Source organism: Bombus pyrosoma, linkage group LG11 (assembly GCF_014825855.1).
Source record: "Bombus pyrosoma isolate SC7728 linkage group LG11, ASM1482585v1, whole genome shotgun sequence".
NCBI classification, from domain to species: Eukaryota; Metazoa; Arthropoda; class Insecta; order Hymenoptera; family Apidae; genus Bombus; species Bombus pyrosoma.
In genome coordinates this window covers 13,345,674-13,417,762 of record NC_057780.1, presented here as the reverse complement: position 1 = coordinate 13,417,762, position 72,089 = coordinate 13,345,674, and the positions used below count along the sequence as shown (strand labels likewise).

The 72,089-nt window shown below is 37.9% G+C and overlaps 2 protein-coding genes across 3 annotated transcripts; one reads left to right on the top strand and one right to left on the bottom strand.

Moving 5' to 3' along the window:
* The first annotated feature begins 16,239 nt into the window (after positions 1-16,239).
* On the top strand, positions 16,240-38,494 carry LOC122573224 (LIM/homeobox protein Awh-like). Its single transcript, XM_043739317.1, has 6 exons — positions 16,240-16,394; positions 28,173-28,456; positions 36,200-36,417; positions 36,900-37,148; positions 37,685-37,858; positions 38,277-38,494. Exons 1-6 carry the CDS (start codon positions 16,389-16,391, stop codon positions 38,342-38,344), a joined length of 999 nt encoding a protein of 332 aa, XP_043595252.1. The 5' UTR covers positions 16,240-16,388; the 3' UTR covers positions 38,345-38,494.
* A 2,314-nt stretch (positions 38,495-40,808) lies between these two features.
* Positions 40,809-61,428, bottom strand: LOC122573119 (LIM/homeobox protein Awh-like). 2 transcript variants are annotated; one of them, XM_043739095.1, is made up of 4 exons: positions 61,348-61,428; positions 47,980-48,299; positions 42,626-43,080; positions 40,809-42,144 (listed from the first exon to the last, which is right to left on the bottom strand). In XM_043739095.1, the coding sequence occupies exons 2-4, from the start codon at positions 48,156-48,158 to the stop codon at positions 41,936-41,938; spliced, it is 843 nt and encodes a 280-aa protein (XP_043595030.1). In that variant the 5' UTR covers positions 48,159-48,299; positions 61,348-61,428; the 3' UTR covers positions 40,809-41,935. The 2 variants fall into 2 exon arrangements, with proteins under 2 accessions (XP_043595030.1, XP_043595029.1); XM_043739094.1 differs by lacking the exon at positions 61,348-61,428 and adding an exon at positions 55,353-55,687.
* Positions 61,429-72,089: the final 10,661 nt, after the last annotated feature.

Genomic DNA, 72,089 nt, shown 5'->3' with positions numbered 1-72,089 from the left:
CAGTTTTATTCTAGTAAATAATCGTTTATTAAATTTCCCGCAAATTATATCCGCATTCATATGATATCACTACCCTTCCACAAACATTTTACAATATGCTCAAATCTACCCCGAAACACGCGCAGAGCCGCAGATACCATAGAATTCTTTTTACCATATTTTGAATTTCTACAATTCCAATTATTTACATCAATCGGAAATATCGAGCCATAGAAAAAGAAGGTTGTCGTCGTGTAAGTTCGTACAGATGGACAAGGCGTGTGTGTCAACTTACTATTGTACAGGGGGATGCACCATGGGTTACCTCAAAAGAAGATTCCGAATGATACCAATTATGTCATCAACGCACCATACATCCCACTGGCTCCGATCGTTCGCTGTCATAGCATGGATTACGCCCGCATGTCAACCCCTGCCAGTCGCGCCACCCTCGTATTTTTGCTCTTTCTCTCTCTCTCTCTCTCTCTCTCTCTCTGTGCATTCGTCTCTGCGGGGATCCACACAATCTCAGAATCAAAAGAAAAATATGTAATTGTCTTTATTTACCCTTCCGCCTTTTTCACGGTCGAACGAGAACCTGATACCGTGGCGAAAAAATGTGCGTAATTTTATGGCAAGAACGTAGTAGGATTGAATAAAAAATCGGAATTATGCGGCTACTGTTCTTTTTTTTTAGTGACAAAACTTGCCCCTACTCTTGAAGAGTAAACATGGGAAACCTTGTGTTCGTTCAATAAATTTTTAAGGTGCTGCAAGGCTTTCTTTTGAAAAAAAGAATTAATTAATTCCTTCGTCTCGTCATTATCTGTATTACATTGGTAATTATAACATTGTTTTCTTATCAAAGAAACTAGTTGATATATTAATATGTTCGCTAAAAAAATTCACATAATTCAAGCTTCATAACCCAGATCAAGAATCGAAGTTATACTAAAGATAAAAATTGTTCTACGGTCCCTTTTTTTCTTTTTTTTTTTTTGAAGTATTATACTTTTTGTATCTATTCACTGTAAATACGCTTCACGTAATTATTCCTTTTCAGGAATTCCAAATCTGTCACATGTAATTTTCCAATATGCATAGGAGGGAGAAGATACGCGGAGGTCGGCTTTAACGTCAGACACATCTAACCCTCTTTGCACGTGTCATCCCAGAGACTAAGGGCGTGAACTCACGTCCACGCACGCCCACGCACGAGGGGAAGATAACCGTTGCAGGGTCACTCGACACGACGCTTCTCTCGCACGATCTTCCTCTCCGCCCTGTTGGAACGGCGACGTGTAACAACCCTTACCAACACGACTAACTTTCTCTCTCTGTCCAACTTTCCCTATCTCTTTCCCTCTGTTAGGGTTGCACAATCGCGGCCTGATTGATAATTTATACGGTGCGTGCAGGTTATTTGATTATCTGTCCCCCAACTGGCCCTCTTCTTCTGCCTTTCGTCTCCTTTTCTGCACCATTTTCCAGTCTCCTCGAACTTTATCTTTTTTCATTCACTGCTCTATATATTTTTTTAGATATTTCTGTGTAATAGTGCGCGTCATACTCTTGACAGAGCTACGTTTCACGATAAAAAAAGAAAAACCACCAAAATTATTTTGCAAAAAGTTATTATTAGATACTAAAATATTTCACCGTAAATTTTCAGATACCGAAAATGAGGAGCAAACATTTTTGAAGAATCGAGAATCGAGTGATACGTAGATTAAGCGATACATTCTTTTAGTTTTAGAAAGAAAAATACGTGTTGATTGGATTAGGAAACGATCTAATAAATTGATTATGCGATTCGAATATGGCTGTTTCGCGCAATCTTATTTTTGTAAATTTATTTTCGTTGTGATTTCCGATCTGTTCTATGTAAGTGAGATGCTAAAAATTCAACGCCACTTTAACCGTAAATTAATCTGATTTCCGCTTATTGTGTGGCGTACACGTGTACGCAATATCACCCCTTATCAACCTTGCACGTTCCGGATGTCGCTTAGAATATTTCGGGGTAGGTTATATCTAAGTCATTGCACGTGTCTGTCTGGAATGTAGGGCGTAAATTTACGTATATGTACACCCACGCTTACGAGGAAGAATATAATAGCATCAGCTCCTTAATTAGCATGTTGTGTACACTGTACGTGTTCTGTACATAATGAAAGAAAGAATGACCTTTGCTTTCGTATTTCAATATCTATTAGGTTGTCCGAAAAGTGTCTTTCTGTTACAGATACGTCTTTTACAACGATGCATCTTTATAGAAACCTAATCTATCAAACGTTGTGATCTTTATCTTGATAGAACAAAATGGATCATACGTAATTCGATAAAATAATATAAAATGAAAAATGTTGTTCATCCATTATTTCCTTATAAAACGAGAGAAACTTTCCGGACGACCTAATAATTTGTTGTTCTTAACCATCGTACGAACGCGTCGAACATTGAAACAGATCGGAATTTTCCCTACCATTCTATGTAAATCTATGATAGATACGATTCTTCATTCAATTTTTCGTCAAATTTGACTTCCCAGTTTAAAGTTTACATATATTATAATTTATCAAAATATATAATATAATAAAGACAAATAATAAAATATATGTATTACGTATAATGGAGTGTTTTCAATGAAACATATACATACATTGGTACAATTAGAAATTAAACATTTGTGTCAAATTTTAACGTAAATATTTACAATGTTTGCAGATTGTTAACAATGAAAAATCGAATTATATACTGTTTCATGACGTATTTGCTTACTCGAATCTTACTCGAATACGTTGAAGAAGACTTCGTATATATCTACGTACATGTACATATACAGTACGTATATGCTAACAGCGTTTCAATAAGCTTCGGGGAATTACGCGCGGATTAATTTCGATACACTGAAGGGCCTTAGGGTGTACCCTTTCGGAGTCTAATTGGGTTGCACGCGTACGTGGCTACGTGTGTACAGTTTCTCACTCCTTTCGTGAGTGATCTACGCGCTTCATCCTGTGTGTACATATTTGGTGGGTTCTCTATTCAATGTTACTCCGACGTACAGAAATCACGGAATCCTTTGCCACCTCAAATTTGTGAATGCACGCGAGTATAATAATTTGGATATATTGGCATGTGACAAGATCGATTCTAATAAACTGGGTTGTAATATCTCCACTGAACGAATAGAGAAGATGGTAATTTTCAGATACATTAACGTTGCAACAAAATTGCGAATTTTGAAAATTCACAGGTGTAAAAGCGCACAAGATACAGCTAATATACAAAGATCATGTTCGAATTCAAATTTGTCACAGATCAAATGCAAATTTTATTTGAAATTTGTTTCGGATATCATCACTGCATCTGAGATTCTTCACGTTCTTTTTTACCGATCTAGTAGTTTTATCGATATATCATTTTATTGATATAGTAAAAGCAATCGGCCGAAAAGATCGGTCGCGCGACACAACGCAAAGGAAATGAATAAACGTGAAAATCTGGAGCGTGCGTTCCTCTGCTTCGCGAAGCGGAATGCACCCATTAAATGATGCAGCCACGCGCCAAAATAAAGGATCATAGGGGAGACTACCTAAATAAGTTTCCTATAGCCGCAGGCAGTGCACGATTGTGCATCGAACTGTCGTAGGACACGAGGACGTCGAACGTTCTCACGTTTTTGACGTGGTCGGTTCAAAACGTCACTTTTGACACGCGCACTGTTCAACGAACCCTCGAAATCGTTGATCGACGCGGAAGACGACACGTCTGACCTCAGCGATTTCTTCTCGGATCACTGAAGAAAATTATACTTTGAAATTGTATGAGAACCTTGTAGTTCTGTGTTCAAGAACCTTGTTAGATAAATTAGGAGATATATCAAAATTTAAGTAATTAATATTAAGAAGTTTTTCCTAAGTGCGCTTACGGAAATAAATTATCCGTTTCTTGAGAATCGAGCGTTAATTGCGTTATCCGTATAATGAGGTCGACAAACTGACAAAAAGCGGAGGCGTCGATGACGATGGAGTGTGAGAGGTTCAATTTCGAATCAGATTTCGAGTTATCGGTCGGTTGTGTAAGAATTCACATTGGAAAATACAATCCTATTAAAACTGTATAATACACGACACTCGTCGGGTAATATCAAGCTTCAAAATAAAACAGGCACAAGAAATAAAATCGAACGAAGGGATCGAAAGAAGAAACAAGATCTGGCGATCTCGAAGCGGATAGTTTATTTATCGCGATCGATCGACGCCGCGAGTGGTTACACTGCGAGCGCGTAAATGGCCGCGAGCCTTTATTTAATAAGTTGTTATAAATTAAAGGGCTACCGCATATTAAACCACCCTCGGCATATTTATAGTGATTCTTAAGAGAGTACGCCGAGCGTACGGATATGTAAATCAGTGGGGCCGCCGTGCCGCGCCGTTTCGACTTCGCCACATTTCGATCCTCGTTCGTCTCGACACACAAACACGCGTTTTCTTCTCTCTATATGTACTCCTTTACTTTGTTGCCGTACGTCCATTCTGACTACTAGCAATGCTACATGTGTGTACTTATACAGCGTGTTTCAGTGATCCTTGTACAATCGGCAAAAAGGTTATTCTACGTGAAAAAATAATTCGAAAATATGGAACAACGTTCATTGGAATTTTGTTTGGTATGTATGAACTTGGCTAATTATCGACTGGTTACGACTGGGTAAAAAATCAGCAGCATGTCATGGTACCTGCGAAAATAAATGGAAAATGTAGAATGACATTTTTTCGTTCAATGCCTGGTTATCAACAAAATAGGGTTTGAACGAGTTTAGTTAAGAATTGAATCGGTAGACGCGATGAATTTTCAAATTTCATTTTCTCGAAAACGAAGCGTCGTACGAACAAGTTTTACTCCATATTTGTGAGTTGTCTTTTCACATAGAATCATCTACATACCGATTCTACTATGATTATTGGGACACCCTGTATATATCTAAGTATATGTACGTTTGTGTATCTTGAGTGTATATAGGACTGAAACCGGAGGTCCAGAGCCATACACAAGCGTAGACACGCTTATGAATTTATCTTCAGCGATGAAACGACAAACGGTTTTAATTGCCGCCCCGGGCTACGCCAGAGATCGCCGCAAGTCCCGCGGGATCCTCCGTTTCTTCTTTGCCTCGTTATCTCATACTGAAGAAGCTCCGATAAGCGTTTAGGCTTTAACCCTTGTACAACCATTGCTTGACCAGTAACGCGGCTATTTTTTGCTTTACAGCTCGACCGAGCAAGAGTGCAGTTTTTTGGGTCCGAAAAGTGGAAACAGAGAAGAAATTAGAACTTCTCTGTCTACTTTAATTTCTTTATTTTTATTCCTTATGAATCCTTTTGTTTTGTAGACAATATTCGAAATACCTACGCCACTCGTATTAATTAATGATTGTAATTTTATGTGATATCTTTATATTATTATCTTCTATTATTTTTCATTTATATTAATTAAATATTACTCTGTCATTATCAATTTTGATATTGCCATTATTAATTATTGATTAATTTCGCAATTTTTCTATCACCGATCTAATGTCTCGGAATTAATTATATATTGAAAATCAATTGTTTGTAGTATGAATCAGTATTTCGTAATTTTTCAACAAGAATAAAAGTATTTTCTCGTGTAATTTTCTAATCAAAACTTTTAGAATAGATTCGTCAGAATCGAAGGATGAATAAAAAGAGAAGCGGCCGTCGAGATTCTGACTGTAGTCAGTCTCGAGGGTACTCGAAGCCGAAAATGGCAAAGAAGTAGCAAACGGCAATCACGGGCTAAGTGCTAACCCAATCAAGCGACCTTCTCTTCGCTCCTCTGTCTTCCTATCGCACAAGGAAGGGAAGATATTCGGTACCCTCGAATTATCCTTTCCGTTACAGTTCTTCCCATGAAACGCGGCTTAATAGCCTTAGTACGAGGCGATATAGACGAAAAAAGTTGGCAAACTTTTACAAATTCAAATCTGCAGTTTCCCGCATTTGTAGATACTAATTTCGCAGGATATACCATTATCGTACTTACTAAAGTATTAAAATAACGATAAGAAGGAAACCACTTAAATAACAGCGAATTCAAATGAAAATTTTATGCAAATAATCCTCGCAATTGTCATTTCTTTTTTGTGTATCTGTGGTATCAGATACAAAACATACATTCTTAAAATTTATATACATTATACGAATACTATTTCTGCATAATATTTTTCGAATCTATATCAAATCAATTTTAAACTGCTTATCAATCAACTCTCCGCTACAATTCACGTTTTGTACACATCTTCGAGTGGATCGTGAAAAATTACCGTTTGCGAAAGAGGTTCCCGGTTCATAAAAGTTTGGCAAGGCCTGGCCCAATTCATTCTATCGTTTCTCGTTCGCACCTCATCGATACGTTAAAGAAGTCCGCCAGTCTTTTTGGGGTATCGTTAAACATCGAATCGGCGTTCATCCTATTTGCTCGTCGCACGATCGTCCATCTTTCAAATCCTTTTCGCGGTCTTCTCTTTTCGCCACTTTGCTCCTCCGTACGGTGCCTCATACATCGTCTCCTGCGTTCTCCAGACGTTTCTGTCTTTCTTCGTTTCAACCCCTCTCGCGGTCACGAATATCGTCCCTTCATAGTTCATATATCAAACGCTTAGGCAAGGCGGCGACACATAAATACCCGTACACGGTATATAAAAGCCAGCACCTCTGGAGGATATCCCACCAGGTAGAATATATTAACCCAGCCGGGCCGCGTGGGTTTCACGTATTTTCGGGGACACATCGTCTCTTCCCGTTTTACTATCTCTCTTCGATAAATGGGTAGAATTCGAAACGCAAGTGTCTAAGGAATGACTTATGGCCAGCGGCGTGCTTTTAGCTTCTACGAACCACTATCGCGAGGGATTATAGCGAGCCACGCAACAACTGTGATCATCCAAGTGGCGATCTTCCTTTCTTACAGTGAATGGCTGATTCTTCGATAGTATTGGAATAGTATTCCGATGATGATAATTTGGAATATTGAAATATTAGAATATTCGAATTTCTGGATACTGGGTTATCTTGTAATTACGAAGAAACCCGTACGCTTAAGGTTCTGGACCTATTACTTTTAAATTTACGAAACACATTGTATATAATCAACGTTACGTATATCGAATACCTTCGTGAGCGAATACAAAATGACAAAGATAAGAGTCGAAAGTTTAAATATACCTAGTATTCGAATTAACGATAAAACAAGATTTCTCTTCTTCCTTCGTTGAAGATAAGATCGAGTTGAAAACACAAGAAACATAATAATTCATTACGTGTTTTGCGATAGATTTTTATTGACAAAGACTCGAATACGAAGAAAAGTAATTGCCAAATGGCCTCTGGCTTTTTCATTTAATCTAAAAAGTCAAATTTCCCTGCTAAAACTACGACTTAATTTCTGTCCAAAAACTCAGCCAGCGTACTATTTCAAAGAAAAAAGAATAAACAATTTAGATTAATCACACGTACACGAAAGTAACAGCAGAATGGAAGTGGAAGGTATTAGGTTTAGTAGCATGTTTCACGAGTATCAGAGGAATGGCAGCGAAATGAACTTAACCAAACGCGAGAGAGAATCGAGGGTGCAGTTTGTGCTAACAGCGTTTGATCTCGGTTTGTCCCCTGGGATGCTAACAATGCCTTATGTCAGTTCTGCTGCTTACACGCGTAGTCTGTTGCTTGGCACGTATAAGTTCACGGCTGTTCTCTACCCAAGAAGTTTCCAGGATAATCCGATCATTGGCCCACTCTCTGCCGAACCAGGGACCTCATTGTCGTGTTTATAATGGCGCACGATGGCGTTTGTCGCTGTTACAGTTGCAAACGTTACAAACGATCCAATTTTCGTGCACGAGGGAGCTAGCAATTTTCCGAATGCACGGAAATTTCCTCGTCGGGGCTGTCCCCGTGGACCGTGGAAATCGTTACTGTTCCAATTTGCATTAATTGAGACGCTGAATCTAGGGAAGACTAAATTTGTTTGTACGTGTTTTGTAATACGAGCCGGAGTTAGTTAGTTCTGTAATCGGAAGCCACACTGATCAACTCTATATTTCAAGGGAAATTTTCACGTCAAGGATTAACAAAATATGGTATCTACTATGTTCGGAGAGAAACTCAATAATTTCGAATGTTTAAAAAATCTCTTCGTGTACATTCGCTGCCTTATAAAGCTTTATCGTTCCTGTCGTTTCATCGTTTCATAAAACCTCGAAATTTTCGTTCGAAATTTTATCCTTGTCGATGATTGATCTTCGAAACATCTCGCTGACTATCTCATGCGTGAGTCAGTTCACGGTTTTGTAATCAACTATGCAAACGATCCCTAGCGCAATAAAAATGACGGTAGGTATGTATCTATAATGGTGCCGCTGCGGGTTTTTGCTCGTAAACGTTTCTGATGAAATACGCACTAATAACACCGGGTTGAAAACGTTGATAAGCAAATACCTATACCTGAACCTGTACTCGCGTATAACGTGAGATCGACGAGCTGCACGAAGCAAATAATAGTAGCAAACATATGTACTTCGTAAGCGGATTGCTCGATATTATGCGGACATTACAATTTCTACATAATTTATAACGCTTTACGATTGCTAATGATAATCATAGTACTCGAGCATAGTCTGAGATTTATAATTTGCTTGAACGCGAACTTTTTCAGATTCGTTTTTATAGCGTCGAGATCGAGAAAGACTTTTATTTCGTACTGACAATGAGTGAAAAATTTGTTACGCCTATTCCATAATTATCAGCATTTCGAGTGGATAGTAGTCTAATTAAAATTGCACGGAATTATGGAATGCGTCAATTAACGAATATTCTATTTACGTTTCATACGAAGTAAATTAATAACCCGGTATTGCGCGAATAGTGATTACGCTAAAAGCAACGAAGCGGCTACTTGTAACGCAATGAATTTTCAAGAGTCTGCTAAGAATTATTTGAAGAACTTCCTAGAATTTCTGGGTAATGGTATCCACAAAACAAAAAGCACGTTTGCTTCACGTTATATTTTAATATTTACGATTCCAGCCTTTCAGTCGGCAGTGAAATCGTAAAGAGTTTTGGAGCGACAGATCTTGGCCAAGGGCGGAGACCGCCATTAAGAAGACCTTATTAATATTGTAATTTTCTTTTAATACGCGTAAATCTAGGATCTAGACAAGCCCACCTCGGAGACTGTTTTATGGTGATTCGCTTTCTATAGATTTCTTCCCTCGATGCAATGGTCCCCAGAGATACCTCTTCCTACTGATCCCAGCGACGAACAGTTCTAGCAAACGCGAGAATTATAGTTGGACTATTTTACACAACTTAACAATTCCAACCATCCGTCGTAACGATCGAAGTGTGTAAAATAATTCGTGAAAGTATTGGAATATTGGTAACAAATTTTCATGAACATACGTCTACCTACCTTGTTATCTTGCGACTAAAAAAAAGTTTGAAACTACAATTCCTTTCAGTAGCACCAATATCATACCATCGAAAAGAAATTCCACTGTCGGTTCTGATTTTTAAAATGACGAACACGAAATATTCGAGAGATAAATAAAAAGATAATGGTTCTCCATTCTAAGATCGGACTTTTATAGACAAACGATCTACGAAGGTTTATTAGGAGAGCCATTACAAGCGTGACATTTCAAATTTTAATGCGGCAATTAAAATATGTTAAACAGCTACTTAATACTGTATCAACATGCATATGCGTACACTATGATAAGGACGTGTGCGTGAGTATCTTCAGAACGTGGATAGCAGTATTTCATATTTAACGCGAAACCGTAACTCGCCGCGGCTGCCGCTTCTTGTTGCCGTTGTTCCTTCTTTTTTCGATTTATAATTTATTACCGGCCGCCATTGTCGGGCCACCGTGGCACGAATGCCTTTTTTCGAATACGACCGATACCAAAGCTCCGTGCACCAGATACACGCATATAAATATTGGACGTGCGCAAAAATTTTATACCTTCGCCAGACGTGTCACTTTTCCATTTCGACTAAATTTATCGTCGCGATTTTTTGGTTCCATCATTCGCCGACTGTGTATTTCGAGTATTTATTTTAATCTGTGTCTCATCTCGCGCGAGTACGTCCTTCGTATTGCACATAGGCTAGGAATTTAGGAATTTAGAGATCTACAGATATATTTTTTAATGAAATTTCAGCCTTAGAGTTGTGGAATTATGTAATCGTAATATCGCGGAATTTGAAGATTCAGGGCATTAGGAATTTACGACTCTGGACTACTTAAAAGTGTAAACTGATGTAGACGAAAGTCCTAAAATAAAGCTGAGAAAAATAAAAATGTACATTCTCTTGCCTGAAACAACCCTTTGCAAAAAATTCAAAGTTTTCAACGCCACATTTAATCGATCCAATCCTAAGCTCTTCTTCCTCATTTTCATCTGTTGAAGAATCGAACCAAATATCAGCCAAGAATCGAATCATAAAAAGATAATAAGTACACAAAAGTGAAATGTCCAAACGTCCAGAAGAAAGAGAAAAATCTCAACTGTGTTCACGACAAACGGTCTTCGAGCGTGTACCGCATTCACACGCGTCATTTACCAAACGTCCCTTGCATCGCTTTCCATAGCCACGGCACGAACGCAAAAGCCCGTGCGTCGATCCGGCACGTAGGTAGAGGCATATACACACATAGGCTCGGTTAACAAACGAACACAGATATCTCGTATCATCGGCGGATGAGTTAGGCGGTCGGTGCGAAGTCAGTCAACTGATGGTGCTGGTATGACGTGGTAAATTATTTATTCACCGGCGACTGCGGGTGAATAATGGATCTTCCTTCGCCGCGAATGGCACCGAGAAACGTTATTGATCACCGAAATATCAAAAGTAGGCGTATCCATCACCGATGGACCACCATACGCACATAAACGTGTGTGTCGAAACGAACCCGGTAGAAACGCGAGTTATATAGCAAATATACACCGTGAGCCTAAATTCGTGGCACGAGCGAAGTCAAGGAGAATTTATGGTACAAGATAAGGTGAAAATCAAGAGCAAGAAAAATTGCGTTGGAGGCTTCGTTTTCGAGAAAATTGAATTTGAAAGTTCGTCGAGTACGCTGTATCGGGCTACGTAATTCTTAATCGGGCGTGTTTAAACTCAATTTTCTCGGAAACCAGATTTCAAGAGAAACTACTTTGTTCTGCGTTTTTGACTTACTTAGGATGACCTGCCGATTATCGACACCTACCCGATCGACGATTTGTCAAATATGCATATGCTTATGCTTGACAAGTTTCCGAGTTTCGAGTTTCTACAACATGAAGATTTCAAGTCAATTTCGTTATCATCGATTTTCGTCTTATTTTACATCGTACAATTTCCCTGACTTGGTTTGTACCACGAATTTAGGCCCACGGTGTATATCCTGAACTATACATACACACGAAGAAGAGAAGAGATGGAAGAAGAGCGGAGATGGACAGACAGACGGATGGAATGCTCGGCCTGCATCGGACCCTGTTCCGACAATAAAATCGATTTTTCATACGAGGCATTTATCATACACCCGCGATAATGGGTGTGTATGGAGATACGGTATAAATATTTCGAGGTAAATAATCGTTAGCTTTCGAGTACCGGAGTGTGGAGAGAGCATTAATAATATCGGTGTCCTTTTCACGTGCTAGAAGGAATTGACAGCATGGTAGAATCCTTCGTTACCAATGAGCGAGCGCAACTGAGCGTTGTGTAGAAGTGCGCGCGGTCCGGTGATGGTAATAAGCGTCGAGATCCTTGTTCATCGCCGTTTCTCTTCCTCTTTCGATCGCGTGGAAAGTTGTGGCAATGAAGGGCATGAAAAATTCTTCCATTGGTTTTGTGTGGTAGGTGTGGTTTAGTTATTACTGTACAGACGGATTAATAAGAGAATTTTGGTTCGGGCAGAGGATATTTATAATTGTAGGTAATATTTGCGTAGACGTTTCTTTTAAATTGATAGCAATTATCACATTAGCAATTGTACATAAGATTAAATGATTTTTGTATCAGAGTTCTATCTATTTTGTTCGAAGAGAATTTATTTGTAACTATGTTAGAAATATTTGATTGTTAGGTATGCAACTATGTTTATATCGAAACTAAAAATACGTAGCTGAACATTTTTTCAAAGATCGGAAGAAGATAAAATGAGAATAAAAAGATCGATTTCTATTCAGCTCATAAAAAACTGAATGAACCGATACGGAATAATCTCGGAGAAAATACCTAGAATGTATTAATCCGAGACTCGAATGCAAAGATCGAATAGAAGAGAAGAAGAGACAAGAGAAAGGTTCGCTTGCATAGATTCTAGGGAAGATAATTGTTTACTATATGGCTAACCTAAATGGACCTTTTTACCGAGATAAGAACGTTCGTTTGCGAATAGACCGCTATTGTATCTGGTTTAACGACGATCGCTCGACCGTAGGACACTTGTCGTTGATAATTTGCCCCCTCGATCTCGACAATCCATCCGAAAAATTTCGTCGATTGATCGGACAAAGGGGCCACGAAGCGCCTGCAGTGTCCACAAGTGCGCACTTCGGAAGTGAATAGCAACACCCTCCTTTGAAAATCAGCGGGATACTAATTGCGTTGACGACCACGAGAAAACCAGAATTCGGGAGCATTTTAAACGTGGAAAATGAGGATCGTGAACGGAAACGTTTAGCGTATGGATTCTTTAATTCTTCCGGGAGTATGAATTTATAGTAACGAGTTTCAAATTAAACATTTTCTGTGAACTGAAGGATTAATCGATCGTTATACATACTTATCCATTAAAATTAAAATATTACTAATATTAAGTAGGTACGATTAAAATAATATCAAGTAGGCAGATATAACAGACACGTTAGTTCTGATAATATTTTTTGGTATCACGATACATAGTCTTACAAGTTAACTTACCTAAAAATCTCTGCTTGTAACGTGAACGTTTCAACAAAACCAGACATCGATTTAATCATCGAACGCATTACGCTGGAACACTCTATCGCTCGTCAAGCGTTGTTCACGAGCAAGAAACTGCAATAAATCAGTCACGAACGAGCAATACGAAATGACGGAAACAATTCAACTTTGTCCATTAACATCGACCGTTCCTCATCGTCTGTCTATCTACATACAGCGCCGTGCAAAAGCCTCGGATCATGTAACAAACAGCAACGATTTATTTTCACTTATCTTTTGGATATTTCAAGAACGTTGACTGTTCTAACAATAGGATACTATCCTAGCTATTTCATCGAGTGTTTAATTATTTTTGCGATTAGAAGTTAACACGCATTCGCTTTTGATAACATTAACGTTTGTATCGAGATAGAAGCATGATCACTTACTTGTAGATACGTATTTATCACCTCGGTTCTAATTATTTCAAATTATATTCTAATCCTAATTTCAAATAGTGCGGCTTGTTTGTTGACGACAATGACGTAGCGGAAAAATCACGAGTAGTTGTAGCGTAAAAAATCCGCGATTCTCGAATGGTCTAAAGTCCCAAGACTTTTGCACGGTACTGTATTGCTCACTGATCTTACGAAACGCCGAGCCTCTGAGACCGTGGCTGAAATAGAAGCGAGACGAGAAGGCTCGTAACAACGTCCGTGACAAATCCGCGTCGATTAATCTCTCTGCCGACACGAACGTGTCCGTTTCTGTTTATTAGCATCGGTAGACACCGGCCGTTTACAAGGTGTAACTATGTGGCCAGGTGGTCGATCGTGAAACTCGACCACTGAAAACCCTTGCACCGAGAATGACCCCCAGCTGAGAATTCTCCTGGCTTCTTACTTTTTATTTCTCGCCTCCTACGGCGTTACCTCTTCATCTTCGCGTTGTGCGCCACCGCCGATCTGCTCCAGGTCCTCGACCAACGAGCAGAGAGGCGAGTTCGCAGATAATTACACGATCGATATGCTAAACATCTCTCGCCTCAATCACGTGAATAAACGGAGGCACGTGGTAAATTGGATTAACCAACAGATTAGGGCACCTACCTATGAGATGAGTGGTCTGGGTTTGTAGCTGTCAGAGTGGGTTTTGTAGGGAATTCTGGTACGAGTGTGATTTTGCTATGATAACTACATGTACATGTGGATTCTTGTCTGTATTAGAGCTATATACATAGGTTTACTAAAGTATTCGAACACTTGTAGAAATCTCTTATATCACCCGTATTATACCAAACATTTTCGAATCTTATCTTTTTATTAGCAATTTCGAAATAAGCTGGGAAACATAACATTGAAATTACAATTAAGCAAGTATAATCTATATTTCACGAAAATATTTAAACCGTCGATCATTGAACCTCGAATTAATGAAAATTATTCGATGAGACCATATTTAACATTTATTGCGTAACTACATGCTTCATGGTTATCCATGCCGTATATAGTTTCACTAAATACATGTATCTATCTTTGTATGTTTGCAATCAATATCTTGTAACTTCTGTAAGTATGCATTTTCTAGTTGATTTTAGATCTGTATCAAGCTTCATCAATGTACCTAATCATGAGAGTCCTGTCTCATTACAGCGCTAATGAGATTTCAAATGTTTTACATAACACGTTATCTACGATATGGACATGAAAATGTTCTATGGTAAGCGTGCAAATACTTTCATGAGCGTACATGTGTACACAAGTACTACAGTGTAAATGTGTTGAAACCTATGCAGTGGACACGCGAGAAGCGTGAGTTTAATCTACTAACCCATAAGGTTGGACAGACGGTGCCGAGCTAAAGGGGATCGAGGATAAGAGATACAGTGGACGAAGGGGTATATCCCATGCGAACCTTCATCCAGAGGTGGACTTAAAGGCTTGGGATTCTTATTTCCCCATAAATAATTTTAATGACGCGCCGCGGCAGTTCGGGTATAGGGCGAAGCTATGCGAGAGCCGTGTACCTGTAGTCAGGCCTCGTATTGTTATTTATTTTATTCGTCGCATCTGAATAACAGTCTACGCGCCAATACATATATGTAGATACATATGTATACATATTAAAGCGTATGCGTGTGGAAATGCGAAAACGTAGCTTGTCGTCGCTATTCTGAATATTTCCTGTACGTCATTTTTATATAACTTTATTCGCTATTCATGGAGTTTTAATTATAAATGGGATAATTATGAAATAAAGAATTGACAGGTAGCAGAGGCAAATTAAGCGAATCAAAGCGAAGCTATGTATACTGAGTAAAAATATAGGGAAGTTGCTTATTTGATAGATAGATAGAGATATTATTCGAATGACGAATTATGCGACTCATCTTTGTTAATTATATATAATAGGCATGATACAGGTACTATAGCCGCAGCGTAAGTACTAAGTATAAGTTTGCCCTGCATACAGGTATCTATACTAAAACAATAATAATAATATCTAATTTTTTTTTACAATTCTACAGTTTTATATTATAGCAAGGCAATCGCGTGGCTTTAATTTGTAAAATTTCCTCGCAAATTTGACGTTTCTTCCTGCCAGATTCCGTACTCTTCCAGAAAATAATTTATTAGCATTTGCAATTTGTAACTCTTAGCCTGTAAAATTTCGCTAATATAATATTAAGTTCCAACAATAATATTCGTTCAATTATGCAACAGGGTACCAGTGCAACTTCCCTTGACCCAGCCAGCGTATTTTATAATTTGATTCGTTCCAAAATGCTATTTGTCAAACACCGCAAAAATTCCCTTTCCCCAAAATCCGAAAAAGTTACCAAGCTAAAAACAGATCTCATCGTAACCTATCACAACATGCTGGACAATTACGCTACCCTCGTCGAGCCATCTCGAGAGAAAGATCTTCGAGAATGATTCTTCTTCCTACCACGCTCGCCACTCCACCAATCGAAAAAGCGTATCAACGTTAGCTTGGTGGGAGAAATGATGCGCTCGTGTGCGCCTCGTGGTAGTACACTTTCGTGTCGCTGGGCGGGTCGCGACTCCACCAATGAGATACGGCGTAGCGACCGTGCCTACGGGACGCCGAGGCCACGCCCACGTTTTTAGTGATACGATACCTCGCAGCGGGTCGTGCAGAGCCGCGACCGTGTAGCGTAGCTTGGCCGGGAATTACGTTATTATACGTCGAGCGCATCGAGTCTCGGGCCATGCTGCGCTCCTCGGGCGTAGCTGTCGCTTGCTTGCGCGTCGCGTGAACGCGTTTACCTCTCGTGTCGTGCTGCGCGATGCCTTTGGGATCGCGGATTACGCCCCTGTGATCGATTATTATCTGAGGAGGGATCGGAGGTGTACAAGATCGTGGAAGTGTCTGGATCCGTTTGAAGAGGCAGTTATGAAGGTATGTGAATGCTAAGAGGTATTTTTGAGATAAAAGATGTTGTAAAGGTGGTTTTTGGGGGTGCAAGAAGGTTCGATTGGCAGGCTTTAATGCGAAGTATTTTTTAATAATGTTATCTGTTATATGAGTAGATCAGTAAGTGGTTGGAAAATGTTAGGAGTAGAGCTTTTAGTGTTTTGGTTCTTACTTATGTATCGATTTAGAGAAGCGGTTATAAGAATATGTGAATATTAAGCGGGTATTTTTGGGATAAGAAATATTTGAAAGTGGGTTTCAGTATATACGGATTATTTTTTAATAATCTTGTAGTAGAAGTTACTATAGAATGTTTTTAGTTTATTGTAGACTTATTTTTTAATGATTTCATTTATTAGAGGCCCCGCGCAATAGCGTCGATTTTTCGCGTAACAGTTTCGCTACTAAACAGCGAAACGATTTTGTTGCTGTGCGTGTACGTAGCAATAGAGCTGTTTGTTTTCGTCATTAGTTTCGCCATACATATATGCTACTGGAGAAACAGTTCTGTCGCTAGTGCACGCGTGTTTATTACTTTTATAAGACTGACGACAGCAAGAAAACAGATCAGTGATTATCCAGTTGCTACATGTTGCTAGATAAAAGAGTGGTTCTGCAGTCACGTCATCGAATGTGGCAACGTTCGTACGAACAAATGGCCTTTTCGTGGACGACAAAATTGTCGTTAGTGCGCGGAGGCTGCTTATAGAAAGGAACTTGTAATTGGTTAAAAGTTATTTGCGTAAGATATGATAAAGAAGATAAAATAGAAAACAATAAAAAAAAAAAAATTCACAGCGAGAGGTTACAATGAAAAGCTCCCACTTGCGCGTGATTTACCCCAGCCATAAAATTCTTAGATTCGTCGCGGTCTGATGAGGTTGATGAGCGTTGGTGGACAGTAACACCAGGTAGAGAAAAAGAAAAAGAAAGAAACGGTGTGAACGGATGGCGGGGAATCCTCGAGCCGGATCAAGCGACCAACCATAACTTTGCATCCGTCGTGTCGCAAGGCGCGGTCGTCTCAAGCTGAAGCAACTACATGCTAAATATATGTACGTAGCTACATATATAGGAATAAACGAAATAGAGGTAGCGGATTACGGTCGATCGGTTGGCGCGATTGTCTTGTCGCGATGTCGATCGTGTGTCACTGCTGCTATCTCTCAGTGTATGTTAAGTATCGTTGAATCGAATACAAGCGGTCTATTCTAATACATACATACTCGATGCGCTTTCTGCGTTATCACCGGTGCATTGATGCGTGTCGATGCTCGAATCACAAGTTTAGAATCGCGGAGACATTGAAAATTGAATGTTAAGCGATAATAGACAAGTATATTTATGCGTGTATGTAATAAGATAGGATTATTTGAATCATCTAATCTTCAACATCATAAAATTCAATCTTGAGCTTTGTACAGAACAATCAAACTTGTACGTTATGAGATGCCATCGATCTTTGACTAATAACGAAAGAATGAGAAAACATCGTTTTAGGTTCAGCAAGAGGAAATATCAGAAACTAAAAAATGATTCGAGTAACCCTAAGGTAAGATAGAGCCAACGAAGAAATTAATAAAATAAACAGAAGACTGAATAACTTGTAGAAACAACGTAATGTGCACGCGGGTAGCCGAGATCAGATTCATCATAAGACGTTTAAGAGTTTATATCTAAACGTTAATCTTGGCAAGCAAATGATTGACGTTTTTTGCCGATATTTGTTAATATTTCTATCGTTATCACTTGTTTATTCTTTTGTAGTTATTTAACCATAATTACTAATCGTGCATACAAAGAAAGCACCGGTAAAATCTATCGACGAATAGCAAAAAGATTATGTTCACCTACATATCGAGATCTCTAAGTGATCCACGTTTTGGTAATAATGTATCTATTTAATAACCCTAATTGAGGGTTAAGCAACTGTTAAACCCTTTCAAGACCAACGCTTCTAGATTTGTGAGAAAACTTCTGTACCCTTAATTTTCCCGTATACAGTCAATCTAAATGGATAAATGCATAAATGTGAAAATAACTCCTTAAAAAGATCGGTGCAAAAGAACGATCTGAACGTAAAAACACGTCTTGCACGATCGTCCAATGTCACGATTTGTAGGAACAGGTCGCGGTGTCACGGGCATTTAAGCAAATAACCACGTGCGCGTCCTTTCTGTATCGTTTACTGTCGCGGCTCGTACGCTTCGTTGGTACCTTTCGTCCTCTAAAAACGAAGCCATATAACTTCGGATCAGGCTGATGCGCCATTTTGCGCCTTACGCCGACAATTTACTGGACCACACACGTACTCACAGTACCATCTTGAAAGGTCCTTTCGTATAACAGCTCGTGTACTGCCCTTCGCGTGGGATGTGCCTCGTCTCTCAGATCTGATCTTACAGGTATTTACGATTTCGCCCCGTGTCTGCGTAGGTATACTTTATAGATATTCACTAGCAAATGAGCCACGGCTGTTCTTTAACGAATCATACGTCGCATTCGTTCCGCCACGATATTTTTATGCGCTTTATAATTTCTCTTTTTTTCCGATTTTCGGTAGTCGTATGTATCACTCACGGTAATTAGAAGAATTGTGGTTGGAGATTTGTAAGTATATATTATTTTACGATGCGGCTAATCTGTTCCGGGTAGAAGAAGCGCTTAATGAACATGTCCATTGTAGATAATTTTCAATAGCATGCTTCTGTTTTGTTGCGTCCACGATTGTTAATACGTTTATACTATATTTTATTGTTAAATATAGCTGTGATTTTGCTCGTTGCAATTTCCGGTTATGTCGCGCGTTTGCTTTCTGGTTTCTATGATTAGACAGCATTTCCTCGTATACTTCTGACATTGTTATACTATACATGTAGTTTACCAGATTTTTAAAACATATTGTGCAGTGTATAAATTGCTGTGGTGCATTATCAATGTTAATATGTGTACTGCGAAACGAGATCCACTGAGAAGATAGAAATAAAAGTGGAAGAAACATTAACTTGTTACTTGTTGGTTTATTAGTTAGGCATTTTGCGAATAGACACAAATTGCCTTATTACAGTTTTTATCCTTTTTCGCTAAATAATTTACGGTTTGTTAAGTCGAATGTAAGCGTAAATTTTACACTTCTGAGATAAAGCGTTCTAAATAGATATTTGAAATCGTAAAATTCGAACAAATATTGGTAGAAGACTTGGAAGTCAACATCATTGCGACGTGTCTCCGATCCCATAGATCGTAACTCCGGATGATCCGTTTTACGAAGGACACCAGTTAGATCCACGTACTTCTTTTCGTCATTAATCTTGCTTGATCTTTTGAAGTCTTCACCGTTAATTCTAGTTTATCGATCCGATTCACTTAACGGGTATTTCGCCACTATCTAGAATGCCAAGTATGTTTTTACTAACCATTAAACATTTAATATTTTCTTATTTAACTGATTCGAAAGACCATCATGTCGATGTAACAGTATTTCGGTATTCTTTAATTTTATCTTAGCATCTGTTTGACTGAAATCTGTCAAAGTAGCGGATCTTAGTTTCCTCTCTTTTTTGCAACTATGAACATCATGATCATAATTTTGTTAAAATCATTTTTTACTTTTATTGTGATTTAAATATGATATGTAAAAACGATATATCTCATTATGTATTTATCCCCATAATACAATCTACTTTATTTAATCAATTATAATTATCCATATAGGCAGTATCTACCTATATTTAAGTAGGTATATTTATCGAAATTGATTATTTTAGTATTAATTTTATTTTAATATCCTTTGGATATAAACATTTATAAACATTCGACGATGTCATCCGTAACTGTTAATACATTCGTAAATTTCCTAATTCGCAAATTTATTAAACATTTTTCTTGCCCACGTTGCCTATAGTTTCATTTACATGAATTTTGTGCTATTCATCAGTGACAATATATGAAGAAAAATGAGCAGATGTTGCCAGAAAAGATAGGTACTTAGCCGTTAAGTATATATAATTAGGAACATAAAATAGTATCATAAATCACGATGAAGATATCATAAATCAAAAGTGAAAATACTTTGGAGATTTTCACCGAGCTTATCTTATTTCACCGATAATTATTATAAATTTGCTATACGATAATAAGGTGTTATATAGTTTCGTTGAGTACTTATCACATTCCTACGATCGTAACGTAAACGTATTAGAGATTACTTTAAGCTTTCGATATATAGATCCAAAAATGCATTAGAATAATATGATAGCGTGAACAATGAACTCGTGACTATTAGAATGTTAGAAGTGTATTATGCAGGAAGGTGCATTAATCTTAGGAGAATAAAATTGTTGATTATAGAGAAATGTACAGTTAGAATCCATTACCGTTTGATGAACTACCAACGGTACTGCGTAGTATGAAACTTTAACAGGAGATGTTTATAATCAGATAGCGAATGTTTATGTAAATTTGTATTTTTCTGAAAAATAAATCTCTAGCGAAAGAAGATAAAATTAAAACAATCTTATATAAATCGATTGTTGGAAACGTGTTCTATGAAAATAAGAAGTGACCAGCCATATTTCGCACGCTCAACGTACTCGTCGAAGTCAAAAGAAAGAGAGAAAAAAGGAAGGATGAAGTAAAAGGAATCGGCATGGAGAACTGCGGATCGGGGTAATAAATTGATTCGACATGGCCAAGGAAACGCGTCACATTAACATATGTTTGCATTTTATTAATAGAGTGCCAGAAGTGTGGCTCGATTCGTTTTGCTTCTACAACTATCGCGATATATTATCGCCCCTATTTCTCATATCGATTTTTTTCTCTTAATTCGCGGAATACACACTTTGTCATCGACGCGCCGACATTTCTTCGCGCGACCGTAGCGAAACAAAATTGTTCCCCCTATTAGCATAACCGCCACATTTCGCTTATACACATACCAATAACAAAGTATAGGAAACTCGTATAAAATCATAGATATGAACTTAAGATTCTAGAATTATAATTAGACTGCAGATTTTATAGGAAATTTAAAAATACAATGTTTGCACAGTCTGCACATAATTCGAAAGAAATCCTGTAATCAAGATTGTATTTATAGGTATTAAATAGCGAACGTAAAATAATAAAAATAAAGTTAAAAACTTCGAATGTAGTACTTACATTAACGATAAAACAAAATCTCTTCTTTCGCCAATTTCGATCTACGGTTAAAGCCGTATATACGTAACGATATTATCTTACACAATGTTCATTTAAGTAACTCGCAGCATATTTCTTACGCCATAACTTATGACCCATTTAAAAAAGCAAAAAGTTATCATCTTATTGGATTCACAAACGTAAAATAAATGACACCTTCGTAAGATATATATATAATATTACAGTACCATTTACAAAACTGCTATCACCCCGCTAATTAAAATCTTCTCACTGTCTCACTATGGTGGGCTCCCGAATGTACATACCAACAGGACTCTCTCCTGCGGTCGGTTTCTTCGTCATTACGTAGTAAATGACTCGAGGTAATCGCGAAACGAATCTGCTGCCCGTGGTTCGATCCGCCACATCCACTCACAGCCGTGCTATACATCCACTAGAATAGGAATGAAAAACTGACAAAAATCATGAAAAGTGGACGTATTATATTGTGTCGCGTGAAAACGAAAAATCGGATGGCGATTTAAATAGATTTCGAGTGGCTTCTATAGAAGATCCATTGTACCTGCGGGGGATCGTTTCACCCCATAGACCACAGTATCTTTATGGTGGGGAGGACTTTTCTACGAAGGCGTGTAGAGGCTCGTGCCCTTGGATACCACTCGAAAAGCCGCTGGAAACACACAAAAACCCGGCAAGCATTATTTTCAGTGGAACATCCTTTTTCTTGTCCCCTCCTCCCCCTCCCCCTCACTCACACTCTCTTTCTCTCTCTCTCTCTCTCTCTCTCTCTTTCTTCTTTCTCTTTCTTTATTGTTGTTTGTCTCGTTTTATTTCGAGCGGTAGAGTATCGTCTGAAAGAGCCAGCCGAAAGAAGGATGCCCGTAGTGGGCCACTTTGTCAACTTGTCACCTGGGTTGCGGAGGATGCGAGAGAAAACGAACGAAAGGCCCCTCGGGATCAAGGGAACGGCGATCGTTCTTATTCGCACCAGGAAGTCTTTGCTTCTCCTCTTCTTCATCGAGATATTTCTTCTTTTTCTTCCTTTCTTCTTTGCGTTCGATTGAATGGAAAAGACATGGCTCTTGGAGTTTGAAGGAGTTGTAACGTATTGAGAGTTTGATCTTAATTTGATGGTTGCTGTGATTAGGTTAAGTGATCCTAATTCTTAGTAGGATTTCTAGAGAGGGAAAGGTAGGCAGGTATAGACGATTGTGTCTTTTTCTAAGATTCGAAAATTAACTTGAAGTTCAGATTGAATTTTATCATGAGAATGTTAGCTATTTATTAAAAATTAACGTAACAACTGTTTCGTTGTAAATATAGTCGCGTATTCTAGATTTTCCATTGGTACTATACCTTGAATTATTCCGCACATTTTATTGTGCTAATTTTTTCAATTATTAATTTCCCATTAATTGCATACACACCTTCAATTTGCTTATAAGTTTCTCAAACGCATAAATTAAATGGAAAGACAAATTATCCCAGTCATTGGATAATTATTCAACTAGGAGAAATAAAAGTTTCACACGAAACGAATTAAACGATCTACGTAAGTAAGTAAAGGAAATGAATATAGAAAATAGGGTCGTAGGCATAGCTGGCACGTGTGACTATACACACGAGTATAGCGATATAAGTGTTACACGTACGTTTAAAGTTCATATACTTAATCACGAACTTGCATAGCCTTGCAGGTGAGAAATTCAAGTGGAAGGCGGTGTAGGTGCGAGGTTAATTAACGGCTCGCAGATAATTTGTCGATATTGAACACGCGTAGTAGACGGTCTCTTAGTGAAAATCAATATATTTACTGCTTTGTAATAAAAGTTGATCTGAAAATACTATTATGGAGAAATCGTGTTTCGTTTCTTCCTCAAGTTATAGCGCAATATAGACACATAATTAATGGAATCATGTACAGTTCGATTAAAACGTATTTGTTCGCTTTCTACCTTTCATTTATTTATTCGTTATAACAGTAGTCATATTCGTTGCAACATGACTGAGACTTTATACCTTTTAAGATTTTATACCGAGATTATTTATGAAAGTCGTTTATATTCGCGATTCAAATTTCGCAAATTTCGACGATCTTTACGAAACCAAGTTAAAAAATTGTTGCCTAAAATATTGTAATGCGTCCAAAAACGGAAATTTACCAAAAATTCTATCATCGATTATGCATCTACTCGATTAAAGAAAATAAAAAGAAATATTAATAAAAAAGGTCTCTAGAGAATTTCATTGTTGGCATCGGGGACGAGTATTATCGTTATTACCTCGTACCCACCTCGAGTGACATTGGCGGGAGACAAGCGGTCGAAGGGAAACGAAGAAGTATCGATTTCAATGGACACCGTGTCGCGGTACCGAAAGTGACACGAAGCCGCGAATACCGTAGGAAAGCGCATACTGGGACCCCCATAGGACCTCCCGTCGACAGGCTTTCAAGTTTGAAAGTCATACCCCGGTGGTGTGCCTCGTCGTCGACAAGGGGACCGAAAGCGAAACCACTCGAGAGGCAAGAATGGGGCCTCATGGCTATTCTGAATAGAGGCGTGTACAAACCCGGTGTACGATGCCACACTGCGAAACCGTTCACCGATCTACCTTTGTGTAAATAAGGCAATAAGGCAAGTCAAGCGGGATTACTCTTCGTTTAAGTCTGTAGATCGGATTATGCGAGATACCTTGACGTTTTTAGTCGTAGACAGGAAAGAATTGTATAAGGAGGATGTGGGGAAGCATGCAGTTTTAGATTATTTAGATCAGCAACGAGTTTGATCGTTGTTTGAAAGATATAGACATAAAAATATCCATAGTATTGCACTCTGTATAATATCTAACCCTTTGCACTCGGAATTTTAATTCAATTTCGTTACCAGCAGCTCCCAACGCTTTTAAGTGTTTTATTTGAAACTTACTTTAACTAAAATTTAAGACAATTTAAATAAATAAAGGAAGAACTAAATTTACTTAAATACTAGTTTTATTCACATTATTGTGTATTTTGTAATTTTTAAGTGTATGATATATCTTGAAACAATTTCCAGGATGCGATCTTGGTTTTCTTTAGCACGTTTCACAAAAAAAAGGTGGGACTGAAAGAATGTCGAGTGGGACTCGACAAAGGAGCTCCTGAGATAAAAACTGATGTCGAATCACACTCGACATAAGAGTGCAAAAGGTTAACAGGTAAATCAATTTTCTGCTAAAATTCCTAAATTCTATTTTTTTAACCGTATCCATGAAAATATGAATTTGCGTAAAAATTCGCAGTCTACTTACGAGCTTTCTATTCCATCGGGCAAATTCGTGTTTCTTCTGACATTATTTTCGCTTAAACGATATTAATTAAATAGAACCTGATTCAATATATTGTCGGTGTCCAAAAGACAATTACAATTACAACTAGATATTTAAAAATGTTTAGTGACACGTTATCATTTGAAATCATAACTTGTGCGTTTCTAGAGAAGATTCGTTCATTTTCAAAATGTCTGTGGCTCTCCCTCCTATTATATTGTTTCATACGCTTCCTAATAAAAGAAAAAGAAACAAAGAAAAAAGAAAAACGAACCTACGTAGAAACGACGAAAAGAGAAAAAAATTGAAATTTAAAGAACGACGATCAGTGAACTTCCGTCCCCTTGTAGGAAGACCGGGTTCTGAAGTATCATTCTCATAATAAACTCCGAAAATCACGCCCCTGACAGGCCGTGCGACCGCAGAAAGCAGGATTCGGAAGAGTCCGGGGTTAGGTACAAATAGGAGGGTATGCCGGTTCACCATAACTCATGGGGCTGGTCCTATGTGACGAGAACGCGTCTCCATGATGGGTACCGCATGCGGAACCTTACAACACGCGTGTTCTCTCAAGCGTTAGGTGTTATATAGGTATAGAAGCAGCACCTACGAGGCTTGCAGGTATTACATTACAATGGCATTATGTAACTCCCATACGCCACCATTGTGGAACCAGTTGTGACGTATGGTTAACCACCAACCATAACCAACCAAATGTTCGCACGTTCTAACTGTGTAAGGATCTGGAATACGTGTGTATGTATGTGTACCGGCGTGGAAGTATTGATAGTATTCTGGAGACAGAAGACATAGAGAACAGGGTTTATAAAATTAGTATTAATCTCTCTTCTATGAAAGATAATTCGACTTTTTGATTTGGCGCTATATGTAGTTGCTAAAATTTATAAAACAGATTAATCTTTTTCTAAAGATAATATAAATCTTTTTCTAATAATTAATAATAATTAAGTAAAGTCTCGAGTCTCGTAAAATAATTGTATAATTTTTATCAAACTACATAACCATCTTATAATCGAATAATTCTAATCAATTATATCGAAATACACGATATTTTCTCATTGTTTCATTATCGAAGACTATGTAATAGTGTTCTAGAATATACAACAACGTAGATACATAGTTTAGTTGTCCTCTACAAAACTCGAAGTTCAATTTAAGAATGTTGCATCTCTATGAATCTCGTCTTTCGTTTCTTTGAATCGCCGCGTTTGAGTTCAGCTAGGAGATTCGCATGCTTTTTGATATCGCGAAGCATATATTAGGCTAATAGCCCGAAAAGAGTCTAATCCTCCGTTTTACGATCCCGCCTCGCATGCAACCGCGGCTCGTTATTGTCACCTATAACTCTCTCTCTGCTGGGCCAACCGCTAACTTGTGGGTGTAGAAGTCGTGACACACGAATGAACCAGTCGAAACGATATAGCCGGCGATATTTTAACCACGGATTTATTACGACGGAAGAAAAGGCCTAAAGCCGGAAGATTAACGAGCGACTTGCGATCAAGTTTATGTTTAACGCAAATTTCTAATGTTGCTAAAATGCGTGGGCTAGATCGTGCGGCCATTGTTTTAGATTATGCAAGTAAGTACAGAGTGGACAAATTGCAATCCAACGAACAAACCGATCTTTCCCAAAACATGTACTTCCAAGTGATGTACAGTATAAAAGACCAGAAAATAAACACACAAGCAACCCCTCCATCGTTCCTTACGAAAGTTTATTTACTCGGCACGCCCCGCTCGTTCAGAAATCATTTAGCTCGTAGCTTCCTGTAGCTCGATCGAATCGTGAATCCGACACGAGTCGTCGTAACAAGACCGCCGACACAATGACGGAAGGCGGCTGGACGCCACGGTTGCCCATTTAAGCATCCCATTGGAGTATTCCAACCCCCATAGAACCATCATGGGGATGTTACGGAGTGGGCTGGCCACATATATTACACCGGTGCTCGCAGGACTTGCGTGTACGACACAATACGAATCTGTACGCGAGGGCATACGTGTCACTATATTGAAAGGGAACGTCGACTTTGAAGCAGAGGGTTCGTGCTACCTTCCGCAGATCCGTGGTTATGTTGGCAACGGTGTAACGCTTCCCTGCAGGGTGCCCTTTTCGCTTGACCAGCTGCTGAACGAAGCTGTATGAGAGTTTGTAAACGGAGAATTAGCGGAGACTTCGGTGATACGTTGATGTACATCACGCACGCGGCTCTTCAAGGCGGAATGCGAAAAAGTTTCTCGATGGATCTACGCTTCAGCTGTTCGCAGCGTTTCTATTACGAATTTACATCAGATAATGAAACATAATAATTTACATAATAAATACTAGAAACTTTCACTAGGACGCACATGTCCCTCGATACGACATGGATCGAAAGGGTTAATGGAAAATGTGGGAATGGTTCTTTGTAAGAGAGATTGGCAAAATATAAATTGCAAAATGTGTGATTCTAATTAAATTTTCTTTAACGCTACGAATTTTCTAAACAACCTAATATTTAAGCAGCTGTTTTATAACAATGTACTAGATTGTCCGAAAAGTGTCTTTCTTTTACACGTCTTTTACAACGACGTATCTTTATACAAACATGAAACCTAATCTGTTAAACGTTGTGATCTTTGATACCTTGATAGAACAAAATGGATCATACGTAATTTGATAAAATAATATAAAACGAAAAACATTGTGCATCCATTATTTCCTTATAAAACGGAAGAAACTGTTCGGACGACCTAATACAAGTACTTACGAAGCTGGGCCAGTCTTCGCACGATTGTTCGATACGCAGAAAAAAGATTAGTAATGCCATAACGAAGTCAACGTTCCCCTGCTAGTTTTCCCGTGAACGGTATTGTGCCACGCTATCCCATGCAGAATTCAACAAACAAACTATCGGATGTTTTTGTCACGAAACCTATGACACACTTGATGGATGTGTGTGTTTCGATCAATCTGTTTCGATGCAGTTTACTATGCCTGCTATTCGCAAATCCTTTCCTACCTTCTCAAACGTGCGTACACTTTCGCGCTCGAGAATTTTCTGATTTTCTTTTTCTTGTTTTTTTGTTTTCTTTGTTAAAAATATTTTATATTTGAATTGTCATGTATTATTACGTTCTATTTTGTATACTTTTAGTAGATACTCTGATTTTTTTAAATAGCGTAATTGTACACGTACAGCTCTCTTTACGTTACAGCTTTCGTTCGCGATGGTTAAGGATCAACGTTTCCGTGTTTTTCTCACGCTTGCTTCAATGACATTACAGACGGAGATAGAAGATATGACGAGCGATGGCGTATGCGAAGGTACCGGTCCGAATCTTGCTACAACCGAAAATGCCGGCGGGTTGATAGGGCCGGAAATGTCGCCAAGCGTGATGGAGTGCGGCGGATGCGGAGAACGCGTCCGCGAGCGCACTGTTCTTTGCGTCGGCGGTCGAACTTGGCACTCGAGGTGCTTGAGGTGCTGTGCTTGTGCCAGGCCGCTACATGATCAGCATTCCTGCTTCTTGAAGGGCATGAGACTCTACTGCAGGCATGACTACGCTCTGTAAGTTTATAAATAAATCTCCATTGTTAGTAGGTATTAGAGCCTCCTATATGCAAACTAATATGTCTCCTAATATTCGCATAATAGAACAATCATTTTTCTGATGTTAAATTTCGTTTGGTCACATACAGATCAAAGAAATTGTCAGTTTCCTTCAATATCCGAGAACATTAATTTAATTTGTTTACATAAAAAAGCTATTAGTTAAATGAAACATATGTAACGATACGTAATAGCATATCTATTTATCATTTGATAAATCAATAATAATTTCTATATAAAACGATGATAAATGGCTTTCAATCGTCTTGGTATAGAATATTTACGTCATCTTTGCAACGAAATTTTATAGAATTTTACTTTTACTAAAAATGGCTTTTTTATGAAGCGTACAAGAACTTTCGTGGACAAGTAAATTTATTTATAAGATTTCAGAAAAATGTAACGTTACGTAGAAGTGACAGGTTACAAATAATATCAGTAGCCAGAAATATTCTCATACGTATATCTGCATACTATGATACTGAAACAAAAATTCTGTTACACGTTCAACGAGAAAGCTTAAATTAAAAATGCGCTCAATCAAAGATCGAATAATAAAGATAACGGAGTTTATCAAGGGAAACTGCAATGCTTTAGCGTATATAGCTACTGTAGAAGTAAAACGAGACATACCGCGAAGCATAAATCGAGATCAACAGAACTCGTAATTGCCATTGCGTCGTCAAAGATCTACGTTTCCTTGTAGCCGCAATTTAGTGGTCGAAAGAGATTCAATTATTGCGATAACAAGCAACGAGAAGGCAAACCTGGTTGTTATGTGTAATATTCAAATGTGTGTTGATCTATCGATAGAATAATAAACCGTGGTAAAAGAGTGGCGTGCCATGTTTTCATTATCAATGCAATAAATAACAATTCGTTGGAAACCTCTTAATCGACCCGCACGAACGAACTAGAGTATTGCCTTCGTGACAATCCATAAGTGACTCTTCGATCGATCGATTGGTGATTGTAAATCAATGTTAACATTTCTATAAATTAACTGTGTTGTATGGTAAATATCTGTTTTATCGGCTACGAATTAAGTTGTTACATTACTGAATGCAACGGAATGAAACTCACAGGAATTTATTAATCTTCCACTGTTTATAAATCGTTGAATTTTTATTATAGGCTATACGACTGGAAATTTTCGTTGGAATTGAAATATCGATCATACTTTCTGTTACTTTCTCTAGAGAAATTTTAGAATCTTACAGATTTATCGATTCAATATAAATCATTGAGTTTGTATTATTCGCCGTCAGAAACTTTTGTTGAAATTTTGCACTAGTTATAAGATAATGACAACTTTATACAATTTAAGAAAAAACATGGAGAATTATGAAAGGAAATTTTGTTTACATTTCTTGAAAACTGGGGCGTATAGTTTCATCTTACAAAAATTCAACTACCTCCTCTATTTACTTATACAACGTAAAGATACGTTGTTCGACATACATTGCCTTGTTGCGGAATCGGATAATGACTGATCGAAAGCTGTTTGTTTCGGATATTTTCGTAGGAAGGATGACCAAGGGACGAAAAGAAGCTTGCAGTGACTGGTCGATTGTAGGCGAAGAATTCGAGTCGAACACTTTCCAACGTGTTTATCCAACTGTCAATCAACTTTAGTTCGGTCATCTGGCTGTTGCACCAGCCTGTCTAAAATCACGTATCGTGATATCCGATCGTGACGAGCGACCGGTATCGCTGTCTATATTATCGAACGCGGAAATCAATGTAATCCTCAGAAGAAAGAAAATGAAAAAGAATAAAGTGAATTCATTGTGTATTATGCTATGGTACTACTGTACTCTACTGTACAGTCATTTCTTTCGATTTCGAATCTGATGTGTTTCTATAATTACTTGGACCGCGAACTTGTCGAAACGAATTTTATTGTGCATCGATTTAATGTTTCAAAGTTTTGAAAATTGCATTAAACTCGCAACTCGACTCTCGCGGAATAATGAGCATAATTATTATTCTTTAACACTTTGACTGCCACGGTTTCTCCTGTGACGCCACGGTAGTAATTGGTGATCGGAGCGCTTGAACTTCTTACAATTGTAAAAATTGAATGAAAGTTGACAGTTAGGGCATTTTGAATATAACCGATAAATAGAAGATACTTTGAAATAAAAAGTGCTCCATTGAACAATTAAACATTTTTATTAGAACATTAATAAAAAAAAATGAGAACAAGTCTTGCAACTAACGGTACACTGTGTTTGCATCCATATCTTTGACGGGTAATCAACGAATATTATTATAAACACAGCTTAGAAAATAATCGTAAATGCTGTTTTATTATCATATAATTGAAGTTAGAAATGTGCACATACCTTACTATTATATATAGAATGAGTAAATACCGTTTACTAATATCTTCTACACGTTTCAACAATATATTCTGGACGTTTTGCTTGCGACGAAATAACGAATGCGAATGGTTTGTTGAAATAAACGAAGCCTTATTATAATATGTCGCTATCAACTGTTACCAAGACGCCGTGGTGGTCACCCGTGACCACCAATAAGATAAACGGTCCATTGAGGAAGAATGTTGTCTTATATCATCAATTTATTATTATTTTGCCATTATGTGCTTTGAATAATAAAAATACTCCCGTGGCGTCCTAAGCGAAACATGTGATTTCGACGTGGCAGTCAAAGTGTTAACAAGATACCTACGATGTATACTCTTGTTTAGCCTACAGATGTTAGAAATTCTAGTAATAAAATAAAAAATTATGAAAAGTTTAGCAACATAGAGTCGGCATTCTCTGTGAACACAGTTGCAGGATTTTTTCGTGGCGTGGCTGTCTTTTTGAGGGTCAAAGTCGTGTATATGCGGGAGGTCCTGAGGAATCTGCCGCGTAATTTTTTCGACTGACGTTTTTCGCCTCGTAATGCTGGCTTACGATGACCCGGTCGACAGGATCCACGACCCGTAGACACGTCGACAACCGACTCGGAAAGAAACGAAGCCACTATTTCGATTTACGCTCGGCTCGCCGTGATAAATGATCGAAAACTATACCGTGGATACCTCGAGAATCGAGGACACCGCTTCACCAAACCTTCGTTCAATTCGTGATTGAAGTGTTGATACAATGTGACCTAATTAATACTCCATTGACGCGATCCTTGGTATTTTCGATTGGAATGGGTGTAGGTATAGGTGTGTGTACACTCAGTCACGAAAGTCTACATACACCTACCGACTTTTATATATCTGACTTGGGTATCAAAGAAACTAGAAGTGTACTTCATCACAAAATTATTTACATTTATTTATATCAATATGATTAGGCATTGTTGGAGTGTTCCTAAGAGGAATTGAAAAAAAAGAACAATCAAAGTATTTGATATAACTCGGAAGAATGTTGGCATACAAATTACATTAGACGTTACAAAACCTTTAATTTTTGTAATCGATGTAAGCACGTGTTTCGAGTAATCGTAAAAGGAAAGAAAATCGAAACACGTGTTAACAAATTCGATACGTACTTCTAGTTTTAATAACATTTTTCAAACGACAAATTCTTTTTTTATACTTACATAATTTACAAGTTAATCGTCATCAATCATACAAAATACAGATCATTTCAAGATGATAGAGATTAATCCTCGACGAACAGGAAACAATGAGATTGGTGATTTTATAAGAAGCTTCCCTGGAGGATTAATTTTCGTTGTTTTCGGAATTCATCTTGCCGGCTCTCTGAGGATAGGATCTGCATCGGTTATGATAAAAGAAAACTGACAATCGCTTGCTCAAAATTCAAATCCTTCCTAGAGATTGACGTGGGCGAAACGAGAAAGTTGTTCTTGCAAGCAGGATAAATTAGTGCTTCGCTAAGAGACAATAGGATTAAAACGGATTCTTTTTTGTCGCTTGAGTATCTGTGTGAGATTCAGAATTTACGATTATGCATTACAAATGTACATTCTTCTTCTTTCCTATTAAATCGCTATGAGTTGTTACAGGTATTGTAGAGTCGACCAGACGTTATATGTATTTACAGACTTATAGCTTTTAAAAAGATCAAAAGAAAGGTTTTAGTTCAAGTACATACGATTACAATGATTTGTATCGAATGATTTGTATTCAATAGCTTATTATCGTGTAATATGCATCGAAAGCTATGCTGTTTTGAATGAAATGTGTGATTAGGAAAGATATTGGGTGTGTTAAAGGGATTATGTTCAATAGAGTGGTGGCATTGATCTATTAAAATGTCTTGATTTTTATACACTCTCTGTACTTTTATACTTTCCGTTACATTCGATAAATTGTTATTTCTTAGTATAGAAGAAATCTTATCGAACATCTAACAGTAACAAACTTTAGGAATCGAATTAGCCATACATCAAAATCCACGATCTAAGCTCGCTCGATTTCCCATCAAAACACGCTTAAAACCCTCCAAGACGCTAATTAAACCTCAATACCTAAACCACCCCCTGATACTTGCAATTTCCACAACCAGTCACTTATATACTATCCTAAAGCCTCGCTTAAACGAAACTGCAGCAATGTCGACAACGAAATCCTCACACCCCGTGTTGCTCGTTTTCTCCGTTCGGTAACATCGCCTGGAAACTCCTCTCTCAAGCTCTCTAATACCATATACCCAAGCGAAGAGGTAGGAAACTTTTTCACTGGAAGCTAGGCCGGTGTAAACGGTAGCCGTGTAGCGGCAAGACACGAGCATGCAACACGACACACGCACGCACGTCCAGATGAATGGCCGCAGAGGTGGGTGTTATGGGTGCATCGGTGAGCCAACAACCCGGAGGAGCGTCCTCGGTTAACGACAAGCAGCAGCACGACGGTGGCTTCTTCACGGCCAGTGTGTCCGGTGTGGTCGCTAGTGTGCGCCACGGCCGGTAATTAAACAACGACTAGCGGCCATTAGCCCATTATCATATTCATGAACACGGAAAGTGCATCCCGATTCCTCGTCCGGTTCCTCCGGCAACCGATCCCAGCCTAGCTGTTTATACGATCTGTGTTCGCGAGTCCCTTCGTCCCCCTCGCGAAGATATCTTATGGGGCCACGCGACTACCCCGGTGGCCCCACCACCCCATTTCCAACAGAGAAAGTAACGAGTAGTATACCGGATGGGACTAGACTATATCGAGACTATAAGCGTGTTTCAAGCGGGACATAGTTACTCGCGGGATTAAGAGGACGGTTCGGGCGAGAGCGAGCAGATATTTGCACGATACGCTTCCGAGTGCAGCGATGCTAATGGAGTTGATTGTTTTGTAGAGTATGAAGTACTGACGAGGTATGGTGAAACTGGGAGCGGGAATGGATGTATAGAGAAACGAATATATACCGAAGGTGTGGAGAAAGGGGAGCGTAGAATTGAATATTTATCGTGTACCTATGTAATGAAATCAGGAAATTAATAAAAAGCGAAGTCAATCAGTTTGACATTTGAGAAGCTCATATGTCGAGATACATCGATAAGTCGACGAAGAATAAAAGGTTACGAAACGGAGAGGATGCTTTTTTTTTCATATCGCTCCTTCTTCGATCGAAACTATTATAGAAAGAGATCGTCGGAGTAAAAGAGTACTTATACGTATATACTTATGTCATAGAACACGCTGTACCATGAAAGATTGCTTTCCAAGATGAGAGCTGGGAAGAGAAACTTCTCTTCTCTCAACTTTCTTCTGTTCTTTCGAGTCTTTCTTCCGAAGACGCTTTCTAATGAAATTTTTCATTTCTCTTTCATTCTTTTCGTGTTTCTTCTTACATGCCTTTCACTAACATCCATTTGTTTTTAGTGTTTTGCCATATGCAACAAGCTTATTGTTTAATGTTTCATCGTGTGTCAATAGTTCGTGTAAAATATTGGTCGAATGGAACTAATTGTAAGATTTTCCAGTGTCGATTTCCCTTCTAACATTTCTGGCATAGCAAATAGTATTTTCTAAATATCTTTTTTCTCTCTTTGCCACTCTATTTTCTTCCTTTCGCTTCTACCATCTACACCTCTTCCCTCATTGCCTATCTATTCCCTCAACTTCCTCCTTATCTCACAACTCTCGTTTCTCTCTTTTTCGTCTCCCCTCATTTATTAATCCTTTTTCACTACGGTGTTCCCGCGCGGCAGCGCGAGTTTACATACACGCAAACATACTCTTGAAGGTTGCAACTCGCGCTTCGGGGTCCTGCAGTCATTTATTTGTCACAGGACGACCGGTACAGGCTGGCTTGTTCCAGGTAAACGCGCGTTCGTGCGCGACGCGTTATCTAAGACCGTTCTCCCGAGTGCTCTGCCGCTCTTCGAAGTACGAATTATTTCTCCCATCGGCCATTGCAATGCGCGCACATTGATAATCGACTCGCACCGTGTGAAATCGTACGCCGACATTTTTGGAGCTCCTCTCATCTTCTTTCACGTATGATAATTTCGCGTTTTATTGGAATGTTCGATGCCCGGCTAATGGTAATTCCTGATTAAATTTAAATTATTTCGTTAACATAGAGATTTTAATGTGTGTCTCAGCTAAATATACGCAGTTTTTAGTCTGTTTCGATGAAGTGGTGGAATTTTTGAACTATGGATTCGCGTGTTGCGTTGTGACTTAGAAATCGATATTTGAAAGCCATAAGTGGAAAGGTTACGTATACGTATTTCCCGTCTTTTATAAAAGAGTATAATGTTCTAATTCGATATATTGTCAATCGAAATATTATTTTAGACATTTGAAAGCTATTAACAACGTCAACTATGCAGACTAATATTAATTAAGTCAAATTAACGTAATAAGCAAACTAATATTATTAGTTTCTTGCACCTTAACATCTGAACCGTAGAAACTATTTGTAAAGATACGAATTCGCATAAACGTTCGCCGTGTATTAACAATGATATCAATTAATGTCATAGTTTTATTCTCAAATTCTCTATATGGTCAGTCATAGCAGGAAATTCACGATCGGACTAGGTGTTTTTCTGGTTGAGAGCGCGTCGATGGCCGGTTTATCGACTGCTGAATGTTCGAAGACGGGAAGAGCAGAGGTAGAATCGTTGACGCGAAACGTTTTCTTTACACTTCGCGGCGAACGCGTTCGTTAGAGCCGGACGAAGTTAAATCCTCGAGGAGCGAGCTACCATCGTTGAATTTATTGGCGCCATTGCCGCAGGTGGCCGCGTGCTGCGTGCCTGCGAATTCTTTACGACTGCTTCGGATTTCCCGGCATGCCATGGCATCGTTAGTCACCCGGCTCTTTTCATAGAAAAATTCCGCATTCTTCGCTTATATTTTTCGGTCTCCGTTGATAAAATTAATGGAAAAGAATGGGAACGTTTGGAATTGTCATGAGATTCAGATCGTTCGATCCTGAAGAAGAGACGTATGATTTTCTTGACTTGAAATATAGCAGTTACCTGTAGCTATCTTGTAGATTCTAGTGTAAAATTTACGCTAAAAATTAATGCCAAAATATTTGAACGTTTACCATAGAAAACTTGTGGAAAATTTTTAATTTATGAATAGGGCATGTGTTTTAAACGAAGGAACTTGTTGCATATATTTGTTATACATTGTCTAAATATTGTTGCACTTTTTATATATCGTTACATATTCGTTATGCTTATTTATTTTTAAAAATCTCCAAATTTCATCGATTACGACGAATAAAATTGCCTGAAATTATTTTTGTTTAGAACTTTTGGCGCAAAGTGTGCGAAGTGTGGTCGAAGCGTGGGTGCCGGGGATTGGGTGAGAAGAGCCAGAGAAAGGGTTTACCACTTGGCGTGTTTTGCATGCGACGCCTGTTCTCGTCAACTTTCTACTGGCGAACAGTTCGCCCTCTTGGACGCCAGATTGCTTTGCAAAGCTCACTACTTGGATGTAGTCGAAGGCAACAACACTTCTTCCGATGGTGAGACTATGCCGATATTTTATTACGTTACCACAATATCTCTAATTAAGCCTTTCGTGTTCTACGTTGCATATAATTATAACATTGGCACGTTCATTGCTGGCCGGATGTCGCGTGTTCTTTCTTTCGCCGCTTGTTAAGTTTAGCAAATAAGTAATTCGATCGTAAAACGATTTAACGATTGCAGAGATATAAAGTCGCTATTTACAATTCTGATATTCGAATGTCATTTCCGCTCAAAAATAACGTTTTATTTAATAAGTTTGATATATTCTCGGTACATTGTAATCTTTGCGACTATCAAAATTTGTGGCTTTAGATTCTTTGCGCCTGCTTTTTATATCGTTAAATCTGGAAAAAACTTAGGGTTTAAGTTATTCGATGTTGGAATAAAAAAATGACAAAATGAAATCTACAGACTCGGAGGGAAAGATTTAGTGGCGTAAGAAAAGGTGGAACACCTCTAATTGGTACTTTCGCAGAAGGCGGTGACTCGGAGAGCGGGCACAAGAGCGGTAACAAGGCGAAGAGAGTGAGAACCACGTTCACGGAGGAACAGCTCTCTGTTCTCCAAGCGAATTTTCAACTGGACAGCAATCCGGACGGCCAAGACCTCGAGAGGATAGCGCATGTGACCGGACTCAGCAAAAGAGTTACGCAGGTTTGGTTCCAGAATTCTAGGGCAAGGCAGAAGAAGCATCTGCACACGGGCAAAATGAAAGGGCAACACGGTACTTCTTGCGTTTGTTTCTTTCACCGATATCTGTCCGATTTACAGCTGTCTAGTGAGACGACATTTCTATTTTATTTTCTTTGTTATTCTGTCCGCTTCTTTATTATATCCACGTTCTTATTTTACATTTATTTCAATACTATTTGATCAAGAGGTATCAAAGATTCTGGATATTTTGGGGAATAAACGTTAGAAATTTTTGAGTAATAAATTTCGATAAAGGACGAAGTTATATGTCGAATGTCTCGTTTCGATTGATTCACGTTAATATTTTTGAAATATTTTTTGTATAATTTCACGATGGTTTCACAAATTTCGTTATACGAATATTATTTCGATGCAATACTTTTCCTTTTCAAAAGCAAATATGTGTACGTAAAGTAGAAAAACAGATCTACAGGTTCTGCTTTTTCAAATGTCTAATGTTAAATACCTATAGGTGACCTTGAAATAATGACGCATGTGGATCAGCATATTAAAAGTAGCAAGGATTATCATAGTCTAGAATCAAGGAAACATCGTTTGCTGTTACAGTTCATCAGTCACCACCGAATTCTACCGCTTCCACAGGCGATTTCAGTCGGCACATCAATTTACATCTGACCTATTCGTTTCAACATCAACAGCAACACCATCATGGCCCCCAACCGCCGCAGCTGAGTCCAGCTACGTGCAAAAGCCCAACGCCATCCCTCTATCATAATCATGGTAAGAATATCAGAGATTTTCGCATGTGTGGGAAATCTGTTGCATGAATCTATTGCTTTTCTTTCAGTATAGCAGTTTTGACAGAGTATTCGATTAAATCGATAAATGCGATATTTTTCAATCGAATTGTGTGACATACTCTTGAGAAAATAGTAAAAGATTTTTCATTAGATTTTTAGCGAAAGTTCCAAGAATAGAGACTAAATTATCGTTTAAAGTATCGTAATAACATTAATTTCTCCTCTCAAACTATAAAATTAAGGGGCAAAGTGCAAAGGGTTAAACGTAATGATGAAGATTATCTGCTTAAATTCGACAATTAGAATATAACGCGAGTTTATCAATACCCAAGGACGAAACAAAGTTTTGCTTTGAAAAGGTCTACTCTCTATCGCAACACCGTCAACTCTGTCTTCAGGCTCGGAACAATCGATGGACGAACTGTCGCAAGACTCGATGATGTTGTCGATGCCGAACGAGGTTTAATCGCCGCTGGATTAGCCGCATATTGTAAATATTCCTTGTTTAATCTTAAGGTTTCTTTCCCACGTTCATGAATTATTCTTGGTGAACGCGTTACTCATTTCGACCTTATTTCTTCCACCGACCATATAGATAGAATATTATTATTAATTATTATTAATTATTATTAATATAGAGTATTATTGTTATTCATTAAAATGTCGCGATCGAAGCTTTGACTTTGAAAGACACAAGCTTTTTCTCGATATTCGTTAAAAAAAATTGGCCAAGTAACACAAACGATCCTTGTCCATATTTGTCTTTTACCAAAGAAGCGAAAGAATATTCTATATCTTCTACTTTTGTCCAACACATTTCAATTTTTTTTTTATTTTATAAAATATTCATCATATTAGGAAATTGCTATGAGTGTATCCGTGATTAACACGATGGAAGAACTAAAAAAATTCGGCAAGGATCGTTCTTGCTACGAGCTGCTCAATTCTATTGTATGTAAAAAGACGCAAGACGAATAGAAATTCTTTGAAAGTTTTTCTTTGAAATTTCATACAACGTCGAAATAGAAAGACTTGCGGTGAAACATCGCGGTTTAAGTACCGAAGCATTTTTTATCGTAAAACGCGTTTTTAAAACACGTTGATTGATTACTTGTCGTACTTTAGCATCGACTCTACAATGACGTATTTATTCTGTTCGTTGACCCTTTGAAGCGAGATGACGTAGGATAAATAAAACAAATCAAGTTTCACACTTCATCTGTTTCAAAGAACGTGTTTCAAACGGTTCGACCAATCAGTTCGGAACAATCTATATTTTAGTATTTTAGAATATATTTTATTAATATTCATCCAAATAAAAAGTAAACACAGGTAAACAATTTTTCAACGAATTCTTGTTTTTTTTCATACTTAATATGTAATAAAAAATAAGTTTATTTCACCTCCTGGAACTACTCTAAACGGCTACAAGTAGATTAATCATAATTGCCCCAGTGAACATGTAAAACGTATACACTTTTTAGTTATAAAGGACAAATAATTGATTAAGGAATAAATAAACTAATCAACGTTTCAGAGGGTTAATAAAGTTAACATTCTCGATACCTGTAAAACGACATTATTGAAGCATATATATCTAGACCGAATGTTTTCTATGATTTAGAACGAAATCCGCCCAAATCGTTGTTAACCAATTAAGATTACCAGCAAAAGACGTATAGACGCGAATTTTTAAGACTGGACGGCAGCACAGCTCTCTCGCACTGGACGTTAAGCTTATTATAAATAAGTGACTACACTCAATGTTCCATGTTACGCGCTAACAGATTTGCGTGCACAAACGTGGAAGTGAGTTGCGAATATTTCCGTAGCGATTGATAGGTGAAGATCAACTCGTAACGCGAGAATGAGATTAATCCTTTCCGTATCTTTTCTCAGCGTCAACGTCACATTCGTTTTATAGCAATTAATTTATGATAATTGCGATATTGCAAATGGAAAGGATTAATCGTGTGTCTTAACTTGTTAACCGAATCATCCGTTAACCAGGTATTTTCTACCTTCGTGAAATTTCTCGTGAAGTAAATTGATTTGAACTGGTCCAAATATAAATACAACATTTAACGATATTACTAAACATAATTTATAATTAAAATATCGAAGATTTATAAGTAAAAGAATGATTACTTCTAACAGATTGGAAATGCAAGTGACGATTTAATGCGTTCACCCCGGTTGACAAGTTAAAGTTGATTTACCAATTTCGATTACACGTAACGAATGCCCTTCATGGCCCTAAAGAAGCGATAAATGTAATTTTCCTTCTTTTTGAAAGAGTAGAACGATAGTTGTCCTCACTTCGATTGATCCGCGGAATAACCTGATGTAATCAGGCTATCGTTTTAATAAAACGTACCTATAAGATCGAGTATACGATTAGCGTAAACGAGAAATTCGAGTCGTCCGGTGTCCCCGCCAACTTACCGAGGCCTCGTTTCCTGTTCACTCGAGTCTCTGGTATCCCGGGGTACATCAGAAAGCAATGTTCCGAATGAAAGTATCTTTTACAGTGTTTAGATAATTAATTGTGTAACCGTAAAAGGATCATTATTTAATATACACACGACACACATGTACTGTGATGTAAATATTGTAAACTAAGTATATATACAATATAAAATGTTGCACATATTTCTTTGTTTCCGTGTTTATTCCCCATCCTATGAGTGTGTATCTTTGAACTTTATTAACTTTGTTTCGTTTCTTTATTTTTTGACTTTTTAACAAATTCAGCAATTTTAGGAGTCTTGGGTTTTTGGGCTTTTTTTAATAAGCATTATCATTTTCCTCTGTTGCAAATTTTTTTTTTAGTTTGATAAAGATGAAAGAGGATATAATAGAGAAGGCGTAGTATTGGAATCCGTATGATAGAAACACAAGAGTTACAGGCTTGAAAGTAATAACACGTGTTAACAGTAAAAGACATTTTTATTATTAACAGTACGGTTTACAGTATTGCGATAATGTGTGTACAACATTGGGAGCGATATCAAATATTCATGCACGATTTCCTTGAAATTTATATACAAAAGCTACAGAATACATCTATGTACAATCTTATCTTAAAAATAAAATACTTCATGGGACACGCGTATAGCGAGAATTTAAATAATACTAATGAGTCGCGTCAATGTTATTAAAAATTACTCGTTTTGTAATCATTGGTTTGATACTGTTGCAAACTGTTGATATTAAATCGAAAAAAAGAACGAATAATAATATTAGCGAAATTTGAAAGAAATTAATGTTATAGAAATATTCCGATTTTTTTCAAATTGAAAATTTAAAACTCTATCTCGTGACAAATCAAATTTATAAAACAATTATTAATTATGAAAAACGAGACCTTTTTTTACAAACGCTATTAAAATTGTAATCCTACTTTTCGTTTCATTGCACTCTTGCCAAGTAAAATAGTTAAGTAGACTAATTGTAAAATGCAAATACAAGTTACGAACTATTGCAATCGAATCAGAATAAATAATGATCGTGGTTTCTCTATTCGTGTACTAGAATCCTCACCATAGAATATTAACCTATTCGTAATATCACTTTTACTTCTCGCTTTGTTTGAAACAATTCGTTTTGGGTATGTACAAAAAAAGACAGAGAATATCTCAATTATTTAAAACTTATTTTTAAATGTTCTAGAATTCAAAGAGGGTTCATTTTAAATAATCTTTTTAAGTAAAACCTTGACCATATTTTTATTTTACAATTTTCCTTAGAGGGAACCATATGCAAATTTTTAATCAATCGATATTCGAATAATCAAGTTTTCCCTTAATGATAATCGAGGTTCTACTATATTCCAAATTCTCATAAATCTATGAAAAAATTTATGCTAAATTTAAGCTAAATGTACCCTCTTCGAAATCCTAGAATTTTATAATTTCTTCCTCTCTAATAGATCGATGTTCTTCTAAATTCGAACGCTAAATTTTCCATTGCAAACTATATTAGACTTGGAAACGATCGACGAAGGTAAAATTCGAAAGCAATGATCACCGGTATTGGACATTGTTACTAAATAAAGTTAACCCGTTTGATGACAGAACTGGGCTTGAAGGTGATTGGGCGTTGTCGGGGTTAGAGGTGTTAAAGGAGTGAGTGGTGTCAATGGACTGCCAGGACTTTCGCTTCCTGCGCTGCCGCCTTGATACCCCCCTAAATAGGCACCTACCATGTTTACACTGGTTGGGTACAAATCACCTGGATGATGTTGCATTGGTGGTGAATGGTGCACTAGATAGGAAATGAATTACTCTTTAGGAATAAGAATATAGAATAATTATAAGAAGAGAAAGAAAAAGTTTCAGATTTTTAGTAAAAGAGATCCTACGTGTATATTATATTTCGTCTTTTCCGATCCAAATAATGATACTAACTGTTTAGATAGTTGGTACGTTAATGCACGAATCTAAAGTTCAAATTACGAAATGTCTGTAATATTGTTTCATATTAACTCATACATTAATTCTCTAGACTTGGTTAAGTTCAATGAACAAGGAAGCATAAAACATGTGATACTAATTGCCTCCTCGTATTTTCGTATTTTCTTCTTGTAATTCATTATCGATATGCAAAGGTATCTACGTACATTTTGTATTTTCTGTTTTAATTTATCCTTTATATTTTTCCATTTTCTTCTTGTAATTCGTTGTATTCGTTCGTCGATAATATTTTACTAGGAATTGCAACATTGTCAAATTACAAATGTACTTACTTTGCGTTTTGATCTTTCCACTGTGTTTCTTCTGCCTGGCCCTCGAGTTCTGAAACCAAACTTGCGTCACTCGTTTGCTCAGTCCCGTAACGTGAGCTATTCTTTCAAGATCCTGGCCATCGGGATTGCTGTCTAACTGAAAGTTCGCTTGCAAAACAGAGAGTTGCTCCTCCGTGAAAGTGGTCCTGACCCTCTTCGTCTTGCTGCCTTTGCCACCGTGCTCGGAGTCGCAATCTTCCGAGGATGAGGTATTGTTTCCTTCGACGACGTCGAGATAGTGAGCCTTGCAGAGCAATCGGGCATCCAGCAGGGCGAATTGCTCCCCCGTCGACAGCTGACGAGAACAGGCGTCGCAGGCGAAACAAGCCAAGTGATACACCCTTTCTCTGGCTCTTCTCACCCAGTCACCCGCACCTACGCTTCGACCACACTTCGCACATTTTGCACCAAAGGTTCTGAAATGTCGAGAAAGAGGAATTTTTATCGCACATTCAAGATCCCTGTACCTTCCTCCACCTTCTTCCAAATGTTAAGAAAAAGAAAATTCTGTTGTTAATCCAAGAGCTAAGATTTATTATTAACTTAAGATTTGTTTGTTCTTCGAGACTTTTCCTATTTTCGCACGAGCATGCATCGAAATTGTTACGATACGCTTGTTTCTGTATTAGATTAAGGCTTGATCGACGATCAAGAAAGTTTATTTAAATTTCGTAGAAAGGAAGAATTGGACGAGGAGAAGACAAGAATGAAAGAGGAGGAGGATGAAGGTGCTATTTTGGTCGAGGCTGCAGGTTCATTCAGGACCTCCGTGTACGAGAATCCGATGGTCCTGTCCTCATTAACATACTACTCCGCCACTCGATGTCCTTTAGAGCACGTCAGCAGCGTGGTTTAAGGGTCGCTCGACCTCTCGCGATTCGCCCGGTAGATTACGTCGAGATTATCTGGACGTCTCAGTCCCGCGGCTTCCCTCGCCCTACAAATGACTCTAACCCTTTGAATTTTAGCCGCCCGACACCAGGAAACGGGTCACGATCTTACGAGTGTTGCGTTTAAGAGGAGAGATATAAACGATTTGTGGATGGTTCTTACGAGGAAACGATACGCTCGTCTTTTAACGAGATCTGCCACGATGATAGGTACACCACGGATTTTTATTACTTAGATGTATGGATGTAGAAGTGAATTTGATAGAATCTATGGAATTTATTAACTTCCCTCTTAGATTTCTTGTCTTCGTCTAAGTTTATCGAGTCGAAATTAATAATACTCAATAGCTATATAGAAAATAATTCTATAAGGAAACAGAACTTTTAAGCTCCACAGGTAACTTGTTGTTCGCAACGAAGAATAACTTTGTTGTAACAACAAAGAGAAAAAATATAAGTAGCATAAATGAAAAAGAAGAATTGTGGATCGACCGAAAGGTTGGTTATTGTATGGAAAAATATGGTAAGCCACGGAAGGATTAGTCCGTTCACGAATCGCATCGTCACCGTCGCATCCATAGTATTTTCGGGTATTATTGGTTATGGTGATCGCGCACAAGGCACGCCTAGAAGCACGCAAGTATCTATTCATTCTTGACAAGACATCTATACCTGACCCTGAGTATCTTTTCAAACCTCTGAAAGCTTCGCCTAGAACTTCATAACGTGTACCTACTTATCATGATTATTTTATTATCGTTATTGGTCGATTCTTGCAAATAAAATATACATTTGTTTTTGTAATTACTTTTAACATTACTGACAATTACTGAATAAAATTCGCGATAAAAAGAAGGAAAGAAGAAGATTCATATAGTTTAAAATAAATCATTTGACACGATCTCTTTGAGCTTGAAGGTCCGGTGAAAGTTTGAGGTGTCATTAGCATAAATAGTGGCGCCACCCCTTTCCTTTTCCGGCGCGTTTACGTCGGATCAGAGCGAAATAAGAGACGGTCAGAAGCAGCGTGTAACCAGACCAGAGGAACTGGTATTGGGTATCAATAAATCTTCAGGGCCGTACATCGGCTACCAAACGACCCCGCCCTAATTTATTCATTTGTTCTTCCACATAGGCGGGCCCTATAAGTCAACGGGGGATTAAGTCGGCCGCTATCCGACCTCTGCACAGTAGAGAATTCATAGTCCCCCCTTATACCTCCGATCCTCATTCGACTGCATTCGATTCTCGCGCTACGAAGCCAGATCTCGATCGCGATCTTCGATATCTTTTAAGATATAAATCGGCCGTGTGATAAATTATTGCGTTGGCGATATTTTACGCTTGAATTATCGTTTTTAGTAATAGGAGCAAGCCATATAGTAACGTTTATAGAGTACGAATAGAGAAATTTTAGCATGAAAAATTGGAATTCTTTAGATTTGGGATAATTTTGTTATTACAGAATTACGTATCTAGTATTTTAGTTGTATTATATTGTGACTTATACGAGATCAGAGAGAATTGTTTGGAAGTTTCATCATGTTTGTATCGTGTCTGTATTTAAATTTTATTCGTCATATCAAAACTCGAAGGACCACAAATTATGTTATCTAATGATCGTGGAAGTTCCAAATCTGAAATATAATTTTGATCGCACAAACTGCTTCATAAATTAAAAAAGTAATAGACCTAGAGCCGTAAGTATACGGTTCTGTACAGGTTGCCCATATTTTTCTCTGGAGAATACAAAAACAGGCACGCGTGTGCGTGGCTGCCGAGTCACCAGCAAGAACTGCCAGTGTTCCATCTAAAGTCTAAGGAATTCGCCTCGTAAGGCAGCTAGCTGTGATTCCCTCTCTTTGGTCCACCCTCGTGTGTCGGTGCTTTTCAAGCAGGGGACGGGTGTCTTTTAAATTAATAAATATTCGCCGACGTTATTCTCCTTCCACGATCCTTCTCCTCGTGTCGTTTCTCAGGCAAGAATAAACAAAATTAAAAGAAAAAAAAAGAAAGAAAGAGAAAGAATGGAAGGAGCAGGATGAACCAGAAATCGCTCTATTAGCCATGCCAGCGTCGAAATTCCGGTTCTCTTAATTCAGTGTGGCCGATGCTGCGCGACAGAGAATCGGTCGCCGCTTTAATCACGACCTTATCGTTTCTGCCTTAATGGCACTTAAATGCGAATGCCTACGCCCTCCTGAGAACGATTCCAGACACGACGCTTGCAAGCCCGGGGGTAATCTACGTTTCTGCTACTGCGATTTCGACGATTTCCTAAACATGCCGTGGAGACGATAATTTCGAGTAATCTGCAACGATGAGGACGTTCTGCTCTCTTTTACGTAGCTATCTTTGAAATATCTTTTACTTTCAGTTATATAGAAATACATAATTATACTACATACTTGTTCTATATTTAAATCCATCCTCGTTGCATATCTTATCGCTAGTTTACGGATTTTTATACAAAGTTACGTTTCTATAAATACGATTAAACAGATGAAAACGAAGCTGAGACTTGTTTTGCTCGCCATGTATCATAAAGAGTACCATACTTTGTACACCTTCGCACTTATAAATTTCCCGTAAATGCATAAAAATCCGCACTGATTTTCTATATTTTATACTTTTACATTTAATTCTTACATACTTTCCATCTATGTAGGTTTTATATTATTGTCATATGCAATGCAAATTAAATATAATGCGTTTATTAACCGTCTACTATAATATGCTCGCTAATAATCTATTTAAAAAATCTAGTCAATATACAACTGTTAAACAAAACCCATTGTAGGAATTTTAATCACACCAGATACACGCGTACATTTTTTGATTCGCTTGAAGATCGCATAAAAAAATCCATCGATTGAAAAGATTCGCCATTGCGAATATTCGTATATGGCCCGGGTCAAAACCGGCGTCTTTTCTTTTCGTCTCCAGGGACTTGTAACCGCAAGAAAACGTCAGATGAGATGTCCTTTATTCGTAGCGGGCATCGAAGCCCGGCTTCAACGTCACATCGTGACTCGCAGCTCGCGCGTGAGCATGCGTGGTACACGTATATGACGTGAATAGCCGACTGTACGCGTGAGGTCCAAAGAAGAAGAAGAAGAAGAAGACGAAGAAGAAGAAGAAGAAAGTAAAAGAAAAGAGAAGTAAGAAGAAGAGGAGAAGAACCAAGAAGAAGAAGGTTACATCGGAAGACATTAATCACCCAATGGTGAATCTCTCTCGACCCTATGTCGAATACTCGCGTAAGGATATCTGTTCATCTGCGGGAATATCTGCACCCACGTGACGGCCACGTGACTCCAAAGACAGACAGCTTTTAGCTAAATCATTATAATTGTGCTTTTTTTCACTTTCCCGATTGATACGTTTAGCTCTTAACTGGTATCATTGAGGACTATAAAGACTAATGCTTAAGTCGCTTAATCACAGAAAAATAGCGATAAGATATTTAATCAGTAGACTGCGAATTTTTTACGCATTTACGCGAAATGTAAAGGTAGAAAAACGCTTAAAATGCAAAAATATATAAAATGCACAATTTTACTCATTGTAAGTTTTAATTATAAGTTTTAATAAGTTTAATATTTCTCTAATAAAAGATAACTACGTTTAAGCTCTGTTTCTTTAATCGTGCTCATAAGAGTGTAAGATTTGCATAAAAAAGCAATTCATCAAACGAAAGCGTTCCATCATTCGGTCGCGATCTATAATCGACCAGAAGGGACAGTTAGCCCGCGATCCAGAAGCGACACGAAGGATTACCGATGAATCCAATAATATTCCAGCTGATCGAAGAACAGACACCCCACTGATACGTAACCGGTGAGCAAAGCCAAAGCTTAAGAGGACGTTTCTCGACTACCACTCGTGAACACCTGGAAAGAATGACCGTTTGTTCGACTTACGGAACGCTTCTCGCGGAATACGCTGACATTCGTATAACAGATATCTCGGACACCCTGTCGAGCAGCTACTTTCGAAGGATTTTATGAACAAGTCCCTTGAGATAGATTTCGAAGGGTCGTTCTGTATCATGAACGAGTGACTCGCTAAAATGATCCCAGTGGCTTTCGATCCCTTTATGCTTGTCTAAGGGACAAATTGTTTACTTTGCTTTGTATTGTAATTATGACAAACAGTGGCTGGCTAAGTATCCTTATTTATCAATGATTTCAACAGGTTTCAATAACACGAACTTTAATATGCTTAGACCTAACTAATTAGTACGTAAGTGTTATAATGAATACAGCGACGTGAAAATACCTTTTGTAGTGGTGTACCTTCAGTCACATAAATCAGCTAACCTAACCAAACAAACTATGTTCCCCATTGATGCAAGAAATTACGATGGTTAAACTTGGACAGCGAGATCCACTGTCCTTAGAAATAGAAACGAGTTGTACTTACAAGGCGTAGTCGTGTCTGCAGTAGAGTCTCATCCCTCGAAGAAAACAGGAGTGCTGATCGTGCAGAGGCCTCGCACAGGCGCAACATTTCAGACATCTGGAATGCCAGGTACGACCCCCTACGCAGAGCACAGTCCGCTCGCGAACGCTTTCCCCGCAACCGCCACAGTCCATTTCCATTCCATCGTGACTGTCGTTGTTGTTGATATTAGTAGCAGTTTTCTTTATGCTGGTTACGTTGTTGTTATTGGCGTTCACGTTGTTGTTGTTGTTCGAACAAAGGATGCTGTCCGTGCAATCTGGCTCCGTCTCGATTTCCGTCTGCAATTTTATTCAGTTTACTTTTTACTTATTTAGTTATGTAGTTATTTATAGCTATTTAGATGATCGAAGATTTCATTGTCGACGATAATTTTAAGAACAATTAGAACGAGATTGTTGTGAAATTAGTTCGAGAGAAATTATTAGTGTAATTTACATGATAAGCAATTTATTGACTTTCACAAATACTTTACAATCTATCTTTACACTGTACTAGTTTCCACCCTTTAAAGCTCTGAACAGCAACTCTAAAGCATCCTGTACAAAAAAAAGCCATCGCATACAACCTTCCTTCGATAAACCTTTCAAGCAGATGCTACAGGCCTCTACCTAATGTCATCGTGAATTTAATGCCAAGGCATTAAAACGAACATTTTACATGGAATACCGGAGTCGATGGAAAAGAACACGAGCCACGGTATTAACGTTATTAGAAGAGAGTCTCGCGTTAGAATTTGTCGGCTAGTGAAACCAGTACGATCGATCGATTCATAAAGCGTCAACGTGTCGTACGAGAAAAAACATCGTTAGCGATGGGATCAAGTGCCGAATCGAATCGAATACTCGATGTTCTCTTCATGTTTTGATAGATAGATATAATATTTCATTCGTCGTACTTGCCAAATATTCCATCTTCGCTTCAACTTATATTTTAATTACATTTGTATCTATATTTTCAAAGCCGATTTTCTCAAGAATGAAGCGTCGTATGAAGAAATTTTATTCGATATTTTCGATTTGTTCTTTTACGTAGAATCGCTCGCTTGCCAAATTCTTTTTCAAATACCATTCTTGTTGAGACATCCAACCTAGGAAACTGAATAATCGTTGAATATTCGAATCTACTTGCGACGTACTTGAGGCCATCGCTAAACACATAGTATAAGACGATCGTTTCCGGGTGTGGAGGTACGGAAAGGCTGGCTGCGGGCTCCAAATCTCAATTAATACTCGGCAAAGTGAAATAATAAACGAGCGGACGGCCGCCGGCTGATAAATGATGCCGCTCTTGGGCATGATCCCTTCGTTCCTCAACGACCGGCCTCAACGATTCGCATGACTACGCACACATCGTGTATCAAACGTGCGTACACGCGAAACGACCTTTAGGTAGGCGCAAATTTGTTCATTGTGGATGGTGAGATTTAAGCGATACGCACGCCCCTAAAGATCGTAGCTGTGCAGCTTCCTTTTAATTGAATGCGTAACGCAGGAGATTTTACTAATTTTCAAGCTGTTTTTTTTTTCCTTTTAGCTTCCAGTTGATTCTTCAGGATGGAGTGTGCGAACATAAAGTACGTATAATTTTTATAATCTCTCGGAAGTTAATTATGTTTTATAGTTGAAAAGAAGAAGATCTAGGGAAATATGAAAAAGTTACATTAAATTATCGTTCTATTTGATCTTTAATACTTCTGAAAATAATTCAAAACCCCGTGTATCCTTGTTAAATAGAATTTGAAGATATTGAAGCTTAGGTGAGTTAAATAATTTTATCTTGCTGTACAGACACCCTCGCACAATAGTAAATGGCGGTCATCGATTAAAATGCATTCATTCTTTAACAAGTCGTCGTTCATTAGTCAAGAACCGCTTGAAACAAACCTGTGGTAGAGTTTCGAGCTCGATTAATTGACACTCGAACGACACGATGCAGCTGGTTAGTTTTTTTCCTCTTTTTTTCTTTTCAGTCCCATCGTGTTGTTAGAGGTTTAACACAAAGAGACAAATAAGTAGGTACAACGAAGAGAGAGAGAGAGAGAGGGAAAGCTTGTCATTGTGAGTGCGTAGAGAGATAAACGCAAAGATAACGCGTATCTGATCTGTATGCAATTTTTTTCTTATCGATGTCGCGGCACACGTGCTCGTGAATGCACCTGTGTATTCACACGTGCGTGTATTATGTATAAGTGAGTACATTGGAACAGCGAGTCTTGACTTGATTATATTAATTGGTACACGAGTAATGCACAAAGGTTATTGTTCCCCACAGCGTGCAATCAATGAGTTAATTACATTATATCCTTCGATTTATTGCGTTTACCACGTACTTCTTCTCTTTATTGCTTTATCCGTACATTAATATTGAAAAACTGTTCTATCAACCTTCGGGAAATTAAAAATTTCAATTTGTTAAACGTTTATTTCACCCCGCTACGATCCTTAAATTTTTATCATTTTTACACTTCAATCTCACGCTTATTTATTTCGCGAATATGCTGGACAAAAGATTGGTACGAAAAGTCATGTACATATATATCAAGAACAGTTCTTTCAGATTTTGCTTAAACTTAAAATACTATTTAACGTCAGAAAAACACGACGGAAAGAACGCGGCAGAGTTAGAACGAGCGGAGATTTTCCGAGAACGTTAAAAGTGCGTTTCCTCGGTCGAAAAGTAAGCAATGTAAAAAAAAATATTTCAAAAAAATTCACCCTCCGTCGTAAACAATTCTTATTCGTCGGCTTCAGATTGAATTCGCCGGTTTAAACGCGCGAACTAAACACACAAATGAACGAAAATATAACGTGAATCGCCGTGAAAACGCGAAACATATAAAGAACAGGGATATTGCACAACGGATACCTCAAGAAAGACAACATCGACGACAGCCAATTTCGAAGACGCTACACGAACACGTCTTTTTCATTTCATCTTCCTCTCTCTGTCCTTTCCCTCCTTGTCGTAGCTTCTCCCGTCGGCCAGTAATCATTTCACGTTTAACTGGACGGTCATTGATTTATGATCTGCCGAAGGCAAAGTTGAACTTCCCACCTGTGATTTATACCTTCTGGCATTTCGATCTTCCCTCGGAAAGAGAGCTACGTTTCTCTTCGAACATAACACCGTGTCGATTAATACGCCGCGTCGCGGATCACGGATTTACTGGCGCAATTATCCCGATGAAATAACCGGAAGATCGCGTGGTTAAATAGAAAATATAATCTACAATTCAAATCTAACAGTTTTTGGTCGTAAATTTAGTGATATTTTCGATTGTCCCTGCTTCGTAGAGATATTAAACGCCTTTGAGCAATTTACTTTGTTAGAACATTCGAAGAAAGGAAGAAATACAGTTGTATGAAGATGTTCAGCCTAAGAGATCATAATAACGCGATTGCTTCGATGAAAGATCACGTGGCTAGATGACAATATTTCCAATCTCTTAATCGAACTCTTAATTTTACAGTTGAAGAGTTTTTTAAATTTATGGAAAGCATAAACGAATCGTTACTGATTTATAAGGAATGGAAGAAGGAAGATATCAAAAAATGCTGGCAAAACGTTTCTGGATCGAACGTATTAATACGAAATTTGTTAAAAACATCCATGTGTCAGAAATACAAAATGCTGTCGTATTAGGTCGTCCGAAGTGTCTTTCTTTTACAAACACGTCTTTTACAACGATGCATCTTTATACAAATATGAAACCTAATCTGTCGAACGTTGTGATCTTTATCTGATAGAACAAAATGGATCATACGTAATTCGATAAAATAATATAAAACGGAAAATGCTGTGCATCCACTATTTTCTTATAAAACGAAAGAAACTTTTCGGACGACCTAATACAAATACCCAAATAATGGGAAATTGAAAGGAAGTTTAACGTGAAATACTTAAATGACAATAAACTAACACAAACTTCCATTTATTACGAAAGAGAAGCCAGATGAAGGACAAAATATTACACGGGGAAAATTTGCCGATCCGATTTGTTAATTTAAATAATCGTAGATATTATTATTTTGCTACGTTTCCATGTGAACGTATTATTACTTTGATGCATTGTGGCATTGAATTAACGAGATATTTATAATCTGTACGGGAAATTTCTTCCCACGATAGTCGGATAGCCTGACGAGGTTCTTCTTTATTCTAAGGCCTCTTCTCGGGAATCAGTCCTTTCAATATTCGGATTTAGACCTGGACTGTTCGCTGATCATTTCATTGTTTCGAAGCTGTTACCGCGTAAACAGTCTTTTACTACTTTGCTGCGGTGACAGTATCGTCATCTTGAAAAATACAATTTCAAGAATCTCCAAACGAATGATCATTATTTTCTTCCAATCGTCCACTGTCCAGTTTGCAGGTTTCTTACATCATTGTACTCGTTCTCTTTTATGCTTTTCTGTTATGAGTTGTTTTGTCTTAGCTTTTTGAAATGAAAAACCCATCTCATTTAAACGATCTTTGACAATACGATCGGAAACGTTCTGTGTTGATTTATCTCTCTTAAAGTTGCTCGTCTAAAATTTTTCACAATTTTACGCAATTTTCTATCGTTTCGACTAGTTGCTGCACGAGAACGACCACATCTTTCGCTCTCAGATACACTTTCCGTTTCGTCATATTTCCTTTCTGAAATCGCTAATGATGCTTGGACTACATCCTATGATTTTTGTGACTTTTCTCTGGCTATTTCCTCGCTGGAGAAACTCGATTATTCTTAACTTAACTCATGACTCACATTAAGTGCCCGTTAATTTCCCATTGCTTTTTATCACATATAATAACGTATAATAAATGTATTAAATATAATAACATATAATAAAAATTATAGTTCGAAGACACGAAAGCTTTTAAGAAATTTCTTGTGATCGGAAACTTTCTGTCAGGGATTGTATACCTAAGTGAATATACCTGCGTTTTCAATAAATTGTTTTTTAAGCCACTGAACTCAGCGAATTCAGTTTCGTGGAAGATCCCAAGATACTGGAGAAGAAACGACGAAGTTTGACCTGTAAATTACCCCTTGAATTTCGACCGGTTCCTTTTCTGTGAATCCCTGTAAACTAGGGTTGCCATTGTAAATCGGCCATCGAAACATATAACCTTCCTATTCTTTGGTTTTCACATTGATTTTTCCAATGCGCAGATCGCTTGCGATTAAACATGTTGTTAGCTAATGTTCATACTTTTTTTACAATTTGAAGGATGTTGTAAAAAACGCGTTACTTATACATACATGTTTAGCATTTAATGACAGCAATAAAGAAAAAATTAAAATCACCTAGTTTTTCCGTGAAAGAATCGTTTATTAAAACGTGACAATTTAATGAGAGTGGAATAACAAAGTACCTATGTATATCGAAGCACAAACAAGAATGAAAGTTGCTATGACGATAGCGTGTATAGCGTTTGAAACAATGGGGTAGTGCGAGATGACAAGTGATAATTCACGAAAAATCAACGGGAAAGAAAATTGAATAGATATTTGTGTAATCTTTATTAGCATATCGAATACTTTCAAGAATTGATATTTAATTTGATAGACGAAGCATGAAAATGTTTCGTTTCTAAACAATAGAATTAATGAACTGCAATTACATAATATGACGTTCGATAGCGTTATTATACAACGAAATCATCGAGCTGCATTTATTACATGATAATAGGAATTTATGATTAAGCGCGATCGAGGCTTGATAGGTGCAAATGAGAAACTTGAGATAGTAGATAATATTTCAACGTTGCAAATTATCGGTACGCGTACGTGTATTTCCTAATAATGTAGTTATGTATAAATTGAAAAAGATATAGTACGTATAAGATATTCGAAGCAAAAATTCGTATCAATTTTGATCGGAGATCCTCGTAATGAAATCGGTTAATTCCTATAAATCGTTATTTAAATGTAAATATTTTACACGATCGTGATTCGAAAATTCGCAAGTAGCTTTCTAACTCAATTATCGCGAGAGAAGAATCAAATTTTCGTTGAAAGAAACGAAGAAAGAATTTCTCAATCGTTCGTAAGTGGACTCGATGCTCGAAGAATGCAATCAACGAGTAGTTAAGAAGAATAATAGTATTCATTTTTTATTCGTCAACACTTCGAAACGACGGAGATGAGCTGACAAAATGAGAAATGCCAGGGTGAAGAGGTCAAACGGGCCTCACTACCGACTACCGGACATCGACGATCCTCGTACACATCCGATTCGTCACTTTGCTACACGGAACGGACGTTTAATGGCACGAGCGAGTATACCATTCCCAGTGATTTATCGGCCTTATAAGTTTCGCCGGCGATCGTAAATAATTTTTCGCAATATTTCAAAATTATCATGGCCGTCGCGTCGTTTCGTTCCAGAAACAGTTTTTAAGAAAAACTTGCTGCCAGGACATTGTGTGCGTTCGGTGTGACGTTTATGAGTTTGACGTGCAGGATCGTAATTGTTGTGCAACAACAATGACGGAGTTTAAATACTTTAAAGAACTGAGATAAAACGTTTCAATGAATCATTAATTTTGATGAATTGGTAGGATACGTTTTAATTATAACGAGGTGAATTTTACATTGGAATATTAAATTGGATTTTTTATATGAAAATTATATTCAAAGGATAGAAGTGCAATGTTTCTCTTCAGATCTTACTGATTCGATATAACTTAAAGACAATTTGAAAATTTATTTCCGATGTTATAATGTAACAGAGTTATATATTTCATTTTACTACTCGGTATATAGATGTTTAACAAGAACTTTTTATTGATAAAGTGGTTTCTAATGTCTTTTGACAGTGTAAACAAAAATATATTGAACAATGTTCACATTGTATTTCATTAAGGTACTATAATTATATTATAATATATAATTTATAATTTGTAAAGAAAGCTTTTTGACCTCCAACGATAAAACATCAAAATACTTTCGAAACCCGCGCATCGCTTCGCTTAAACAAATGATTCACACCTGTTTATACACCTTATATATATTTCACATATTCGACTTACGTTTATCTTCTTTATCTACCTACTGTCAATGAATCGAACAAAATTTTTCACTATCTTATTTAATCTTTCATAATCGACAAACAAAAGAAAGCTACGTATCTAAGCATGTATACATATGTGTTACTTTAAATCGCGATACATACATTATTTAAATGCATGCGTGTATTCTTAATTAATTTTCGTTACCGCAAAATTTAAAAAGGCTGAAATAAATAAATCTTAACAATGTTAGATAACAAAGTTGTCTAAACTATTGCTAGACACCTACTATCCGACGATACCATTTCAGAGTTAAATCTCAATCCACTCACCTTCATCTTTCCTGAAATCGGTCCAGAACTTCCTTTTAACTCACAAACTTCCTTTCTTCATTTTCATAATCATTGAGCAACCAAAAAAAGAGTCTGCTGATATACCAAATACACGTGCTAAACTGACAAAAACATGTCAGTAGTCAACCTATATATGTGTGTAGTCCACAAAGTCTCTTCACAACACTTTGAAACTAAAACTCGCGCTACGATCCGATAACTCTTTCCAAACGAGTAAGTTTCAGTATCAAACCAAAGAAAGCCAAATCAGGGGACTCGCGAGGAATAAAAAATCGCGGATCTGTAGGATCGAAAAGGATCGCAGAAAATACGCTGTCCAGATCCGTGGCCCGGGGAAGACTGGCATCCTCGATCCTGCCCCTTCCATACTCTGCAATCGCCGCTTCGGTCTGTCACTCACACATTCACGCTGTATATTCACGCTTCTTTGCACTGTTTCCACTCCGTGCACGTTCCGTGTATGTACACGTGTACACGTGTGTTAGAACGTCGGAGGCTGAGTGGTGGGGAACGGAGTTGCGTGACTCGACTCGGGGTTGTTCGCGGCACAGGAACGATGCTTTTCGGGACGAAGACCCCTGGAACGACAATCAGGCTCCGCCCAATCGACCACGCCCATGTTCCATGCGCGAAAACCCACCACTGAGGCTTTTGGTATCGTAAATTCCTTGCGGAGCAGTGGGGGAAGTCGCGAATCACAATCGAATGGAATTTCTGCGGGCAACGTGTTCCTTATAGTAGAGTTGATTCTCTTTTTATTTTTGCTGATCGCGTCTCTCACTTTCTATTTCTTTCCACGTTCCTTTTGTTACCGGCTTCTTCCTTTGAGTTCCTGCGCTTTCTTGCAAGAAACTTTTATACATATATGATACATTTGTGAATCATCGGGTTTCGATCACGTTTTTAATAGTGCGTTACACTTTGTTCGACGTTTCGTAAACATTGCAGTTCGCTAACTCTATTCATAAAACGATATTGTAATTTTAGTTCTTACAATACGAGGTTAAGGTGTTTCGTTGCAAAATTAGCTTTCGCAAAAAATTGAACATTGGCCAACATTTGTCAATTACTTTCATTCGTTTTTCTACTTCGCTTAACATTCTTCCATAAAATAATACAACAATCCATTCGAATCATTCCATTTGTCCCAAAACCGTTCATTCACTCTCCTTCGAATCAATCAACCTAAGGTAAACATCATCAATGTCTCGTTAACAAAAAATGTAACCTACTTCGTTTTTAAACCGTCTTCTTCTAATGCAAAGATACTGTCTCTCGTTCTCTGTCTTCCCTCTCTCTGTATCCACGCATAATTCAAGAAACATTGGATTTCACGGATGCGTGCACACGCGCGCCACGGCAATAAAAATAAAAAAATGCCAGGGGTAGGACCAAAAAACTCGTTTGACAGTTTTCCTGGGTCTCGAAATGAAAAATTCATATTCATCTCAGTCGTGGGCGTAAACGGGTCGCTCGACTAGAGCCGAACACACTTATACACTTATTTACACACCTATACAGAGAAGAATATGGTTCGGATAGAGAAAGACAGGAGTTGGAGAGGGATAGCAGTGATAAAAGGCGTTAGTCCATTCCAGGATGATTTATGTGTCGGCGGGGCAGAAATACAAACAGGTGCTCGAACCTCCTCGAGAACCCAAACTCATCGAAAATAAAAAGCAAGAAAAGAAATATAAAATATATATCCACGCAAGTAGACACGTATAAATAAATGCTGGAAAGGGATAGTGTACGTCTGAGGGTGAACTGTGACTAAACGGTCAACTCGGTCTTGCTTTTCGACCTTGCTTTTGGGGACAGAAATATAGAGAACAAATGTCCCAAAGTAATATCGCTACTATCGAACAATTTATTAAAAAAACATTTACATAGCAGGAACAAGCAGCTACTACTTTTAAACAGACTTGGAATTGGCCAGAATAGATTTACACGTGCGCATTCAATTTCTAAATCCGATCACCAATTCCTGATATCTGTAATTATGAATATTTAGAATTATCGTCTAGAGAGACACGTGCTTTCGAATTATGTTAAATGTGTCTCGCTCTAAATTCTAAATCCGCAATCTACTTACAAGTTGACGAAGTTTTGCGAAAATCAGAGATTACAGTTATTAAGACAAGTAACATTTTAACATTTTCAATATTTTAACATTGTAACGATAGTTTTAAAGTTATGAAAGGGAGTAATAAGCATCTACGTGTTCACCTTCAAAATCAAATAAAAATTACATTTAGAAAATTACATATAACTTGGCAATTCCACGAACAGGAAGTCATTGTTTCTCATTCCTTACGTGATTTACATGGTATCAAGGTATCGATTTACAAACTGCGTCCTTATTTCCGATACGTGACATTTGGTGTATATCGTCAATCGCAAATATTGATTCTTATCGAAATCGAACGAAAACTTGGCGAGTGAATGATCGATAACTTTTTAAAGAATGCTGTTTTATTAACTTTGGGATCACGTGATCGTCACATGCAAGCACCGATGTTTAAGCTAAGCGGAAAGATATCGATTAAGTAGGTAAGTACATATTATATATTTTGAGAAACAAACGCTTTTAACGTTCAATAAAAAAACGTTTAACGTTATCTACGGTACTTCAATCGATATCGGTTTACGAGTTTCTTTACAAACGCGTTCAAATTGCAATGACTATGTAAGTGCGTGATAAATGGTAAATGGAGCTGTGACTTTTTACATAAATCTAATATCAGAAATAAACATCTATCGTGTCTCTGTTAAAAAAATTGTTATGTACGTAAAATCTTTAAACAAAACTTTTTATAACAAATTTTCTCCGTGTCATTGTATCAAAAGTATTCAAGAATTATATATATAGTGAAAGACCCATTTGATTTCAAGTTTCACCGTAATATGAGTTTTTACCTGAGAGGAAAAGCCTGCGCCGTTTCTTGACTTCACAGCAAACAACAAAACCCTTGCATTCCGAAATGATAGAAATTTCCTCGAGTGTGAAGTAGGTAGGATTCAGAGCAGAAAAGGAAAGAAGGAACACCTGCTGCGAAACTGCATGCAGATCTATTCCGTGTTGCATATTCAAATTAGAATCCGTGGACCGATTTGACGACGATGTTAAACAATAGTTATGCAAGAGAAACTGTCGTAGAAAAGTATCTCAAAAGCGACTTGAGGAATTGTTCAAAGCGGAAAAAAACAGTTCATAAACTTTATTTTAAAATTAGTCATAACTTACAATTTATTCGATTTAGAATAAAGTTTCAATTTGAAATAAAGGATTTTTCTAGCTTTATTCCAAATTAATTTTGTTTGGGTTTCTATTTTGGTTTCTCCAGGACGATGTCGTTTTAATATCTAACGTCGAAATGCGACATTGATAAATTTTGTTACGAGCAGGAAATATTCATAGCTATTGGATTCAAAACTATTGGAATAAAATATTATCTACCCATTTCCGCCCCTTCCCTTCGTTTTTCACTCAACCAACTTCATTCAACCACCCTCGAACATCAGACGTACGCACCGGAAGGGTTGAGTTCCACTCACAAAGAATCCTTTACCTATAAAGGAACCAACAGAACCTGAATTCTCCCCATTTATCGCGGCGTTACTCGCGCCTCCACAGCCAACCTAACATTTTCGAGACAAATGCGCGTCATACGTTCCCGATGCAGCACGATATGCCCTATTTGTTAAGATCATCGTAGGCGCGTGTGCACAGGTTCGCAAAACGCGCTCGTGCACCAGCTGTAAGTAGGTACACTATCGTTCATAAGTATTTGGATTCTTTAAATTCGATCAAAATACATGTACAAATTAATTCTTCTTATAGTTAAATATACCGCGAATGTTTATATATTTATTAGAAATTTAAACGCGCAAAAATCATGTGAAGAATATAAATTTCCATGAAAAACCGTGATCTGATGAAAGATTAATTAAAAATGATAAAAAAAACAGGGTTTGCGAAGTAACTATCTCTCTATCGGCAAAATTTCTTTCGCTTCTCGAATCAAATACGAAAAATGCGTGTGTATTTTGACTAATTAAACTAGATACATCATGTGAAAGATAACCAAGCAGCTGGATACTTTTGAAGCGTAGTGTAAGAGTGCGTAAACGCGTTTACGCGTTCAAAAAGGAGTAAAATAAGGTGCAGGGTCCTCGCGATCGGCAGGGAACGGGCCATTAGTAACGCTTACCCGGCATAAAGCGAGAAAAATGGCAGTCGAATTATCTCGCTAGTGGGAGCGAGACTGGACAAAGGTTCTACCTCGCGAGGACACGCGGAGGATCCTCGAAAAAGGAGCCACGGGGTTCCACCGGTGCCGATCCTGGCAAAGGGAACGAACAAACCGTTGCCCGGCACTCTTCTGTCGCGTTAATCGATACCATCGAAAATCTCGTTCGCGACCGACGTCCTTTCCTCCTTGGAAATCGCGCGTACAGTTGCTCGCCAAAGTATTCGAACACTTGTAGACACCTTTTACGAATATACTATGTGTATTATATGAAACGTATTTTGAAATTTCATTAGCATTGTTCTGTTGTTTTAATTCAAATAAACGTATTTGGTCAAACAATTTGAGAATAATAATTTTTAGTATTTAACAAGATCTTGATTTCACATATAAGTTGTTATATCTTCAGTTTCAATACAGATACGGCTTCCTTACATAATATACATGTAGATGAACTATTTTTGTGCTACCTGGCAACAATGGCCTGATTTAAGCGAAAGTTGCAGGTACAATCTTTCGTCTTTAACACGACAGTATTACGAGATTGGGCTATTATGATCGCATATACAAAAAACATAAGATTCTAATCGATATATCGAACCTTAACGTCAATTTTAATAAATCAATAACAGATATCACGTTAATGAAAGATCGATCAGTCATACATTTATTTCCGATTCATCGAATATAAGTTAAGAAACGTTACGATTTTTTAGAGGACGCGAGTAGGTCGAGGTCAGGTTTATCAACGTTTTTCTTAACGTCAAGCGTTTCGTGTAAGATAACGGAAAAAGAAACTCGGTTGCTACGTAGTGGGATTTTAACAAGAGTTTGCATGTTTGCACAGCAGGCGGTTAGCTGCGAGTGACATGTTAGCCTGCTTTCTAGAATTTGTATTCTTTTATGGAGTATCGAGGGTTGCGCGACAATGGCCCATGAACGTTGGCCGCTTTCAAATGCGAATAGGTTCCTGGACTACTTTTATCATGATAATGCCGTTTGGATGTCGGAAAATTTCTTGAAAAATGCTTGGAGAGAAACTGCGAGCATGGAAACGCCTTTGGCTGTGTTAAATATTCGGTGAAAGAAGATAAAGAAAGGAAGAAACGTGTTTTTAGACACGATTTACATTCTTCCGTTTTCCACGATTTCCACATTCTTTACTTTCCTACGAATGTCGTTTACATTGTTAATTGAATCATGCATACCAATAACAATTTTTTTATATTTTTCTTGAAATATCTTTTAACATTGAAAGAATGCAATTGCCTTGAAAATGACCGCTAGAACGCAATAGGATCGAAAATCAAATATTATCATGCAAGAAAACATCTACCGTACCTTGTATACGGTACGAATTACTATCATCGTTGATCGAGTCGTTCAGAATCTACACTGATCAATTCCACAAATTAACGAGCAAAAGAAGGTGACGACGTTGCAAAAATTTTTTTAATTTATCTTGAAATTTGCTATCATCTACACCACTTTCTTCCAATAAGCGAGCTTATGAAAGTAAAATGAAAGCAAAACGAAATGAAAATTCAACATTGATCCAGTACTTCTAGAATGAAATGGAGAAATTGTCGAAAAATGAAATTGATTAAGTTTCCGAGAAGTTCAATTACCAAGCTAAAGCACAAAATACCTTCAGCAGTCATCTCAAACATTCCACATCCCCCCCGTATCATGCAAAATAATAAGTCACCCCATAAACATACCGGAGCCTGCAAACATCCCCTGTCTCACAACAGCCTCAACTTTCACGCCACTTCCAGTCGAATCAACCGTCAGAAGCCGAAAGTTCGCTTCTCCGTTATCGGTGATTGAATTACTCGATCCAAGAGCGTAGCTGAGGAAGAGAGGGAGGAAGACAGACTTTCAAACTCTCGGTCAAGAAGAAAAATTTCGCGAAAGCAGGGAATCTCTTTACTCTCTGAAAGTACTTACTTCGTCGCGTCAAAGGAACGACGGAGTGATACAGCGCGCAGAAGTGAAACGATCGAAGAGAAAGGAAGAGAAAAGAGAGAGAGAGAGGAGCTTGCGCGCGTCGAGGGGGTGGGTTTCGTTAGGTCGGGCGCAGTTTTGATGATAACGAGCGGATTTGCAATCACGACTACATTGTGCAGGATCCTGCTGTTAGCTAACTTGAAGAGGGATGAAACTCAGACGGGCTGAGATCACAGAGCAGGAAGCTGAGAGCGCGACGTAGACGGAGGATGAGAGGTACGCGTTGGGGAAACCGTCGCGCGTATTCCTTCCCTCTACATCAGTGTTTCCCAACCTTTTATAACCGTCAAATAATCTATCATATTCGCCCTCTCTGTGTTACTCATTAGCAGTAACAACGAGATAACTTCAAACTTGCAGCTTTTCACTCATTGATACATGGCAGATGATTGTTGTTGTTGTTGTTGTTTGCACAACTTATCGATTGAGTTCTGTAAATCATTTTCCAAAACTTACCACGCGAGAGAACGATCTATGAAAATATATTGGGACTTGTAGAATTATAGGGACATTTGAGTGGTCTGAGTGTCAACATCTAAGAATCCAATTTTGTACTTTGCACGGAATAGTGAAACTAGTTGAAACGATATTTTTTAATTATTATATTAGAGACTAATGGTATCTGATAACATACAAAAGGGGTCGCGAACTGCAAGTTGGGAACCATGGTACTATATCGTTCCTTCTCGGCCCTGTTACGGTTCTCGGCGAACGCTGGAAAGTGGAAATCCCGAAATTACAGGACTATACCGTAGACAGTTGCAGCCCCCTTCCAATACATAAATATCTCGTGAAATTTCCGGCTGTAAGGCAATTCCTCGAATCCGCGCAGACGTACAGCATCGCGATGGTTACGCTAACGAACGTTAACGATACGTTTGGCTAATGAACCCGACTGCCATTCAAAGGTATTCATTTTACCAATCTGTATTTACGAGTAGTTTTTTTCATTGTTTCTGGTTATAAAGTACGGGATACGCTTCTTCTGTGAAAGTTTTTAACGGGGCATGTTGATGTAAAGGCTGCATCTGTTAAATCATAATATTGACAACATCAGAAGAAGATGAAAAACTATATCATTCGTCGGTTAAGAAACTTATTTCATAATATGATTGTTTAACAAAATTATTTCTACCCTACATCTATGGTGCTTTAGATTAGTAAAAATGTCACCACTTAACATCGAAAGAATATTTATCCAACTATATTTATTTTCCATTACTATAAATATTTATATTATTACTATAATAAAATTTGTATTAATACTAAAAAATTATGTAACAAATATATTTAATTAATTATGTAATCCAACTATATTTAATTTCTATTACTATAAAAATTTCCGAAGGCGATAAACATCATTCAAGTATAACAAAAATCTTTATCAGTAGCTTTAATCTTTTCATTTAGAGATTAAGTACTTTCGTCAGAACCTTCGTTTCATTGCCCAGCGAAAGATTCAAGGTAAACAAGGCACAATGCATCAATTGTTCGGAACAAGGTCGTTGGAACGTCAAAATCGGAGGTTCAACAAATGATTGATCTTCAAGAAAGAAAATCACGGTACAATAAAAGAACGGTTTTGATAGCGCATGCCGATGATTCTTACTCACCTGCAACAGCACAGGTCATTTCGTCATCGGATGGGAATGCCATGAGTTTTCTTAGCGTATCCTGTGGGACGTGTCATGCTCGAAGAAGACGTAAAAAGTCTGTAATGTTTTCGTAACTGTAGCAGCTTCTTTCGAAACATAATAGCGCGCCGGAAAATGGTGCCTCACCAATTGGAGAGAATTGAATAATCGAACATCCATTCCGAAATACTTTGATTCATTGATAAATCAGTTTCCATTAATATAAATGACTATTTTCAAATAAATATTATCAGTTGCAAATTGTTGAGTTTTAAACATGCAAAATCCTATTAATGAATTTTGGGAATGAATATCGTGAACACGGTTGACTAGATATTTTTTTATGAAATTCGAGTAATTATATTTACGACATAGATATAGATTATTAAATGGAGGAGTAAAACCGGTTGACATCCAAAATAAACGATACATGATAATGAATATAAGACAATAAGAAAACTGAAGGAAAATAAAGAATTCTTAGTTATAATTACAATTTATGTAAACAGATCGTATTTCATTTTTTAAAGTGTAGCAATTAAAAAAATTCCGCTTGTAATAATATTTCTACAGCTGCTGTATGCTTTACGTTTCTTGATATATTTCGATATAACAAATAAATATAAAATATAACGAGCTACTAAAGAATCCATGTGAAATAATAGCTTTTATTAACTTACTATCGAATCTCTATTCACAAATATCGTTATAATTTCCTAAAAACAAAGAATAAATCAAACTGAGATCAGAGAAACCACATAAAAGCGATGAAAGTAATCCTTCAGTGGCTTGGAGTATCTCAACAAAATTCACCAAATTTAGATTTCGACGGTTTAAATACCGCTATGTATACAGAATTTCTGCTCGCTATTAGAAGTCGCGAATGGCAGAACAAAATTTCGTCCTTATATATCGTTTCACGCAGGAGCCACGTGTATCTCCAAAAACATTACGATCCCACACAAGTAATATTTCCCAATCATCCTCATAATCCTTAATTACACCCCTCCAATCACGTTATTATACACTAACAAAGAGAAACATGAAAAAAGAAAAAGAGTGAAATAATCAACGACAATCGGCGTTTAATTTTTACGCGAAATTTTTACACGCTCCATTCAAAGATGACTCGTTCGATCGTTGAAAAGTGTCAATCTGTCGACGACGAGAAAAAGATTCGATGTCGGCTGGCTAACGGTCCAACGTAGATGCTATCGGCCTCTCTCGTGACTAATTATCGCGAACATTATCAGCGCGTCGCTCGATTCGAGCTGAATCATCGGCGAGGGCGCACCTGAACTCTCCCCGCGAGGAAAACGACCTGTTCCCAGGCGAATCGTGCGAATAGGAAACGGCAGTGCATGTATATGCATGTCGTCTAAGCCTCAGGACGTATAAACGCACCGATCCCCACGAATTAGAAACGAGATACGCGTATAGTAACGCGCTTAGGTTTGTGCTCGTATTCAGAGGCGATTCTGTTCCGGATTAGCGATGATCTCCTTTGTCAGGGCAACGATCGGTGTTATAGAACGGACTAAAGTTTGCGTATCACACAATCAGACGATCGACACATAAACGATAGATAAATGTAAAAACAGATTGTTACTCTGGTTAACACATTATGTTATATACATACATTATAGCTCTAGAGTTTAAGAATTTTCTTTCATTTTCATATGCTCACCTATGACATTTGATGTATATTATGAATTTTAGATTACATCCAAGTGTTTTTTAATATATATTAAAATATTATTTAATTATATAGCGTTAATAGTATATGGTTTTATTTATTTAATATATACGTTTCATGGATAATAACTGTATTGTAATAATTCGTTTAATTTGATATCATCTATGTTTATTGAATTACTACATGATGTAGCTCATTCATCATTATCTCCAATTTTGAAATGAGTTATCCTCGTCTTTTATCAAGAGATGATAAACATTACCTTGGACTAGTATTAGTTTCTTATTAATTTATATATTGTACATCCGTGTATTGCCTTTACGAATCGACAGAAGTATCCGGATACTTACGAACAGCAGGGCATGTACATCTCCCCCTTTGAATTGTAAAAACGAAACCACTGATTCCCTCGAATCTACCACCGTGACCATCATCATCGATAGCATCACAGTCGAAATGATCGCGTGGGACCGCGATTCGAGTGAATTGCGAAGGAAAATCACAGTCGTAGGTTGCTGCACTCTCACCGACGTCCTAATAAGAGGGTGTGAGGGGGTGTAAGTCTAATATTATGTAATAGGGGCCACGTGGCAGGCATTCAGTGCCCCGGAATCGAATTCGGTCAGACCTCGAAGCTTGGCTCGGGCATCGATTGTCGTAGGAGAAAGGAACCGCCCGTATTCCACATAGCTACGTTCGGTTTCATCCCTCTCAAGTCAACGTTCACAATGAACTGCACCCCGTGGCAGCCAGTATTCAGCCTTTAATCCGATTATTCCTTTCGAATCAACGAACACCGCGTTTCATTTCGTTCCGTGCACAGTTACGAACGATGTTCGACCTGCGCGTGTAATACGGGCGGAAAAATCCCGTGTAATCGGTTACATCTCGACGAGAGAACCTTCCTCTGTTTACATATCATCACGTACTGGGGTACACTGGATTTTGAGTAGATAAAAAAATCGGGAGTTTTGTACCAAAGCACCAAAGTATTGGAACGCTTGGCGGCTCCATTTATGACATATTATTATGTGTGCGTTATAGTAAACATTTTGAAATTTCATCAGCACTGTGTTGAGATTCAACCATCACGGTTGGATACATTGATAAAATCTAAAACAAATGTGAACATTATTTTGCAAATTTAAACAGTGAATTACATATATATATATATTAGGTTGTCCGAAAAGTGTCTTTCTTTTACAGACACGTCTTTTACAACGATGCATCTTTATACAAACATGAAACCTAATCTGTAAAACGTTGTGATCTTTATCTGATAGAACAAAATGCGTAATTCGATAAAATAATATAAAACGAAAAATGTTGTGTATCCATTATTTCCTTATAAAACGAAAGAAACTTTTCGGACGACATAATATATAAAACAAATTATCACTTATTATATATGTAACAGTCCATTACATTAATAAGCTTCAATATTCAGTGAAAACATTTATAACATGCATTACACGTTTAAGATAGCTGCCCACGCTAGCGTTTCATGAATCCTCTTTCCTCCAATCTAACATTCACGCTTTATCTTCTCTTCTTTTCGAATCCAAGGTCACTAAGCTGATAGCAATACTCAATCCGAATAGTAACGCTCACTTCCAGTAAGATTTTCGAAGAATAATCTGGCGAATGACAATTAAATCACCACCGCCGACGCGCTTCACCTTTGTTTTCGAATTGAGTCGTCAACATTTCGCGACATTTCTTCTCTCCCCCGCGAATCTTTGCGAAATAAATAAACGAAGTAGCACAGAGAGTGGCGTAATGGCGTTGAAGAAGAAAGAAATCGTGTCGGCCGTGGAACCGTGTATGGTGAATTGGTATTTAAAAATATGCATGCCGACAGATGCGGTTTCCATGTCGCACGCTTCCACCGGCTCCCATAAATATGATAAGGCCCTATAGAGAGATATACGAGCCTATAAGCCGGTTTCGCGTACCTACCGACTCGATCCAACCGACCGACGATTCTTAAAGCAAAACGAGGAAAAGAAGATTAAAAAAATGCAAGAAACGAATGGAACGAAGATTACGCGTTAACTTTCATTAATTGGACGGTTAATCGCTGGTTCGTGAATCCGATGACGGTGAATGATGCCACTTTATTCTGAACAGAGTAGGCTTTGCACAAATCTTTCATAAAATAGAAAATTAAACGGAGAAGTGGGAATTTAAAAAATTGAAGATTCCAAGATTCCGAGGCTGGAAAATTCGAAGATCTGAGAAATGTGAGATTTCAAGATGCAAAAATTCGAAAACTCTTAAATCTTCAGGATCCGGAAATTTCTATATCTTCACGCAGAAACGAATGGATCGAATATTATAAATTTAAGGTTCATTGATTAGAGAGTTCATCGCCTATTCACGAAACATGATACTTGTCATTTTACAGAGTCAATATACTATCTGAATGTCGCAATTATCAAAATCTACTTAAACTTCCAAGCAAAGGGTCGTCTCGACAATTTCGCGTTTCAGGGCAAAATCCGCGAGAACAGCGTCGCGTCGTTGACGCGTTCGCATCACGGCCACTCCTCTCCCTCCGTTCGTGTTTTCAATGGTAACAGAGGTCCCGGTGAATTTTCACGTATCCATCCGTGGAAAAGTAAAATGGCCGTTGGCGTGCGTACGGCCGTTGATCGATAAAAGCGTCGCGACGCTGGGCGTGTCCGCCGCTGCAAGCCGCCTTCGCAACGCCCCGCGAATCGCCGCGAAACTCTCTGAAAGTTTACCCGTGTCGTCGACAAACGGCGCACCTACAAAAAAGCGAAGACCTCCTGCTAACAAACTCCGTGTCGCTCTCTTCCTCTTCGACCTGTTTGCGTGTAGATTAGAGAACTATATTTCGAAGATCGAATAAATCAAAAATGCCTGGATTTTTCCTTCTAAATTCGCAATTTTCCTTTCTTTTCTTTTTTTTGGGGGGATCTAAAAAGTAGAATAAATTAGAATAGTCCAACATCGATAAATTAATATTCGCTCAATATTTAATAAAATTTATATTTAATCAATATTTAATCAAAATCGAGTAAGTCGAAATCTTTGAAAACTTTTGCATCTGAATAAATAACTGCAAATGCAACACACAGAAAATTCATCACGATGGCCTCCAATATACGCTCAAACTACTTTTCTCATACGACATCGATCGTCTTTCATTTGGAACGAGAAGTTAAATGGAAACTAGCACACCGTCTCGTTTCTCTTTGCGACGATTCGTTTTTCCCTTTGTTCTGGACGGCTTTCTTTATTTCAATGGGTACGTAAGAGACGATGGAGCAGTCAGGACGAAGGAACATAAATGGATTAGGAGGGTCCTGCCGGATGACTAAGTTTTAGTCGGGCCAGCGCCGGCGCCAAATCCAATTTGATCTTAACGTTAACTCGATCTCGCGTACGGTTACACGGTGAATTAAACGTCGTTGACAACAGCAAGGTAAGCGAGGTCTCAAAAATACCCCCCGTGGACGTCGATACGAACCAACAAGTGGCGATCATATTTTTCATCCCTTAAGGGGACGACCTTTGGTCAAGCTACACTTATCTGTCGTATATTGATTTTTAATCGAGTTTTATTTTGATAGAGGATAAGCAGCTCAGTTAATCGATAATTAGACCGTGGACTTTTACGTATTTACGAGAAGTTTAAAGATGCAAAAGTATATAAAATACTTAGTAAAATACAAACTTAAGAGTTTAGGAATTTAGAAAGTTACGAATTCTAACGTTCCGAAATCTCAGAATCCTAAGATTGGACAATTCCACAGTCTCAACATTCGAAAATTAAAACATTCTTATAACGATTTTCAAGTTGCCAAATTCCTAAGTGCCAAAATTTTCCTATTCACGCGTTCTCGAATTTCCAAATTCCTAAATTCCCAATTTGCCAAATTTTCAAATCTCATAATTGCCAGATTGCTGAACTCCAAAGTGCGCGGATTCCTAAATTCTTAACATCTTAAAATCCGTTCGCAAGATCATCACCACGCGTTATAACGAGATACAAATATTTATTACAATCTACATGAAGCAAGTTCCGTTAAGACGTTAAGTCATCCACGTCACCATCTTCCGTGGAACATCAAAGCGTTCCATATAACTCGGTATCGTGCTCCTTCATCATCCTCAAAGGATCGTGGAACGCTATGGCGTATACAGAAGCCGACGTAATCGTGGCGAATCCGATTATGCGTTAGAGGTCCTGGTGCTGACTTCGCGATTTCGCGACGTTCACGTGGCGTAAACGCGACAAGGAGGACTTCTAGGTTGGACGATGGATAACTGAAAAAGTGTGGAATCTCCCTGCTGGTTTCATTAGAAAGGGTCGAACGTCGCCACGGAAGATGATTACACTGCGGAGGGCGGACTGATAAAATTGGGGAGAACAAGGTGAATTCGGATGGCTTGGGTCCGGTTTATCGAGCTGGAACAACAAGCGGCAATCAGGCATAACTCGATCATTTCATTCTTCTACGTTCGTGCTCCGCCCTCGATCTTCCTGGCCCTTCCTGTGTCGCTAAACCCCGGACTGCTTGCGATACACACGCGTAGAGGTCGATTCAAAAACGCGACGTTCAACTATGTTTCGTTATAATTCTTTCTTTTTTATTACGAATTGATAGCAAGAATTTCTGTTTCTCGTGGTAAAAAGTGTTACGATAGATCTACGCGAGATATTAAAAATGCTTTTTTTTTTGATAATACAAGATGATTTTAGAGTTCCTGGAATAAACAATGAGATGAACTTTTATTCTCTGACTCTTTACGGCGAACATGACTGTGAGTAGGTATGCCTCCCCTATACAGAGGAGCTCGTCGCGGATATTCAGTTTGCGTAGAAAAAGAATTAAAGAAAAATGTAAGTACAAACATCGAAGAAATTAGCAGATGTGCCAGAAGCTGATTTTTTCCAAGTTTTCTTCGAAACAAGTGTATTTTTAATACGTAATTAAGCACAGATCAAAACAATAATTACAGGTGTCAAGTAGGTAGTATTAAATAAATTAGTTAAACGCCGACTATAATCGATGCTATTGTAGTATATGGACTATAGTTATACAATTTTAACTTCTCTTTCGTAATAACATCTAAGTGTAACAACTTTAATTATTTAACTTTTCTCGTTGTCTTTCTATGATACATCTTTGAAACTATCTGTAGCCTCATACTATACGTATACCTGCAAAAGGAGAAACAACGTCAACGATTGTACGAGTTATATATCTTCGCAGAATCTCTCCCCCTGTTTTATCTCGACGAAATCGCGAATCCTAAAATCCCAAGTTTCTCGGCAGCGCGAATCTACAGGGTTGGCACGTGTTTCGAATATAGCTAACTTGTATCAGAACAGAAGAATATATCGACAAACAACGAGTATCTTACTTTCTCGCGATACAATCACAGTTCTTGAAAATATTTCTCTTGCCTGATTTTAGTTCCTTACGAGTTATTAATAAATATAAGTTTATTAATAACGTAAGATCGCATTAAAGCACGATACTAGTGAGAAAATATCGACATCTTTTCCTTAGGATTTAAAGCTACACCTCTTCTATTTGGACGAACTTCAAATTCGAATTTCGAATAATTGACAGGTACAGTGATCAACTGCACAATTATATGAAACGTAGAATCTGATAATAAGACGCTTGTAGCGGCACATGAGCTAGAGGACAATTCGAATCATGTTGCTGTCTTGCCTCGAAGTATCAATATCGTTAGGATACACATAATGTAATAATAAATAAATTCCAGGCAAAACAATGTCGCCGCTACGTGCAATAGTCAAACGAAGACGAATTTGAATTTTCCGGTACTCCCACGACCAGTATAAATAGACGACCATGTTCTCCAGAAGTCAGTCAGTCGTGCGAATCAATACCAGTTTTATCAGTTAGCCTCGAACGATCTTATTAGAGATTTGTACACTGTCTTTAGCGAATCCGTTAGTACGATCATCTTAGCGAATATCGTCTGTATTTATTTATTTATTATTTTAAAATATACTTGACGATTTTAACTTCGAATTATCTCGTCATTTAAACAACAACACAACCAACCATCCCCCACACGCTTCATTAGGAAATAAGCGTGTGTGATAATACTGTTTGCTGCCACTGTAACACTCGCCATTGTATATTAATAATTCCAACAAACATATCAATAATACGTTATCCACATACAAAATTCCAATGTAAACGAAATCCAAGAAAGTATAAACGAAAAAGAAGTTGTACGGAATTCGACTGGAAAATCTGCATGCAGATATTACGAGCGTACAGAGAGTATACTAGCTAAATATTATGCACCCCCGTGGTTGGCTCCTCATTGGTCGATTCGATGGCTACATACCGCGCAGGCGGGTTATCAAGAGAGGAGGGGAAGAACGGGCTGCAAACCCCTAATTTCTGGAACAATAATTTCAGTGATCGGCACGGTGGTCGATTTGCGAATCGCATTACGCCACGCTCAAAGGGCCAACGAGACTCGATTCTGTTAGTAAATTCTGTCGGCCGATTATTACGACTCGGAACGAGCTGACATATGTAATGTATGTATGCGAAGGGACCGAGTAGGCGGTCTGTTTTCATTGAAAAAGCTCACCTTTCTTTCCGCGCCTCGTTTCTGCCCGTTTAATATACATAATCGATGATTCGAAAACGATTCAAAGAGAATGACGTTGTGGAGGTTGAAGTATTGTCAGCTTAGATGTTTCCTAATAGTACATTTAACGCAATACACTATTTGTTTCCTTTATGAAGAATAATTCATGTGTAGCAGACTGTAGTAGAGTTATTTGAATCACCTAAGGTTTAACATTTTAAAATTCAATCTTCACCTTTGCACAGTATGGTCAAACTTGTTGTATATTATGAGACACATTATGAGAATGACAGAATAAGAAAACGTCGTTTAAAAAAATATCAAGAACGAGAAAATGATTCGATTAAGCCTACGATAGTGTATTGAGCTACTAATCATATACTTCATTTGCTGAGACTATCAATGACTGAAGTATGAAACTTACAGGTATATGTTAAGGAAATTAATATGAAAAATTATATAATGCGAGACAAAATAAAAACCATTGTAAAATTGTATGAAGTTT

Bases quoted from the DNA above. Each gene is read 5' to 3' on its own strand.
- LOC122573224 (XM_043739317.1), top strand. The intron at 36,418-36,899 runs GTGAGACTATGC...GTACTTTCGCAG, and splicing joins CAACAACACTTCTTCCGATG to AAGGCGGTGACTCGGAGAGC. The intron at 37,859-38,276 runs GTAAGAATATCA...CTCTGTCTTCAG, and splicing joins ATCCCTCTATCATAATCATG to GCTCGGAACAATCGATGGAC.
- LOC122573119 (XM_043739094.1), bottom strand. The intron at 43,081-47,979 runs GTAAGTACAACT...TCGACATTTCAG, and splicing joins TGCAGACACGACTACGCCTT to AACCTTTGGTGCAAAATGTG. The intron at 42,145-42,625 runs GTAAGTACATTT...TTTCCTATCTAG, and splicing joins TGGAAAGATCAAAACGCAAA to TGCACCATTCACCACCAATG.